Genomic DNA, 72,089 nt, shown 5'->3' on the forward strand with positions numbered 1-72,089 from the left:
ATCGCCTCTCAGAATCTCAATTTTTTCCTTCCCTATGTCGTTGGTTCCTCTTGCTGGCCCCTCTCCCCCGTGAGAACATTCTGTACCCTCTCAGAGACATCCTTGATCCTGGCACCAGGGAAACCTTACTGATTTTTCTCTGCTGGCCACAGAACGTCTGTCTGTACCTCGGACTAGAGAGTTCCCTAACACAATTGATCTCTTGGAACCCGATGTACCCCTTGTTAGAGCCAGTCTCAATACCAGAAACTTAGCTATTCGTGCTACATTCCCCTGACAACTCATTACCCCCTACATTTTCCAAAATGGAATACTTGTTTGAAATAGCCACAGAAGGCTCCTGCACTGACTTCCTACCTCTCTTACCTTTTCTGGAGTTAACCCATTTATGTGACTGTATCTGAGACTTTCCCCTCTTGCTATAACTGCCATCCATCACATACTGTTGCTGTTGCAAATTCTTCATCGCTTCTATCTGTCTCTCCAACCGATCCATTCGATCTGATAAGATTCGCAACCAATAGCATTTATTGCAGATGTAATCCGCAGTAATCCTTAAACTCTCTTTGAATTCCCACATTTGACAAGAAGCACATATCACTCTATTAAAGACCATTTTTGCTCCTTCACAATCTACAGACCCAGAAAATAACACCGTCTTATTCCTCTACAAACACTGCCCCAGGTTAAATGAATAATTATGGCTTATATTTTATGTTTAATCAAGAGACATATCTCCAAAAACATATAATCAAGAAAGAACCAACACTATTCACTACTGCAGACTTTCTGTATGTCCCACTTAAAAACAACATACTTATCTACTTCTGTGTTGTGAACTTCGCCCAAACCGGTTCCTCTAAGATCATTTGCGAACTTCACTGTTTGTTAATTTTCCCAGACGCACTCTGATATCCAGCGATACACGAATTCAAACAGCAAAGGCAGTAACTGTGCAGGCTATCTCTCTCTCTCTCTTCCCTGCACTGTCCTCACCATGTGCTTCCTTTGTCTGCTCTTCTCCCTTTTAAAACTGTTGTTGTTTTGACTTGTTTTTCCCCAAAGCTCCAAATCAGTGCAATAGCATATAAAACAGTAATTGCTGGAATTCAAGGAAATCACCTCCAGCGCCTAAACTATCTCCAAAAAGGAGCAGCTGTCACAGCCAGAAATTTTTCCCATCCTCCATCTTGGAATACCCAGAAGAATTTCTGATGTTGGGGCTTTATTGATGTGGGGAACCTCTATCAGTATGTTGTTCATCACTTCTGGAGTCAGCCCACTTTTCTCCATCCTGACAGCAGGATGCCTTCTGACACCAACGACTTTACCACCTTTCACAGCTTCAGGGACCCACACAAAAGTGACACCTGCAGCTCTAATTGGTCATCACTTTAAATCAAATCAAACTTTAAGGTTTGAAATTGAAAAGTCTTTTGTACATGGCCTTGGGACATAACCCTTACACAGAAATATTATATGTTGTTGTCAGTCATAGAGTTTACAGCACGGAAACAGAACTTTCAGCCCAGCCTCTCACTGTCAACCAAGAATCCTACTCTAAACTCGGTCCATATCCCTCTGAATCTTTCCTTTTCATGTACCTGTCCAAATGTCTTTTGAATGTTAGAACTGCATCTGCATCTAACATTTCCTCTGGCAGTTCGAATGTACAACATACGAACTGTGAGTGAAATAGTTGCCTCTTTTAAGTCTTTCTTCTCTCACCTTAAAATTATCCCCTACTCAAGGGAAAAGACATTTGCCATTCACCTTATCTATAGTCACAGAGATGTACAGCATGGAAACAGGCCTTTCGGCCAACTCGTCCATGCTGACCAGATATCCGAAATTAAACTAGTCCCGTTTGCCAGTACTTGGCCCATATTCCTTTAAACCCTTCCTATTCATAGACCCATCTGGATGCCTTTTAAGTGTTGTAATTTTACCAGGCTCCACCACTTCCTCTGGCAGCTCATTCCATGCACACACCACCCTTTGCGTGAAAAAGTTGCCCCGAAAATCCCTTTTAAATCTTTCCCCCTCACCCTAAACCTATGCCCTTTAGATCTGGACTCTCCCATCCCAAGGAAAATAACTTGTCTATTTACCCTATCCATGCCCCTCATGATTTTATAAACTTCTGTAAAGACACCCCTCAGTCTCCAGTGCTGCAGGGACAACAGCCCCAGCCTATTCAGTGTCTTCCTATAGCTTAAGCTCTCCAATCCTGGCAACATACTCGTCATGATCTTAGAAATCTCTGTAAGGTCACCCCTCAACTTCCTATGCTCCAGTGAAAAAAGTCCCAGCCTATCTTGCCTCTTCTTATAAGTCAAACCCTCCAGCTTCAGTAATATCCTTGTAAATCTTTCTGCACCTTCTCTCATTTTATAATATCCTATTTAAGCCAATACAAGGAGAGCTGCAATCCAATAACAGTAATCAATGTTGGTAGAGAAGCAGAAAATATATTAAATGAACCTCTTCTGGCAGTAGAATGTGTTTTTTTTAAACTTCAACAGTCAAAATGCATAAGAGTGTATTCAAATGTTGGTAAAAGTGAGGACTGAGATCTCAAGATAAAAATGAGTGCAGGGTTTCTCTGGAGTAGTCAACAATTTATTCTTTGAACCTAACCATCTCATAATCTCAGAATCATATCATAGAAATTCATCAGCTTTTTGTCTTGAGTTTCTCCGAAAGTAAATAACAGAAGCAGAGAAAGGATCATTTTTACTCGATCCTTAATTGCAATCTATTGTTGGTATGTAACAAATTGTTTTCCCTTCCTTCATTCCTTGTGACAATTTCCCGTTTCTGGCTTGAAGGACCAAAGCATTTACTTCAGTCGCTCTCTTTCTTCTACATTTGTAAAAGCTTCAGATTCAGTTTTATTGTTTCTGGCTTATTTATACTTATTCTATTTTTTCAGTCTTTAACAAGTTGGTGGTCACCACTTGCTCAATTCTAAAACATGCCAAATCCTCAGGATTTCTGATGTGCATTATAAGAGTTAATCAAAACCTCTTCCTTCAACATCACTTTGAGCCAATTGTTTCATATCCACTTTATAATATACCCAATGAAGAAAGGTTTTATCCGGGGGGAAACAGCATGGCTTTGTTGGAGGAAGGCTAACAAATCTGGCTGAATGTTTCAAGGAGCTGACCAAGTGTGTTGATCAGGGCTGTTCAACTAATGTTGTTTATATGAATTTCAGCAATGCCTTTAATAAGGTCCCATGTGGAAGAAAGATTAAAGGTGATAAAAGCACATGGGATCCCAGGTAAGTTACAAGTTGGATCCAAAATTGGCTTAGTGACAGGAGGCAGAGGCTGGTGGTAGAAGGCAGTTTGTGTGACTGAAGGGTGGTTATGGTTTAGTGCGCATTTTGTCTCCGAGTTAGAAGGTTGTAGTTTCTTGGCTCCCTTCAAAAACCAGAGTACTGATTCTGATATGTTGCTACTTTTGGGAACACATGATTTATGAAATCAGTTACTTACAACCGTTAACTTTATTGGCTGTGAAGTGACACCCTGAGGTGGTGAAACTTGATATATACAAGTTTTTCTTTTAGGAACATGGATGCTTCATGGGAAACGGTGGACTGAGAGCACCTAAGATTGCAGGTTTACTTCTAACTTATGAAAGTTATTACATTTCAGTAGTTTAATATTTTTGTTGTGATTCTTTTGGGATCTTTAATAGTCAAAAAAATGAAAAAACATTTGGATAAGTACACAAATACAGAAGGTTGAGAAGGATATGGGCCAAGCATAGGCAGGTGGGACTGGTTTATTGTGGGATGATGGTCGTCATGGACTGATTGGACCGAAGGGTCTGTTTCCGTGCAGTACAATTCCATGCCTCTATATACTGACATTACAAACCCCTGGACTGTCCCAGTTCATAGAGTCATGGATCAGTATATTGTGTACCAGACTCTTACATAGGATCCTAAGTGTTTGTGTGAAAAAAAAACACATTGGGCTTAGAAATTAGACTGCTTGGCTTAAGCTAAACAGTGAATTTATTGTGAGATAAAACAACACAGGAACATCACCGCAATATTTAGCTTACACCAAATTTTAAATCAAGCCAAAATATCAAAGCACCTGAAAATAACTCAAGATGTTTCCCCGATCGTGAAATGAATCTCTGAAAGGTGTAAGGTGAACGGATCACATTGTTATAACACCAAGGTGTTTACGGGCTGAGGGAATGCAAGAGATCTGTAGAGGCTCATCCCCACTCCCTCACCATACTCAGGATAGTAGTCTTCATGGACAGAAGAGCACAAATATTCACCATAGTATTATTCAAACACCCGGCACCTGAGGAGGATCTGTCAATAATTCACATCACAACAGATCTGTTTCTACCCCTTACCCATTCCTGGGAAGTGGATACCTTTACAAGCATAGTGGCCATTACATTAAAATTGGAGCAAGGCTGTTAAGGGATGGGTTTAGGAAGTGAGAGGAAGGCAAGTAGTGCAGGGCCTCTGAATGTATCTCACTCTCCAGCCAGTCCTGAGCTCTGAATCCTGATGAAAGAGATGGGTGATCTAGGAACCATGGCACCACAGATGGTACATCTTTACAGGGAGGTACCTGAAGACTGGAACAGCAGTAAGAGACTTGATAGTTCAAGGAATAGACAAATGTTTTTGTGGCCTGAGACATGAATCCAGGATGGTATGTTACCTTGCTAATGCCAGGATTGAGGATGTTACTGAACAGGTACAAATATCAGGAGGGGTATTTACAGAGTACAGTGACCATTATATCAGAAGGTTTAGGTGTGGTGACTGAGAAAGACAAGGAACAACCATGAACAAGAATAGTTAACTAGGGAAAACCAACTGCAGTTGGGTAAGGAACAGATCTGGCAAGATAAATTAGAATAAAAGATTATCAGGTGAAAAGGTAAATGTACATTGGGCTGCCTTTAAAGATGAGATTATTTGGCTGAAGTGAGAATTGTGGAGGCACTGGCCATAATTTTCCAGTCTTCCCTGAGAGTTGGGTGTGGAGCAGGAGATTGGAAAAATTGTAAGTGTTACAGCCTCGTTCAAATATGAATGTAAGATAAATGCAGTAATTGACATTAGTGGGAGTAAACCTTCTAGAAACAATAAGTCAGGACAAAATAGGTCACTTGGGCAAATGTGAGTGAACTAAGAAAAGATAAAGGGCAATGAGTATTTAACTAATCTCCAGAAATCTTTTGATGATGCAACAGAAAGGCTTGATGAAGCATGGTGTCAGACTTCTTGAGTGTTATTGCAGCTGCACCATCCAGGTAAGTGGGAAGTAGTCCATTGCACTCCGGACTTATGCCTTGTGCATGGTGGACAGACTTTGGGAAGTCAGGAGGTGAGTTCCTCACCACAGTATTCCTAGCATCTGACCTGCTCCTATAGCCACTGTGTATATGTGGCAAGTCCAGTTGAGTTTCTGGTTAATGGTAACCCCCAGGATATTGATAGCAGGGGATTCAGTGGTGCTAACATTGAATGCCAAAGGGAGTTGGTCAGATGGTCATTTAGTTGAGATAGTTATTGCCTGGCCTTTGTGTGGTGCAAATAATACTTGCCACATGTCAGCTTAAGCCTGGATAATATTGTGTACATGGACGTTCAAAACATAGTTGAAAACATGCCACACACAGCTTTGTGAGTAAAGTGGAGCAAAAGGAAAGTTGCTTCATGGTTATAACATGATCCGAGTGACAATAAATAGTGAGGAGTGATTAATGGATGTATCTCAAGTGGGAAGAAGGTTTATAGTGATGTTCTCCAGGATTTGGTGCTAAGGGACATAGTTCTTCCTGAGATATAATTAATGACCTAGACCTTGGTGTGCACAGCACAATAACAACATTTACATTAAATGTGCAAATGTTATAAACTATGAGAAGGATGCTGTAAAATTTCAAAAGGAAATAAACAGGTTTGTGAAATGGGGCAGAGAGATGGTAGATAAAATTTAATGCTCAAAAGTGTGATGTAGTTTATTTTGATAGAGCACAGAAAAGCAACCGAATCTAAAGGTACAATTCTAAACGGGTAGAGGAGCAAAATCAATTTGCTGTGAAGCTGTGCAAAATCAATGAAAGTTGCAGGAGAGTTTGAGCGATTAGTTAATAAAGCAAATGGCATCCCAGGAATTATTAACAAGGGCACAGATTACAAAAGCAAGATAATTAAATATGAAACCCAGATTAAACATTGTCTTCACCTGAGCTGTGTCCAGTTCTGGGCCTGAGATGTTATTGATGGTGGAATAAGATTCATGTGAATGGCTCCAGGAATGACAGACTTCAGATATAGAATAAGATTGCAGGAGAGGGACTGTTCTCACTGGAGAAGAGAGGGTTAAGAGCAAATGTGATAAAGGTTTTCAAAATCACGAGGGGTCCAGATAGACCAAACAAGAAGAAACTGATCCCACTCATGCAAGGGACACAAGCTTAAGGTGATTGGCAAAACTGGTAGTGATGACATTAGAAACAATATTTCATACAGAGAGTGGTTAGGGTCTGAAACATAAGGCTCAAGAGTTGTGGAGGCAGGCTCAATGGAGAATTCAAGAAAGAACTGTAAAATATGAAAGTACCATAGGGAGAAGACGAGAAGGAGTATGAGGTTGGGGGATCAGTCACACACCTGATTCCTCTGTGTCTCAGAAGGTTCAAAGTATCATGAAAGCTTGAATGTAAATTTTACTTGAAGGGTTTCTCTTCTCCCCCACCCCATGTTAACAATGTTTAATGCCTCTTGAGCATTCAGTACTTTTCAGAATTCCCTCTTTGAACCTCTCTGCATCATTACCTGTGCCCTCTTGTTTAGCACCATTGTTAAACCCATCACTTACACCATATTTTAGTTAATCTTTTTCTTGTCAATCCTTTGTCTCTGCTGCTTTAATTTCTATCGGATCACATCTCTAGGAAACACTTTGGGCCCTAAATATATACAAGCTGTTGTCTGCTTATTCTTCTGTCTTCAAGGTACTAGCCTGGAGGACAGTCTATGCTCTATTCAAGTCACCACTCAGCTTGTGGACAGCGAGAGTGAATGTTGCGAGACAGTGGAGACTGTCACAGTCGAGACACATCCTGCCCTCCCTCTGACCTCCCAGCTGGGCTCACTGATGAGGAATGAGATTGCTGGCTGATTCTTCTCCTCCTCCACAGACCAAAGATACTGAGGCTAATTGAGGTGCCTCCGTTATTAACCCCGGTGCCTGTGCTGGTCAATCAGAAACTGAAGCCTTTCAAACTACTGACTACCTGACTATCTTCTTGGTCAGAGTGAAAGAATGCTGAATTTATACAGGAACTTCTGTACATATTGATAACTTCAGGTGATGTTTGGTAATCAGGCCCAGTGTTACACATTTTTGAAACAATAGGGCTGATAGTGGGAGAGGTTTGAAATAGATACTGTTGAGACAGACAGTACTTTGGAACAATAACTCCCCTGCGTGAGCACTGCAGGTTAAATAACACAGACAGCTCTCAGTGCCATGGAAGCAGGTGACTCAGCTTTGAGCCCATGTGGAGATGTCGGTGTCTGGTGAGAGGAGAAGGATGAGGACAATGTGAAACAATCTGGACATACATCACCATTGGAAAGATTTGTCTCCCGTGTGGATTCACTGATGTACCAGGAGAGCCAAGAATTGAATGTTTTATTACAGGACTAACACAGACAGTGTTTCTCCCTTACATGAATGCATTGATGGACCGGAGGTACACTCACTGTGTATCACATTTTAGACAAGTCTGGATCCAGTGGTATGTTTGGAGATCTGGGGTGAATATCTTATTATAAACTTTACACTGGAAGAGTTCATCTCCTGCTTGAACCTTCTGGGGTTACAAAAGAGTCAAGGATTTCGCACTCAGTCACTCCACTGTGGAGATTCTCTGAGGGAGCAGTTTTGATGAGTTTGTGAAGAAAATGTCACAGATTTCACACATCGACAGTTCTTTCCCCAGCAGGAATACCTTTGTGATACATCAAGCCTAATGACTGTACAAAGGCCTCATTAAACATCTTGCATTACGTGGACATGTCAGTGTCACTGACAGTGTAAATACACAACTGCATACCTTACATTTCAATGGTTTCTCTTTGGTCAGCAATGTTGGCGTGGTGAAGCATTTGTCACAGCTTTTTAAAAAGTCTTTCTTGGTGTGGTTGTGTCCATATTTGATGAGTGTCACTGTCTGTGTGAATGCTCAGTCACACACCTCATTTAGCTTCCCCGACTGTGTGAATGCGACGGTGATCCAACATTCCCCACAACTGTTCAAACTCCTTATTACACACGTCACAAGTGAATATTTTCTTCTCCCCTGTGTGAGTGTGTCGGTGTTTCACCAGGCCTGACAATTGTGCAAAGGTCTTATTGCACACCTCACACTTGAAAGTTTTCTCCCCAGTGTGAAGGCGTTGGTGTTCAAGGAGGTTCGATGACCGTGAGAATGATTTGTTACACACTTGGCAGGTGAACGGTTTCTCCCCAGTGTGAATGCGTTGGTGTGTACGGAAGTGAGTTGAGCGTGAGAATGATTTGTTACACACCTGACACCTGAAAGGTTTCTCCCCGGTATGGATGCTCTGGTGTTCCAGGAGCCTCGTAGATGTTGCAAATGCTTTATCACAAACTTCACACTTGAAGAGTTTCTCCCCTGTATGGATTGTTTGGTGGACCCGGAGACTCGATAACTGTGTGAATGATTTCTCACATACCTCACATGTAAATGGCTTCTCCCCTGTATGAATGCGTTGGTGAACACGTAGGGTCGCTGACTGAGAGAATGATTTCTTACACACGTCACAGGTAAATGGTTTCTCCCCTGTGTGAGTGCGTTGGTGCACAAGAAAGTCTGACGAGCACCAGAATGATTTGTTGCACAAGTCACACTTGAAAGGTTTTTCTTCCATGCAGCTGACCTTGTATTAATAGTGATTCACTGTTGCTGGGAGATCTGATGAGCCTGTGAAACTCTCCTCACAAACCTCACAGTTGAAAAGCCTCTTTACCCAGCGGAATGGATCAGTAGTTCATGAGGCTTGATGGATGATTGAAGCTCTCACCACACTTGAAGCCACTCAACACTTCTTCCCAGCCTCACCCTGACCGATCACCCACAACCGAACCTTCAGAAAGGTTGGTTCTGATGGAAGGCTCCACACCATTGACCAGTTTCAGATCTGATGATATGTCAAAGCTCCCCGACCTGACTGATTTCCAGATGACGGTTTCACTACCCAGCCTTCTCTGTGTTGAGCAATGCTGTGCAGGACTAAATGTCTTCCCACGGCTGTGCAATTGCTCCTTGGGTGATGATCAGGATCTATCTACAGTGTATATCATCTTTGATTCTCTGGTGTAGTACAGTGCAATCCTTCTGTAAAACAGCAAGAGGAAACATGATTTTTTCCAACTCCCTCTCCTCCTTTGCTGAGGGGGCTGACTGCTCAGTGAGTGTTCCACAGTGAGTGAAAGGCTCCTATTCAACTGTTTGGGGGAATCAGATACAACTAATTGTAACACGCTCTGTGTTTCTAGCAGGAACCATAGATAGTGACTCGGAGCAGACAATGTGGCTACTTTCTTTCCCTTCACTGCGTATAACCACCCCTCCACGTCCCCCGTCGTCCCAGGCAACATTTGGGCAATGGGAAAGACAGGCAGAATTTAGAGTGGGCCATTAATTCACGGTGAACTATCAACACTAAATCATATCAATCTGGATACATCCCAGACTCATGGTCACTGTCCTTGGATATGTCCCATTCTACTGGGAGGTAGAACAGTCCTTAATATTGCCTCCAAGGATTGCCAGGGCTTCAGGTGAAACAAGTTCAAGGAAAACTACTATGCCCCTCCCATCTGATGAATGGTACTTCATCATCATGAGGGAAGTAGACTAAGGAGAGATCCGAAAACCAGGTGTCCATGAAGCGCAGTGAGCTATCATCATCATCATCATCAGCAGCAGCAGCAGCACTGTATTTCACCAGAATCTCTCAGCCCTCATTCCAGGATTATGCTCATGAAGTACATAGAATCCTTACAGTGTGACAGCAGGCTGTTTGGCCCATCGAATCCACGTCAATCTTCCGAAGAGCACCCACCCAGATACACACTCCCCTACCTATAACCCTGCATTTCCCATGGCGAACTCTCACATCCCAGGACACTGTGGGCATTTTAGCACTGGCCAATCCACCTAACCTGCAAATCTTTGGACTGAGAAAGGAAACTGGAACACTTGGAGGAAACTCACGCAGACACAGGGAGAACATGCAAACTCCACACAGTCACCCAAGGCTAGAATTGAACCTAGGTCCCTGGCACTGTGAGGAAGCAGTGTTAAGCACAGCCACCATGCCACCCCTTACATGAAAAAAGGACAACAAAGATATCAACCAGGATCTTTTTGAATAGCAGAGCAGGGTCAAAAGTCCAGATGGACTACTCCTGCACCGAATTCATGTGTTAATAACCGAGCCCATTGCAAGTTAAGGATGTCATTGGACTGGCACCTATACATACTGAGTGCAGATTGCAGAATATAAAGTACAACTGTAGCATGAGTGTATCGTGGTGTTAAAAATTAAGAAGGGATGTCTCCTCTGCAGTTTACTGTCTTAGTTGTGGATAAGGATTGTTTAACACAATGTTGCTTTGACCTGGTTTGTCAGAGTAAACATCATAAGATGTGAAATCATGTCATTTGGAATTCAAATGCCTTTTAAAATGTTGTCAGGATTCGATGTATATCTCAGCCAACACCACCAAAAAAAAAACAAATGACCTAAATTATCACATTGATATTTATGGGAGCTTGCTCTGTGCACTTTGATGGCCATGTTTCTGACAGAACAGCAGAGAACACACTTCTGAGATTTTAACTGGATTTTAAACACTGTGGGACATCTGTGTTTGTGATGTGGGATATGGTAAAGTAGTGTTACTTCTGCAATTATAATTACTTATGGAGATAAATGAACTCACACCAGTGTGTAATTGTTTCAACTAAGAGCTGAATCAACAAGAATGAAAATTACGTGAAGGAAATATATAATTGTTTTTGTATTCGCTAAAATGTGCATACAAGAATGAAACGTGCCTGCAAACAATGGTAGCTGTTACAGACAAATAGGTAAGGTGCTGTGAGGGTGTAGATTAAGCCGGATATGTCTGTACAAACAGTAGTTATAAGCATCTGTTTCCCACTTCTGCAAAAACAAAACAAACCACAATTAAAAGGTCATAAGGCTCAATATGGATGGGAGGAAATGTTACAAGTAAGGGAAATAGATGGTAGTGAAGGATGATATACCTAACAATGGACCACAGCAGGATGTGGTGAAATGCCCAAGTAAAACTTGTATTTTGTTGTGCACAAGGGCGGATAAGGCAAGAGATAAACAATAGTAATGGGTGCCGGGTTTAGAGTAGTGGAAGGAGGGAAAGAGAAACAAATCCTATATAAGAACATTTAAGAGGCATTTGAATGGGTATATGAATAGGAAGGGTTTGGAGAGATATGGGCTGGGTGCTAGCAAGTGGGACTAGATTGGGTTGGGATATCTTGTCGGCGTGGACAGGTTGGATCGAAGGGTCTGTTTCCATGCTGTATATCTCTATGACTCTAAGATATGTACTTACTAAACTCTGCGTGTATATTTTAGGCACCATACTTGCAAGCGTATAATAAATGATACCGTTGCTTCAGATCTTGTCTCAAACTGAAATTATTGAAGTGAGTGGGTTCTACTTCTCACTGTGAAAAGCTCTATTCCATTGTAATTATTTTTCATAAGAGGTTCACAGAGACAGGGTGCTGTGATATCATGGAAGGATTAAATAAGACAGACAAAATCCATGTCCCAACATAAAAAGAGCTGACTATTCCCAGTCTGCAGGATAATAGTCAACTCCCAACACATACACAACTCAAAAGTAAGAAATTAATAAGAATCCCCAGACATTCTGCATCTCCCAGATAATGTCACCTCACCTTCTGATGTTCAGGAATGAGCCATCAACAAAACTCAAGCCTGGAAATCAGAGGGAAATGCTTCCAATAAACACACTCAATATCCAACACACAGCTCCAGTCACACAGTTCAGCACAAAGCACCGAGTAAACAGCTCTCTCAGCTGGATCTTCTCACACAGCATAAGGGACATTTCCACCCCTGATTACCCACAGGATAGTCAGACTGCCTGAAGATTGGTGTGGATATTATGGGATACAATTTGTATAAAAGCTGCTCCTTCACTCACCATCTCCTCACTTGGTTTTCAGTCCCTATAGGAAGTGAACCAGCTCTGGAAGAGGAAGAGGAGACAATGGGCAGAGTGGGTGGGCTCTCTGATTGACGTCTCACAGTCAATCCAAATATTACTGATGTGGAGGTGCCGGTATTGGACTGGAGTAGGCAAAGTTAAAAATCACACAACATCAGGTTAAAGTCAAACAGATTTATTCGGAAGCACTAGCTTTCGAGCGCCGCTCCTCCATCAGGTGGTTGTGGAAGTTAAGAGCATGCTCACAGAATGTGTAGCCAAAGGAGTCCCGTATCACGGAAAATGTAATATAGTGAACAATCTTAGATTAAAACTTTCATCTATTATATTAGGATATGCTTGTTTCTGTTCTTTAATATGAGTTTCATGAAACTCGGGAAACTGATCGGTTAAATGGAGGTGACTTTGAGCAGCAGATCAGGTGGGGATTTAAACTTGTCATTGCCCCCTCTGAATAAAACCTCACTTATTGCAGCTGCTGTCACAGTTCTCCTTGTAAATGTTTGACAGAGATTTCTAGTTTAGAAATGTGCATTCTTTTCCTCGGAGACTTTCAAACTGACAAAATCAGTGTGGAATGTGAATCCTCGGATGCATTTGACACCAGATCAGATCAGGAAGACCCACAGCATCCAAGGCAATGATGCACAAAAGGGATGTGGGAGTTGATTACACATGAGAGAAGGGACAGGAGAAAGGGATGCAAGTGGAAGTACACAGAAGGTGCACAAGCTCTGGGACTTGTGAAATGTCTCAATGTATGAGTTGGGTCTTATTGTGTAAGGAGGTGCCCGTGAGTTGGCAACTGACAGCCTTGCCCACAGGTTACCTGCTGCGTAGCTTCAGCTGCCCCCAGCATCGGTTCAACATTCACATCTTGTTTCACTTCCAGGATGTTTTTATTCAGTTATGCCTCCCAGAACCTCTACCAGGCTGACCTAGTCTAGACCTTATAATTGGTGATATTGTTCAATATGCAATACACAAGGATGATTGTGGCCATTTTCTCTTTCTCTCTGGGCAACATTCTGATCCACGCCTTGGAGTGGCTAGTACCTAAAGAGTTCTTCAACATCCCATTTTCCTTTCTGTATGAGAACTGTCTTAGGCAGATACGGGCATCAACGCGGGATGAAGGAGGGGAATTGCTTTCTTTGAGAAAGGTCCATAAGTGCCCTCATTCAATACAATGTCATCTCCTGCTTTTTCTCGAGGCTGGAAAGGAGGTGTGTAAATGGTGCTGATCACTGTGGCCTGAGATGGGCTAGCAGGCAGTGCTGATCACCAGAGGCCAAGAGAGTCATAGCGAAGTACAGCATGGAAACAGACTCTTCGGTCCAATTCATCCATGCCCGTCAGATATCCTAACCTAACGTAGTCCCATTTGCTGAACAAAGAGACCTTGGAGTGCAGGTTCATAGCTCCTTGAAAGTAGAATCGCTGGTAGATAGGATAGTTAAGAGGGGGTTTGGTATGCTTTTCTTGATTGGTTAGAGCATTGAGTATAGGAGTTGGGAGGTCATGTTGCCATTGTACAGGTTAGGTCAATTTTGGAATATTGTGTGCAATTCTGGTCTCCTTTCTGTTGGAAGGATGTTGTGAAACTTGAAAGAGTTCAGAAAAGATTGACAAGGATGTTGCCAGGGTTGGAGGATTTGAGCCACAGGGAGAGGCTGAAAAGGCTGGGGCTGTCGTAGAAAGTGCTGAATCTTTTCTGTAAGAGTTTGGTGGAGTGTCAACATAGAGAAGTTATTCCTTCCTCGTTTTAAACGTGATAAAAGGTATTCCTCATTCCTATTTGAATGTTTTATTAAAATACGAGGAGCGGTTTCTGCCTCAATGATCCTTCCAGTCAGAATGTTTTAGGCCCTGAACACGCTCTGGGTGATAAAGTATACTCTTCAACTCCCTCTAATCCTTCCATCAATTACTTTTAATCTCTGCTCCCTGGTTATTGACCTCTCTGCTCAGGTAAGTATGATTAAAACCATCCCATCATCTGCCTTGACCTTCTACTCCCTTCTACTAGCCCCAAATGGACAAACTTCCATTAATTATCCTAGTCCTGAATTCACAACTTTCTCACATAGTCTCATGCCCTCTCTGAATTCATGCATGTTCTGATCCCTTGCACATTATCGCAAGGATAAACATCCATAACTAATGTCAGTCCGAGGATGACGAATGCTATTCCTAGAGCAGAAATCAAATATTTCCCGGGGAAACTGAGACAGCAGCTGCAATAAGTGAGGTTTTATTCAGATGGGACAGTGACAAGTTTAAATCCCCACCTGATTTGCTGCTCAAAGTCACCTCCATTTCCCCGTCAGTTTCCCAAGTTTCAGGAAACTCGTGTTGCTCCAGAAATATTTGGATTGACTGTGAGAGACGTCAATCAGAGAGCCCACCCACTCTGCTCATTGTCTCCTCTTCCTCTTCCAGAGCTGGTTCACTTCCTATAGGGACTGAAAACCAAGTGAGATGGTGAGTGAAGGAGCAGCTTTTATACAAATTGTATCCCATAATATCCATATCAATCTTCAGGCAGTCTGACTATCCTGTGGGTAATCAGGGGTGGAAATATCCCTTATGCTGTGTGAGAAGATCCAGCTGAGAGAGCTGTTTACTCGGTGCTTTATGCTGAACTGTTTGACTGGAGCTGTGTGCTGGATGAGTTTTGTTGATGGATCATTTCTGAAATTAGATGCAGAGTGTCTGAGGATTCTCGTCAATTTCCAGTTGTTGAGTTCTCTGTGTGTGATGGGAGCTGTTTATTATCTTGTGAACTGTGAAGGGTTAGTTCTGTCTCTGTGTTGGGATCCCGACGTTTCCTGTCTTTTCAAATCCCTTGAAGACTTCCCACTGTCTTAACTTTGTGATCGCATTAGAAAAGAGCAAAAACTCGCAATTATATGGAGCCTTTCATGGTCACCAGTATCCCAAAGTGCTTTACAGCCAATGAAATCAGTTTTGAAGTGTTGTTGTATTGCAGGAAACGTAGCATCCAGTGTGTGCAGAATACTCTCACAAAGTAATAATGACCAGACAATCCGTTTTTGATTAGGTTGATAGAGGTTTAATTTTGTCTACATCACCAGTGATAACTCCCGTCATCTTCAAACTCGTACTATGGAATATTTTACACTCATCTCTGAGAGAGCAGAAAAGGCGTCCGTCGATTTAACATCATAGTTGAAACCCAGCATCACTGACAGTGAAGCACGCCCTTAATTTTCAAAAAGTGACTGGATGTTTAATATGAGCAGAACTCTAGGAATCTTCATTTATCTTATATAATCGTTCAGGTTTCAGTTAGTAAGCGAACACTGACCTTGAATCACATGAGGAGCTATTCAGATAAATTATCACAAATTTGGGCAATGCAGTTGGTCTTAAAGTGGGTCTTAAAGGAGACAGCGATATGGAAAGGCGGTAATGTTTTGGGAGAGAATTCCAGAGATTTGGGCCTCAGCATTTCAAGTCATGGCTACCAATTTGGAGCAATTAAAATGAGAGATGTTGGTGTGGCCAGATCTGGGGGAGTACAGAGGTTCTATAAGGTTTTAGGAATGGAGGAGATGGGAGACGTAGAGAAGAGAGAAGCTGTAGACAGATTTGCAAACCAGAAAGAGAATTTTAAACTGAGGTATTTTCAGAGTGGAAGCAATTACAGGTTAGTGAGCACAAATATAATGAATGAATGGTAAGTGGTGTGAGTGAGGATGTGGGCAGAAAAGATTTGGAATGATGAGGTGAATGATAGCCATGTGATTTTTACACATGCGGTAATCTTCTTGGTGAAGGGCAGACTTTTGTGTGTCCAGTATGCATGAATATCAAACATTCCTAAGTTGCCTGAGGACAGTGTTCCCTTCTTTAATTTTAATGGAAGAATGGGATCATTTCCAGAAGTTTAATCCTAAAATCATTTAATTTCTCTATAATTAACTAAATTTCCTGTAGCTTACTGATGGTGGAGGTCTGGAATAATAAATTTCTCTGAGGAAGTATTGCCTAGTAGGAGGGGCAGTGCTCAGGGGACATCTCCCTCCTCAGAGAGGGAGGATTGAGAGAGATTTCTTATTATTGAACTTTGTAGTGATTGTTTATTATTGTTTGCTTGGTCACTTCAGAGGGCCGTTCAGAGTCAACTATGTTGGGTGGAGTCACATGTAGGCCAGATGAGGCAGTTGAGTAAGTTCCATTCCTTGAAGGTCAATATTTGGATTTTTAGGACAAACTAAACATTTTCACACTTTTATTTTGTGCGGATCATAAACACCTGCATGGACCATTTAGCCAAGTTGGCAGTTTCTCACTGAGGACATCATATAGATGTCACTTTATGGATGTGATTTGATTTGAACTCTTAGTCTCTGGATTGTTGATGCAGTGCCATTATTATTCAGCTGTCAAAACTGAAGTCTTAATTCTTGAAATACCTTTTAATGCCCAAAATCTGGGCTTGGATTTGATTGTTTTTCCCAGTGTTGTGGCTCATGGCTGAATTTGGGATGTGCAGTCAGCTGCACAAAACTGCCCTCAGCTCTAGGACTTGCACTCATGCCCATTGAATTTTCTGCAAGTAATTTTAAAATACAAGGAAGATTTTTTTCATTTGAGTGTTTTTTATATGAAACAAATAAGGTAAGACTGGTCTTCACCACCACCACTCAAACTCAAAGCAAATCAACAGCTTATTTTACACTCTGCCCGACTGTCTTTTCCATTGCCCTCACAATGCCTGGGAAGATGGGGGTCTGGGTGGAGGAAAGAAATTAGGTACATTGTTTGCTCCTGGTCACTATTCAGTGTCCTTGCTAGAAACAGAGGGTGTGTGACAGTCAAGTGAGGGAATGAAAGGACTTGTACCTGATTCACCCTTACCCCAGCACAGGGCACTGACACTCCTTGTGTCACAGCTTTTAACTGAGAAATCAGCACCTTCAGCAAAGGAGACGAAGGAGTTGCAGGAAATCATGTTTCTTTTTCCTGTTTTACAGAACGATTGTTCTGTACTACACTAGAGAATACAGAGACGATAAACAAGTAGATCCTGATCATCACCCAAGGAACAACTGCACAATTGTGGGAAGTCATCCAGTTCCTTCACAGCATTGCTGAAGGTTGGACAGTGAAACCGTCATCTGGAAATTGGTCAGGTCAGGGGAGCTTTGAGATATCATCAGATCTGAAACTGGTCAATGGTGTGGAGCTTCCCATCAAAACCAACCTTTCTGAAGGTTCGGCTGTAGGTGATCTGTCAGGGTGAGGCTGAGAAGAAGTGTGAGTGGCTCCCAGTGTGATGAGAGCTTCAACCATTCATCAAGCTTCATGAACCACTGACTCATTTATACAGGGGACAGGCTGTTCAAGTGTGAGGTAGTTGCACTAGTTCATGCATCTGCTTAACAGACAAGGTATATTAGTTGTATCAGTTCTTGTACTATTGTTAACACAAGCGCAGCTTCACGGAAGAGAACAGATGAAGTGTGCAACCGAGCTTTTGCAAAGTTATCAATGCTTGTGAACCACCAAAGCATTCACACTGGGGAGAAACTGCTCAAATGTGAAATTGTAACAGGGCCTTTCTACAGTCAGCAGGCCTCATGAACCATCAACTCATTCACGCAGGGAGGAAAGTATTCACGTGTAGAGTGTATGATAAATCATTCTTACAGTCATCGACCCTTCTTGTGCATCAAACTATTCACACGGGGGGAAGCCATTCATGTGCAATGTGTGTATCAAATCATTCACGCATTCATCAACCTTCTGCAGGCACCAGCGCATCCACACAGGGGAGAAGCCATTCACATGTGAAGTGTGTAACAAATCATTCTTATCATCATCAAATCTTTGGAGACACCAACGCATTCAAACAGGGGAGAAACCATTTATATGTGATCTATGCAAGAAATCATTCTCATCGTCATCGGATCTCTGTGTACATCAACGCACTCACACAGGGAGAGACCATTCACATGCAAGGTATGTAACAAATCATTCTCACACTCAGGAAATCTCCGCACACATCAACGCATTCACACAGGAGAGAAGCCATTTATGTGTAGCGTGTGCAACAAATCATTCTCAAGGTCACGGAACCTTCTGCTCCATCAGACGATCCACACAGGGGAGTAACCTTTCAAATGTGAGGCTTGTGTTGAAACTTTCTAGAACATGACAAGATGCACAGAGTGGAGAAATTTCCAGGATGATGTTTTTTAAAATAAGGCTTTCACACAGTCAGCATAACTGGTCCATCAATGTACTCATATGGAAGGAATTCTATCAGTATATGTTTTGTAATAAAGCCTTGCACACAGCAACTACCTAGTTAAGTTCATACTAATCTGTCATCAGAGTTAGGTTCTCTACATAAACTCACTAGAAGGATAACATTGGTTCAAGAAATAAGAAGCAGCTTTCGATCATGTCAAACAACTAGTGACAAAAACAACTAGTGACAATAACACTAGTGCTGAGATACTGCTCTCACCAGCTGCTTTCCCTTCGAGGGAAGCTGATGTTTTTAAAGTGTAAAATCTCCCAGATTCAACAAGAAACAACAGCATGGAAGTCATCAACTCAGCAGACACAATGTGCCTGATATTTCTTTCTCCAGATTGTTCAAGATCAGATGTACAACTCACAATGTTGGGGTTTTTCATAAGTCTCAATTCACTGACTCTGTGGGAATTGCTTGGGAGATTGGAATATCTAACTTTCCATTCCTGGGTGCTTTGGAAAAAAAACTCTCACTGAGTTTGAGTCAGAGATTTCAAATGATTCTGATGTATGCATGTGATTGTTTCCAAGGAAGTGTTAAATAGGAATAAGTGACTTGGCAAGATGGCGGCTCTGCCTAACAGCCAAGGCATACTGGTGTTTTTTGCCATCCTGGCTAACTTATGTGGTGGAATTATTAGTTTAAAACCTGACAGAACACATATTTGTTAATATTTGGGAGTGGGAAGGATGCCAAAGGGAAAAGGAGCAAGCAAACAGCAGCAGGGAGGACACTCACCTGCAGCACCTACCACACCAGAGACTGCAGCAGCAGCAACCTCTCCTGAACTCCCCCGGGGACCTGACAGACTCACATGAATTGGTTGCGGTAATGGGGAGACTTACCTTGAAAGTTGTGGCTGCAATTGAGGAAATCCATGGGGAGATTCATGTCCAGGTTCAACCTATCGCATCCATGCTGCAGAAGCATGAGCAGGGGATCCAGGGCCTCGGGAAAGGCTGGAGGAGGTGGAGGGTTGAACTAAGGCCTTGGAAGCTGCATTGGAGTCCTCGTCCAGTTGGATCCAGGTGCTGGAGCGAGAGGTGCGGGCCTTGCGAGACCATATCAACGACCTAGAAAATCAAGGTCAGAGGATAAATCTCCGAATTGTTGGGTTTCCTGAAGGTGAGGAAGGTGAGCAGCCAGTCAATGTCTTTGAAAACTGGCTGCCGAAGTTTTTTGGGCCTTCACATGAGTCCAGCAGGCTTCAGATTGAAACAGCGTATCAGGTTACAGTGCACAGGTCAGGGCCGGTGCACCATCCCCGCCCTAGTGCACTTCCACTCATATAAGGACAAGCAAAAAGTTACAGAAGCTTCCAGATCCCTAGGAAGAGATCCGCAGGCACTACTGTACAAGGGGTCAAAAATCATGTTTTTCCAGGATTTTTCAGCAGCTGTAATTCGAAAGAGGAAGTCCTACGATGAAGTTAAAAAGAGGCTGAGGAACCTGGGCATCCAGTACTCTATGAGATACCCTGCAGTACTTTGTTTCAGCCATGAGGACTCAGTTTATACATTTGAATCGGCGGATAAAGCTAAAAACTTTGTGGATTGGCCTGAAGAATATGGTTAATGTTTGTTCTCTTTTCTATTTTTCCCCATGTTTTCCCTTCCTTTTTTAAATTCCTTCCTTTCTCCCTAATAATTTCCTTTTTGGAAAGGGGGAAAAGACTTTGGAATAAGTTGTTGCTTTTTTTTAATAACTGGATTTTCTGATGGGAAATTTTGTGGATGTTCTTTGTTGTCTCTCTCCTTTTTTTTTGTTTGTTTTGCTACTCTTTGAGTCACAAGTAGGGGTGTCATGAAGCCAGGGATGGGTAGAGTGCTCATCCTGACATTGTGTTTTGATTTAAGTATCATCTTCTTGTTCTTTTTTCTGGCCTAAGGCTGGGGCACAGTCCAGGTTTGAAGGAGCTGTGAAGGAGGGGATGGGTAGGGTGAGTGCCCCCTATGGGCAGGGGGGAAGAGTCTTCCATTCAAGGTTCTATAGTTGGCTTTCTTTGTAGGTTTTTGGTAGTAATAGTTGTTTATAGTTATGATAGAGTAGCTTTTGTATATATAATTTTTTTCGATTCTACGAGTCTTTATTTACTTGTGCTCGGCGCTTTGTAAACAGGGTTCTCCCTCCAAGGGGTTCAAGGGTGTCTGAAAGGGGATATGACTAAGTGTCTTATTAAATGGTGCACTTGGAACATTAAGGGAAGTCATTCGCCTATTAAAAGGATAAAAGTGCTTTCTAGCCTGAAGAGGGAAAGTGTTGATATTGCTTTGTTGCAGGAAACCCATCTTGATGATGGGGAAAACCTGAAATTACAACAGGGGGGTTATGACCGGGTATTCTTTTCATCCTTTACAACTAAAAGTAGGGGAGTGGCAATACTTATCCAGAAAAATCTTCTGTTCAGATTATTAGAGCAGGTGAAAGATGAGCAGGGATGGTTTGTGATACATGGGGAAGAACATGGCATTTTAAAGGTCTACTGTCCTCCGGCATATCCCCTCAAATCTTTGTGCTTTCTCTAAGTTGAGTGCTTTTGGAACACAGCACATTATTATGGGGGGGGGGTATTTTAATTGTCTTTTGGATCCTACAGTGGACAGGATGCCTTGTGGACCCCCAACTATTTCTTCGCAGGCCAAGCAGGTGGTTGACTTATGCGAGGAGTTGGGGCTGGTGGATATTTGGAGATGTATTCACCCTACCGGCAGGGACTTCACCTTTTTTTCAAACTCACATAAATGTCACATAAGGATTGACCTCTTTCTGGCTCCCTCGGCCCTTCTGGATTCGATTATGGGTTGCAAAATTGGGAATATAGCTATCTCTGATCATGCGGCAATATATTTGGAGGTTAAGGACAAGAGTGAAGGGCTAGGTTTGCTGCACTGGCGTTTGGACCCCTTTCTCCTTAAGGATTCCAAATTTGTGGAATACTTTTTGAAGGAGTTTCAGGAATTCTTGACTATCAACTCAGGCACGGCTAGTAGTCTGTCCATGCTATGGGAGACTGCTAAGGCCTTTGCTAGGGGATTAGCTATTTCCTATTTGGCTAGCTGGAAACGACAGAAGGAGGAACAGCCGCGTCTACTTGAGATGCGGTTGAAAGCCGCGGAGGCAGCACATTTTGCGCGGCCTTCGGTGACTAAGCTACAGCGGATTGCAGCCCTTTGGGCTGCCTCGAATTCAATACTGACACAAAACGCAAAGAAAGAACTTGCTTTTGATTAGATTAGATTAGACTTACAGTGTGGAAACAGGTCCTTCGGCCCAACAAGTCCACACCGACCCGCCGAAGCGCAACCCACCCATACCCCTACATTTACCCCTTACCTAACACTACGGGCAATTTAGCTTGGCCAATTCACCTGACCCGCACATCTTTGTGACCGTGGGAGGAAACCGGAGCACCCGGAGGAAACCCACGCAGACACGGGGAGAACGTGCAAACTCCACACAGTCAGTCGCCTGAGTCGGGAATTGAACCCGGGTCTACAGGCGCTGTGAGGCAGCAGTGCTAACCACTGTGCCACCGTGCCGCCCTTTGCTAGACGGAGGCTGTTCGAATATGGGGATAGGCTAGAGAAGTATTTAGCGTACCTGACTAGCAAAAAGCGTGCTCCTCAATCAGAGACAGCACTTACATACATTGCTAAAAAGATTAATGAGACTTTTCGGAGCTTTTACTCTGAATTGTATCGGTCTGAAGGTTGCCTCAAGGAGGGGGAGGAGTTGATTTCCCAGACATCAGAGGGTATCAATTGAGTTCCCTGCTGTCCTTTGTCTGTGACTGGGTAGGTAACGATCCAAACTCAATATGGTTGGATATCGAGGCCTCCCAAGCAAAGTGTCCTCTTTTAACCTGTTGTTCATGGATAAGATGAGGACAGGTATGAACCATTGCCGGAACCCCACTGTCATTAGTTCAGTCAAGGCATGGAGAGCGATGCGTCAGAGTGAGGGTTGTTTATCCAAGACTTCACCACTTACACCTATAGTTGGCATGCCTGGGTTCTGACCAGGAATGATGGACTCAGGGTTCAAACTATGGGCAGCAAGAGGAGTTTCTAATTTGGGAGACTTGTTTGAGGGGGAGGTTATGATGTCTTTTGAGCAACTGAGCCGCAAACACGGGTTGCCCAGCAGAGACCTTTTCCATTTTTTTCAGGTTAAGGATTTCATCCAGAAGGAGACTACGCTTCTCACTAAGCCCTATAACTCCGATACAGAAAGGTTGTAGCTACGTTCTACAAGCACCCTTTCGGTTAGTGCCCTCTATTGCCTGCTGGGTGGCAGGGCCTGGCAGGATATTAACCAGTTATGTGAGGTCTGGGAGCAAGAGCTGGGAGTGGAGATCTCTTCTGAAACATGGGAGAACATATGGTAGAATACTCGAAAGATCTCACTTTGTAACAGGACATGCGCTATGCAGTTGAAAGTTCTGCACAGGGCTCATCTGGCACCAGACCGTCTGGCGAAGTTTAAAAAAGGGGCATCTTCAGTGTGCCCCAAATGTAAAATAAGTGTAGGTACTCTTACCCATTGCTTCTGGACATGCCACAGACTCCATGTTTATTGGAGCGCTGTGGTGGGAAAGATAGGGAGGGTATTGAGGACTGAAGTCAAAGTAGACCCAATATCTCTCCTCTTAGGTCTACTGAATTTACCATCTTTAGACAGGCTTGGGAAGAAACTATTTAATATTCTTGCACACTGTGCATGGAAGAATATTCTGATGAACTGGGTGTCTGAGAACCCGCTGGGCTTGCTGGGATGGCAGAAATTAATTATGGAGCACATTCCCTTGGACTTTTTCACAAACATGGTGCACCACACAACAAACAATTTTTAAAAGACATGGCAGCCCTACTTGAGTTATTTGGATATAGATTTATCAGTTATCTTAACTAGGGCGTTTGTTTAACCAGGATGATTAGATTTGGCAAGCCCTGGGCGCTGGAGGAGGTCTCCTGAGTTAATACTGGTATGTATACAATGCTACCGTTCCTTTGTTTGGGAGCCTTGCGCTGAGCATAGCTGTTCTATATTTTGTGCTTTTTTTTGTTTTTGTTTGCTTTTTTTTCTTTTTGTTTGGTGTTGCTTTGCACAGTGTTAGGATTTGCTTTGTATTATAGAGTAGGTTAGTAGTTAGTAGATAGTAGTTGTAATTTGTGTTTTTCTTTCTTTTTATTATACTGGTATTTGTGATTGATTGTTTTTTTCAATAATTTTATATGTTTGTAAAGTTAAAAAAAATTGCTAATAAATATATTTACAAAAAAAAAGAATAAATGTAGTACAATTCCTAGGTATCTATCGACCTGACCCCAATCACTCCAATTGTTTCTCTCTGCAACTCCCTCCTTGACACTTGACCAGCCCTAGACTGACCTCCTCAACATCAACTCTACTGGAACTAACCTACCCTGATTATATTCTGCCACCAGTCTGCACTCCAACCTGAGTTGCTAAGCCCCAAACCTGAAAACAACCTATTTAATTTACTACACCCAAAATACCCAACCAATTCACCAACCTGACCCAACTGCCACCTCACTCATATACCCACTTACACCATTAAACCTCATAACTTGCATCCCCATTTACATGGTCTACCACCTGACTTAATGATGACATTCCTGATGATGAGCTTATACCTGAAATGTTCACTCCCCTGCTCCTTAGATGCTGCCTGATCTGCAGTGATTTTCCAGCGTCATCCTTTCAACTTTTAATGACGCATGCACCCATTCACATATTAACTTTACATTTGCGTAGAATGTTTCTGTTATGACAGTTATTACTATAAAATGGGAGTGTGTCCACGCCACTGACTCTTTTCGCTGCTGCCTGTGTGGATTCCTGCACAGATTCCCTTCACTGCTGTCTGTGTGGATTCCTGCACTGATTCCCTTCACTGCTGTCTGTGTGGATTCCTGCACTGATTCTCTTCACTGCTGTCTGTGTGGATTCCTGCACTGATTCCCCTCACTGCTCTCTGTGTGGATTCCTGCACTGATTCTCTTCACTGCTGTCTGTGTGGATTCCCGTTCTGAGGGAGTTCCACTGAATGCTGCATTGGAAGGCACCAATTTTTTTTATTTTTGGAATGAGCACAAATTAATCCTCCAATTTCTGGCCCATTGCTCCAAGGTCCTGCACTCCCCCGGCCTCAGCTCCTAGCTCCGTCCCACCTCTCCTTAAATCTAATCTCTCTCTCCCCTTTCCTCGCCTGCCAGTTACAATTGGTGAATTGAGAGACATAGGTAAACAGATTTTTTTAACATCCACAATGTCTTGTGAGGACTATTGCAATAAAGGCTCTGGATTACCCAAATTATATGCTATCCAAAAGGTCTTAGAGTCAGAGTCCTACAGTATGGAGACAGGCCATTGGCCGAACTGGGCCATGCTGACCAAAATGTCTGTCCATACAAACCGCATTTCCCTGCACTTGTCCCACATCCTACTAATCCTTTCCTATCCATGAATTTGTCCAAGTGCCTATTAAATATTGTTAATGTACCCACCCCAACCACCTCCACTGGCAGCTCATTCTATATGCATACCACCCTCTGTGTAAAAATGTTTCCCCCAGGTTCCCTTTTTATCTTTCCTATCTAACCTCAAACCTTCTCGTCCTTGATTCCCCAAACCTGGGAAAATGACTGAGTCACTTATCCTATCCATGCCTCTCTCACGGTCTTATACACTTCTATCGAATCCCCCCCTCAGTCTCCTACACTCTAAAGAAAAAAGTCTGAGCTTGTCCAACCTCTGCCTATAACTCAGACTGTTGTAGGGTATAACTGTTTGTCGACCAGTACTGTCTGTAACAATGATTGGTGTGAGGGAAAAATTGTAAATGTTGTTATCTGCAAAAATCACAAGGCTGAATCATTGGGGGTGGGGTGGGGGGAGGGGGTGTAGGTTAAGCTAGATATGCCTGTACAAACAGTCATAAGCATCTGGTTCCCGCTTCTGCAAAAACAAAAAAGACCACAATCAGGAGGTCATAAGGCTCAGTGTGAGTAAAGAATGGAAGGAAATATTGCTTTAGAAAGCAAGGAAGCAGATAGCAGTGAAGGAAAATATATAACAATAGATCACAGAGGGATGTGGTGAAATGTCCAAGTAGGACATACATTTTGTCACGAGCAAGGCCGGATGAGGCCAGAGATAAACAACCAGAGTAGTGGGAGGTGTAAACAGGGGAGGCGCAATGGGAGGAGGGAAAGAGAAATGAATTGCATAAAATGTTGTGTACTCGTTAAACTCGGTGTGCCTATCTGTTAGACATCCTCTTGCAAGAGTGTAAAAAATGATACTGCTGCTTCAGATCTTGTCGCAGACTGAAATTATTGATGTGAGCGAGCTTAGTTTCTCACGATTGGGGGCCGTCCGGGATACTCTTCCTTCATCGGGGGGAGTGGCTAGCCCTGGATACTGGGAAGACGCGTCCCGTTCCTGATTGAGGAGAGGTCTTGTGCCCCAGTTTGGTCCGCTCCCTTGGGAGACTGGTATGAATCCCACAAGAGAGACATCTGAATCAGACAGTGAAAGGAGGTCGATAGAAAATACGGCAGAAAGGGGCCAGGCAACTCTGTGCACAGACCAATGTAAGAAAATTGACTTTTAAGTACTGCCTTGGTGGCCGGGATTGAGTTTTAGTAGTTAATAAGGGACTAATGAAGGAACTCAATATGGGCTATGCCATGGGTAAGGAAAAAACCTCCAGGAAAACAAAAGAAAAAGGCAATGGAAATGGAGAAATCCAGAAAGTCCATTGGGCAGGATGTTGCGGAATTGGAAAAATAATACTTGTATAGGGAAAAAGATAGGAAAAAGATGATTAAATATCGTTGCTTTGTATGGACTAAGGAATCCATTCTTCGTCCCGCCGTCTTCTGGGTTTGTAAATATTTGAATTTATATGTCAACGGAAAACAGCTTTACAGTCGGGAGGAATCAGATTATGCTTCGTGTCAGAAGGGCTAGTAGCTGAAGGGCTACTGAGGGTACACTTTGTAACTAAATCATGGCCAGACATCCAGAAAAAAATTCAAAAGATAGAGGGGTGAAGCGAGGAGCACCAAGAGGTGTTGTTATGGCAGGAAGCCCAGAAGGTGTCTGTGAGATACGGTGTGTGTGAGAGAGAGAGAGAGACAGAGAGAGAAAAGAGCTGTACAGCTAATGGAAAGTTTAACCCTTTGTGATTCGGTTTGAATGCACAATTGTTTGTTGGTGATTGAATGTTTGTGCATTGTACCCTGGAGGTTGAGATCCAGGATTGTTTTGAATCTGATTTCTGTTATGGAAATTTAACATGATTTCTTTTAAGGTTAAGGATTTTACAGTGATTATGAAATAAAATGTTAACTTCTGTTCTTTCTATAGGTCATGACTGCCTTACTATCAGTTTCTGACTAATCTCTTTTACCCTTACATAAAAGCAATTTATGGAGGACACTTGAAGTTTCAGTTCAACATTAAGTTGTAATTTTTAAAATCCTATGGTTAATATCTGTGACCTTGGATTTGGCCATTATTCATGCATTTTTTTTAAACTTGAATAGACAAATTCTTTTAAGGCAGCTCCGGTTATTTCACAACCTATACCATTGTAATTGAGCAATGATTGGTCATGACTAGAGTCAGAGAGTCAGAGAGATGTACAGCATGGAAACAGACTCTTCGGTCCAACCTGTCCATGCCGAAAAGATATCCCAAGCCAATCTAGTCCCACCTGCCAGCACCCGGCCCATATCCCTCCAAATCCTTCTTATTCATATACCATCCAAATGCCTCTTAAATGCTGCAATTGTACCAGCCTCCACCACATCTTCTGGCAGCTCATTCCATACACGTACCACCCTCTGCGTGAAAACGTTGTCCCTTAGGTCTCTTTTATATCTTTCCCCTCTCACCCTAAACCTATGCCCTCTAGTTCTGGACTCCCCGACCCCAGGGAAAAGACTTTGTCTATTTATCCTATCTATGCCCCTCATAATTTTGCAAACCTCTATAAGGTCACCCCTCAGCCTCCGATGCTCCAGGGAAAACAGTCCCCGCCTGTTCAGCCTCTCCCTGTAGCTCAGATCCTCCAACCCTGGCAACATCCTTGTAAATTTTTTCTGAACCCTTTCAAGTTTCACAACATCTTTTTGATAGGAAAAAGACCAGAATTGCATGCAATATTCCAACAGTGGCCTAACCAATGTCTGTGCAGCCATAACATGACCTCCCAACTCCTGTACTCAATATTCTGACCAATAAAGGAAAGCATATCAAACGCCTTCTTCACTATCTTATCTACCTGTGACTCCACTTTCAAGGAGCTATGAACCTGCACTCCAAGGTCTCTTTGTTCAGCAGCACTCCCTCGGACCTTACCATTAAATGTATAAGTCCTGCTGAGATTTGCTTTCCCAAAATGCAGCACCTCGCAATTATCTGAATTAAACTCCATCTGTCACTTCTCAGCCCATTGGCCTATCTGGTCCAGATCCTGTTGTAATCTGAGGTAACCCTCTTTGCTGTCCACTACACCTCCAATTTTGGTGTCATCTGCAAACGTACTAACTGTACCTCTTATGCTCGCATCTAAATCATTTATGTAAATGACAAAAAGTAGAGGACCCAGCACCGATCCTTGTGGCGCTCCACTGGTCACAGGCCTCAGTCTGAAAAACAACCCTCCACCACCACCCTCTGTCTTCTACTTTGAGCCAGTTCTGAATCTACTTAAGAAAACTCATTTTGAATTTAAATTAAGGGACTAAAACTGGGTAATTATAGTGGATTTCATTTTAAATATTAAATACTGAATAAATGAATTTATAACATATGAATATATATTTACAAGTAAGGTTCCAAAATGTATAGTTAGAAACAGGCTTTAAAGTAGACAAGCATAAATTCTCCCCATGTCTGCGTGGGTTTCCTCCGGATGCTCTGGTTCTTTCCCACAGTCCAAAAATGTGCAGGTTAGGTGAATTGGCCATGCTAAATTGCCCGTAGTGTTAGGTGCAGGGGTAAATGTAGGGGAATGGGTCTGGGTAGGTGCGCTTCGATGGGTCGGTGTGGACTTGTTGGGCCGAAGGGCCTGATTCCACACTGTAAGTGATCTAATCTAAATTAATGAATTGGTATTTGAAGTTATAGGAAGCAAGAAATATTTCTTAAAAAAACATTTTCAAGGTCTAAATAAAACATTGGGTGATGAGGAATGGCCATGAGGTGGCCCTAAAGCTGTTCAATTGGCTAAATGGGCTCAGCAATTGATCTGGCAACGTAACATGAGAAGTAGAAACAAAAGGCAAAAATAATGATAGCCACGGCGGATGAGATAATAAAGGACAGGACAAAACTAAAAGGAGAAAAAAACCGGAATGGTGGTGGGCAGCATGTTGAACATCAAGGGAGGAGAAGAGATCGGGGAGAAGATGTTAAGGGGTCTGGAGAACAGGAACAAGGATCGAAGTGGAAATCCCCACTGTGGAAAGACAGGTCACTTTAAGAGAGAGTATCCAGATTTGAAAAAGGAAGCAAAGACAGTACCGTTTATGAACCTTTATAAAAAATAGGGGTGTCAGAGATTCCTGCCCCTGGGGACTCACCAGGAACCTTTGATAAATTTAAAGGTGAGACTTTATAAAGAGGACATAGTTTTCCTGGTCGATACGGGGGTAGCAAGGTCATTCTTAAATTTTAAGCCCAAGGGAGCGGGAACAAAAGAGTTAATTGGATTATGGCGACAGTTTTGTGATAAGAGGCACGAAGATTCAGTTTTGCATTCATGACAAGATATTACCACCAAATTGGTGATTGAATTAACTGCAAATGGTGCTATGAAATCTGTTGAGGTTCTTAAAAATGAATGTGCTCGAGCAAAACAATTACAGAAACAGAATAAGAAGTCACAAGTGACTGGTAAACAAACAGAACTGCGCAATTACAGTTTTTAAAATGTTTTAGTCACTTGTTGCGTTTCCACCCAGAATTACAGATAATGATTTTTATATAAATATAATATATAATTAATAATTAATATTTATAATAAATCGATTGTGCTAGCCTGAATCAATATTAATTGGCAGGATCCCTTCACACATTCCTAGTGACCTGTCATATTGATTCATGGTTAATTTAAAACATGAATGCATTAATTCATTGTTAATTAAAGAATGGAAAGCTACATTACTGGCTGATGAGGTAACTAAAGAAGCAGCTCTGAATCCACAGGAAGCGGTGGTTTATTCCTTAATACCTACTGTCCCAGGTCCTTGGGAAGCTCCTATCTCTGGTCACTGCCAATCCCAGAAACTAAAGATTTGTTCTTAAAGAAGTATATACTGGGCTTGTCCTCCTCTTTGTCTTTCCTCAGGAAACAGGGTTTATTGGCACAGACTCCACCCCTTGAATTCACAGTTCATCTGATTTGACCAGGAGATTGGGTCTTAGTAAAATCATGGACAGGGACTAAATTGCAACCGGACTGGGAAGGGCCGTATCAGGCTCTTTTGACCACCGAAACGGCCATAAGGATGATGGAGAAAGGCTGGACTCACTACACTTGGATGAAATGGCCAGTGGAATGTCCAGCTGAGGAAGAAGTCTGGACAGCTGAATCAACGCAAGAACAACTGAAACTCAGGCTAAAGAGACTTTGAGTAACCGATCATACTATGGCGATGCAAGCACGGGATTATTTCTGTGGGATTGTATATTAAGTCTGTCGGTGCATCAGCATGATTTTTAGAATGCTGGGGATGCTTAGAGTTATGATACTAGCTCTCTTAGTATTGGGATTTTGTCAAACATTATTTTCATATGTGTTATTAATGGTTCCTGAGTCAGATAATCCGCAAGTAATAGATGTCGATGCATTAAGCTTAGTAAATTGTGGGGATGCAGATAATCAAAGACAGTACCACAGCTCAGAGATACATCTTAAGTCCTACGGGGATGGCCTTGGGGACGGTACTTGGTATAATGGTCTCGTCACAGTACACCGGGCCCCCTTCCGACCAGCTCTCGATTGTCCCGATAAAAGGTGTAACCTAATATACCTAACGATAAAGAAAACCACATGGCACGAATCAATTCTTGGGGAGAGGATGGGGGCACCTATCAGATACAATTAAAGGAAACATTTAGGATAGAAGTGAAAACAAATGCGAATGATTTCTCGGGCTGTTGTTTTCTAATTAGCGTAGGCAAGGGAAAATGGGCAGAACTACTGGATAATAAGATACGACCTTTCACCCCTCCCGATGACCCTAAAGTGGTAAAAATTATAGAGGTAAAGGAATTGAAACAGACCATCAAAATAGAAACTGGATATGGGGATGCAAATGCCTAGATTGAATGGGTAAAGATAATGTAAAGAGTCTGAACAAGAGCAAATGCTATGCATGTGCTTCTGGTAGGCCAGTGGCCCAGGTCATCCCCTTTCCACTCTGGTGGAAGCGAGACAAGAAGGGCATGAAATGTATGATAGCCCTGTACAGGATAGGACTGCATGGAATGATAGAAACTGTACCTCCCTAGCTCTAATGTTCCCTCCCTTTGAGGAGAAAGACTTAAAAGGCCCCGCTACGTTTTCAGCCGTAGTTGGAAATCACACGTCATGTGTGTGTAGACGAGGTACAAATCGGTCTAGATGTTTGGGGGGGCCGAAATTATGTAGAGAAATTAAGAATGTCACTGACACGGACAAGGGAGGGAACTACTAAAGATTCCCTGAGCGGATCTGTGGTGATACTGTGGTGGCACAATATTGAGACCCACCCTACCTCCGGATTGGAGAAGGATATGTGCAATTGTACAATTGGCAATTCCATTTACCCTGGCAGTTGAGAAGGAAAAGATAGTAGGGAAAAAGGGAAGGGGTAAGAGATCACTGTTAGATACTTCTTTCGATTTAACTTGATTCTATAGGAGTCCCGGGGGGGGGGGGGGTTACCTGATGAGTTCAAGGCTCGCAACCAGATTGCAACAGGCTTTGACTCAGCTCTCTTTTGGTGGGTAATAGTTAATAAAAATATAGATTGGATAAATTACATTTTCTACAATCAGCAGCGATTTATAAATTATACAAGAGATGTGGTTAAAGGAATATCAGAACAGCTTGATGCAACAATAGGATGACATGGGAAAACAGAATGCCCTTGATATTTTAGCGGAAAATGGGGATGTGTGTGAGTGATGTTAGGAGGAAGTTGTTGTATCTTTACTTCTAATAACACTGCGCCTGATGGTTCAATTACTCGGGCCTTAAGGGAATTGACTACCTTAGCAGAGGAACTGGCTGAGAATTCAGGAGTAGACACATCTCTCAAGGGATAGCTTGAATCATGGTTTGGAAAATGGAAGGGGGTGGTGGTTTCCATCCTTACTCCCTAATAGTAGTAGCCGGGGTTTTGGTAGCCATTCGCTGTTGCATCATACCCTGTATACGTGGACTCACCCAGAGACTGATTGAGATGGCCTTAATGAAACAGATGAAAGGGAATCAGGCAGAGGAATTTTATCTATTAAACAATGAGGCGATGAGTGAGACTACAATGGATGAAGTCTCAGGAATGATGCTTGCGAATGTTGGGGGCAATGCTTAAAGGAAAAGTTGCAGAAACAACAATGGAATGTAAAAACAAAAAGGGGGAATTGTGAGGGAAAAATTGTAAATATTTGATATCTGCAAAAATCACAAGGCTGAATTATGAAAGGGGAGAGGTGTAGGTTAAGCTAGATATGCCAGTACAAACAGTTACAAGCATCGGTTTCCTGCTTCTGCCAAAATAAAAAAGACCACAATCAGGAGGTCGTTAGGCTCAGTGTGAGTAAAGAATGGAAGGAAATATTGCTTTAGCAAGCAAGGAAGCAGATGGCAGTGAAGGAGGATATATAGCAATAGAGGGATGTGGTGTAATGGCCAAGCAGGACATACATTTTGTCATGAACAAGGCCGGATTAGGCCAGAGATAAACAGCCGGTTTAGAGTAGTGGGAGGTGTAAACAGGGGAGGAGCAATGGGAGGAAGGAAAGAGAAATGAATTGCATAAAATGCTGTGTACTCGTTAAACTCGGTGTGCCTACCTGTTAGACACCCTCTTGCAAGAGTGTCATAAATGATACTGCTGCTTCAGATCTTGTCTCAGACTGATGTCTCACTCATTATCGATGTGAGTGAGCTTTGTTTCTCACAATTGGTTTTGTAATAAATATTGCCCACATTTCGTTCTCAAACCCACTTTGACATTGGACATCTTTTCACTGCACTAATCGGTTCACATTTCAGTGTCCTGATTGGTTACTTGATCAGAACGCTCTGATTGGATAACCAGGGATTCCCAGATGTGTTTGTGTGACGTCAGTTGGAACAAATTCTCATGCACATGGCAGAGTAATAGAAGGTCAAATCACTGATTTTCCCAAAGTGCATCAATTAAGAAAATGAGCTCAGAGAAAACAATCACTCTGAAAGGGAAGTAGAAACGTTTGAGAAAGTAACAAGGGGCAAAATTGGTAGGAACTTTTATATATCATACAGTTAATATAGTGTGGGCTGGGAGATCCAAGATGGTGGCGACTCAGCAAGTCTGAGTTTACAGTGCTCTTCCCAAAACCTGGGTAAAGTGGGTTACTCACCCCCACCACACTTACCAAACCACCCAAAAAAATTTTCTAACCTTAATTAGCTGCTTACTATTATATTTAAGCAGTTTAATATTAAGTGGATAATGAGTAAACCAAAGGGATCCCGCAGCTCTCAGAAAACAAAGACCCCTCCCCCACCCTCCTCTCTTCCTCCGGCTGCAGCTGATGTAAAAACAGGCCTTGAAGAGATGATTGCCAGGCTGGAAACGACACTCGTCAATTTCATCGCAGAATCCAGACAGAGATGGAACTCATTCGAAGAAAAGTTACAAAAGCACAGCCAGGCTATCGAGGAATTGCAGGGCCGAGTGAAGGGGGCGGAGCTAAAGGCCACGACCTCCGAGGCTGCAGCACAAACAGCTGCAGAACAGGTGCGAGCTCTGAAGCAGAGAGTCCGGGCCTTTGAAATCTACATGGATGACCTGGATAATAGAAATCGGAGAAAGAATATCCGTCTTCTGGGCCTCCCTGAACAAGAAGAGAAGGGACAGTTAGCAGTATTTCTGGAGCGATGGCTCCCCCAGCTTTTAAACCTGGGGGCTGAAACTGATTGGGTAAGGGTGGAGTGGGCCTACCAGGTCGCAGCACGCGGATCTGGCCCAAACCAGCGCCCACGCCTGGTCCTGTTCCGGCTGCAGAGTTATAGGGAGAGGCAGATACTCCTGGATGCCTCCAGAAAGCTTGGAAAGGATCCTAAAGCCATGATCCATGAAGGATCCAAGATTATGTTATTTCAGGACTTCTCCCCGGCTTTGGCACGAAGGAGGAAGGCGTTTGATGAGGTGAAGAAATGTCTAAGGAACTTAAATATTCAATACACCTTACGCTACCCAGCGACGTTATGCTTTAACCACAAAGGATCCGAGTATAATTTTAGATCACCAGAAGAGGCTAAGGAACTTTTAGACTCGTTTAAATAAATCGTAAGAGACAATTTATGTTGGCTTGCCTCTTCCACACTCGGTGGGGAGAAGTGGATACTTTACTCTACTTTACTTTTGCTTCTGGGAGCAGGGTTGTCTTCCCTTGCTATTTTATGTTATTATACTTAACTGTAATTTGTTGGAGTTGTAATTTTATAGTTATGTGTGTTTGTACGTGGCATTGATGCTATCAGATATACTCAGGTATGGGTGGGGAGGGGTGGGGGTGGGGCGCTCACTGTTAACTCTAGCTCGGTATTATATCTAAATCCTATTAAGGAGCGCCCGGGTCAAGGGTGGGACACTTTGGGAGAGGATATGGTGGACCTTTAGAAAGGAAGTAAGGCCCCCTGAGAACAAGGGGGAGGATCTCCATTCAAACATGTTTTATTTTGTTTTGTTCTTATTGTTTGGAAATAGTTTCCTTTTTATTATACTGTTATGAGTGTATTAGAGAACATTTTCTCTTGTTTGAAGGATGTAAGTGACTCAACTATACACTCTGGATAATTGTGGATTAGATTGGTAGTTAACTGAGTTTCATTGTTTTTCTTTCTTCTTTAGTATCATTCCTTTGAATTCTGATGATTATATATTTAAGATCTATTTTTATATTAATGTTTGTGCTTGAAAGTTCTGTTTATTTTTGTAAATCTGTCAAAATATTAAATTTCTAATAAAAATATCTTTTAAAAAAAAATATAGTGTGGGCTGGGGATGGGACTTCCTGAAGGAAAGCCATAGGATTAATGAGGAGGCAATCTGTGGGATTAAAAAAAATCCTCTCCACATGGTCTTCAGTGTTCAACCGTATAAACTAAGATGCTAGATCAACAAAGGTTAGAGGCGTGCTTCTGTAAATGGTGGCCCTTTGGCAGCAGGGACAGAGATTGAAGCCATTCTTCCCCAATGTACATACAGCCTATCCCCCCACAATTGGTTTCCGGGAGGGTCTGTATCATGGAAACTGTTTCTGATTGGTTCTCCCTGGTGTGGAGCCACTGGCGAATATCATGATCAACTTAATTAAAATGAATTTTCTGGTCATGTTCACATTGCTGTTTCTCGAACTTGTTGTGCTACAGTTTCCTAAATTACAAAAGGGACCTCCCTTCAAAAAGTACTTCATTTGTTGTAAAGTGTTTTTTGATGTCCCAATATTCTAAAAGTTGATGCATAAATGCAGATCTTTTCTTAGGGAACCATTTGTGTTTCCTGTAAAGTGGAAATTATAACCCCACTGATGGAGACAGTATTCCATCCTACAATGACATTCTGGAATATATAGTGTACAGGACTCTCAAGGAATATCCTGAGTGTTTCAGTGAATAGAAACACACCATGATGACAATGCTGTTTTTCTTTCACAGAAAAAGTTAAGTTTGGACAAACAAATTCAAATCAATCAGTTAATCCTACCAATATATCAAAAGCAAGTGTTATGTGTGAGAGAATCTCCTGATCATTTATGCTTGATACAAAGTGGTGCTGCTCAAGCTGTAACCTCTGACATACTGGTGACCTCTTCCATGGAGACAGAAATCAGTACATGTTCTGTTTGCCTCAAATACCATGAGAGGCAGAAGGAAACTGAAAAAACTACAGAAGGTATCTTGGCCCAAAGTGAGATTGACAAATATATTATGTCCAGGATTCTTACTATGTTAGTGGCTAAGAACACATCTAGAATGATCAGGTAATTTGGTATTAGAGAAAATGCAAATTTATTGAGTTGTAAGTATGCAAACATTAAAACAATAGAAAAAAGTATAAAACATTTATGTTGTACACAACTTTAAAACAACCAAAGTCACAAAGCACAGGACCGGACATGAATCTTGGAAGGGTGTAAGGTGAACATATCACACTATTATTATGTTGAGGTATGATGCAGCTGAGTCACACGGCACTGTAACAGTCTCATCTATCCAACAAGGTTTCCCAAACTAAACTAGTCCCATTTGCCTGTGCCCAGCCCATTTTCTTTAAACCTTTCCTATTTTATGTACCTGTTCAAACGTCTTTTAAATGTAACTGTTCTTGCATTTATTACTTCCTCTGGCAGTCCACATATAAACCACCCTCTGTGTGAAAATGTTGCCCCTCAGGTCCCTTTTAATTCTTTCTCCATTTTCAAAAATTATGCAATCTAGCTTTGAACTCCCTGAGACTAGGGAAAAGACCTTCGCTATTCACCTTATCTGTGCCCCTTAAGTCTATAAGGTCAACCTTTCATGATCCAGTGAAAAACGTTCCAGCCTCCCCATTTAAACTCCTCCAGTTCCAGTCCTTGTCATTCTTTTCTGCACCTTCTCCAATGTATTAATGCCTTATAGCAGGTCAACCAGTTTAAAGTAGTGCAAAAGTGGCCCAACCAACATCTGGTGCAGCGTGATGTCCTGTACTCAATGGGGAACTCAGATCTGCAGAACCTCAGCAAGAGGAAGCAATGCCCAGTGTTATTATCACTAATGAATATTAATACAGAGATCCAAGTAGTGTTCTGGGGATTTGGGTTTCAATCCCACCATGACAGACAATAGAATTTGAATTCAATAAAAGTTTGGAATTAAAAGTCTAATGATGTCAATTGCTGGAAAAGCCTATATGGTTCATCTGTCCTTTCTTGGCCTAGCTTACATGTGACTCTAGACCCACAGAAAGTGACTGATTGACTGTTAACTACTCTGGACAATTAGGGTTGGCCTGTCCTGGCCAGTAACACCCATATCCTTTGAATGAATAAAACATATCACTGCACCAGAAGAGCAAGAGACTGAGCTTGTATTTCTGCAGACCTCATTTTTTACTCGAAGATTTTAACCTACTGCGAATTCCCTTTAGATTAGAACATTAAGAGATAATATAATTTAAGTGTTTAAGATGATTACACAAATTGATAGAGTAGGTGGAGAGAAATTATTCCTCTTGTAGGAGAGTCCAGAACAAGGTGCAAAGCATTAAAATTAGAACAATTAAAACTAGTTTGGGGTGATGTCAGCAAATACTTCTTTACAAAAATGGAAGTGGAAATCTGGAACGCTCTCCTTACAAAAATTTGTTGAGGCTGATGGTCAATTGCAAACTTCAAAACTGAGATTGAGAGATGTATTTTAGGCAAGGGTATTAAAGATTATAAGAGTAAAGGCAGGTAGGTTGAATTAAAATATTGAAATTACTCTCAATCTCTCTCTCCACTTTCATTTTCAATATCAATTGGTCAGTGTCATCTTCTTCAACCTTTAGCTGAGCTTCTGATCCCATACCTTCTCCTTAACAAAGGTCACTTAATACTTCAATGCAACATCACTCATTTCATCTCACGAGTCCATCTGCTGTTGAAATCCTGCTCCAGGCTGTTGTTACTTCTACACAAGACCATTCCAGTGTTCTCCTGTCCAATTTCCCATCTGTCCCCTTCCATACACTTCAGCTCAGGTAAAACTCAGCGCTTTCTATATAACTGTCAATGGATATGATCAAATTATGACACTATTTGAAAAAAGCAGAAGTGTTCCCTTTAATCTTCCTCAATATTTTGAAAAAGGCTAGATTTTTGCTGTCAAGGTGAGTAGCTCAAGTGGGAAATTCCCCAACTCAATAAACCAATCTTACTAGACCAGCAAATGATTTAAGATCAGATGTGCCAAATGGCCTGTTTCTGTGCTGTAGATACTTTGTAACTTTGTAAACAGTTCCTACTTTGTAAAGGTGTATACACTTTTGATCTTAATACCTGCCAGTGCCATGCATGAGCATCATAACTTTGCTAGTGATCGGAAGATGTGTGCAATTCTGGTCTCCTTTCTATCGGAAATGTGTTGTGAAACTTGAAAGGGTTGAGAAAAGATTTACAAGGATGTTGCCAGGGTTGGAGGATTTGAGCTATAGGGAGAGGATGAATAGGCTGAGGCGGTTTTCCCTGGAGTGTCGGAAGCTGAGGGGTGACCTTATAGAGGTTTATAAGATCATGGGAGGCATGGATAGGATAAATAGACAAAGTCTTTTCCCTGAGGTGGATGAATCCAGAACTAGAGGGCATAGGTATATGGTGAGAGGGAAAGCCATAAAAGGGATGCAAGGTGCAACTTTTTCATGCAGAGGGTGGTACGTGTATGGAATGAGCTGCCAGAGGAAGTGGTGGAGGCTGGAACAATTGTAGCATTTAAAAGGCATCTAGATGGGTATATAAATAGGAAGGGTTGAGAGGGATACGGGCCAAGTACTGGCAAATGGGACTAGATGAGGTTCGGATATCTGGTTGGCATAGGCGAGTTGGACCGAAGGGTCTGTTTCCATGCTATACATCTCTGAGTCTATGACTGTACAATTATTCATTAGACAAATGGAGGTATGAAGAAATCCATATCTATTAAAATTGAAGGAAAATCTTTTGTTGATATCCTTGTTTTTTCCTTTTCTTTTGCATTTGAGAAAGACATGGAGAGTTGGGAAAATCTAAAATCTAGCCAGGAAAATGCTAGAAATTCATGCAGAGCAGCATGTGAAGTCAACCAACTATCATTTGGTGGTAGAGTTTATTGAATCGTCTTTCAATATTATAACTGTAAGATTAGAACCTGGTATATTTTTGAATACCATATATTGTGGTAACTAATCTTAAACTTAATTGCCAGTTTTAAATAGAAGCCTAAGCCTGAAACAGTTCTTGACCTTGCCTTCTCCTCAACCAGTCTGTTATGAAACCAAATTAACGGATGTGTGGTTAAAATGACATAACAAAAAAAAGGTAGTGACAGGCTCCATTGCCAAGAAAATCATAGCAGCAGTAAAAATCAAGAAACAGACCTAAGATTGTTTGGCCTGCAAACTAATTCAAATGTCACTTTTTCAAAAAATTGTTGCGGCTTTAAGATCAGCTAGCAGCTAGAAAACCCATAGAGCTGAGCAGCTGTTATGAAGAATAAAGAAAATTCTAAACAGCAAACTCTTGCACAGAAACCACCAGAAACAATTGTATATCTGAGGAAAAGCCTTTTAAAATCTGTAACAGGTAGGATTTTTTTTAGCAGTGAGAGCATTAAAAGCCCCCAAGCAGCGTGGAGGATAAAACCAGAGCAAGCCCCCATGAAAAGGCAGCTAATTACCAAATACCCAAATAAGATTCAATGCCTTCCAGGAAAGAAAATAAATGGTTTCATTTCCAACTGAAAACTAGGCTGGGAAACAGAGTTGAGACTTCCAATAATGATTTAACAATTTCTAAATGTTGTACTCAACTAAAAAGATAACTAAAACAAGTCAAGAAAATCCCTCAGAAACAAGCTTAATATCATGTGAATGAAGTACTTTGGAATAAAAATCTTTTATTAGATTTAAAGTTTCAGAAACCCGTCAAGTCAGTTAACTTTTTTTATTATTTCAATGTTTTCTCAATTTCTATCAATAAAAGTCAACAAATTGGAGATAAAGAATTTGAGTGTGAATCTGCTACTAATTTGGCACAAAAATACTCAAATGCAGAAGAAAGTTCACCATGAACAATATCATGACAGTCACCTTTGATAGTCAAACTTTCATTACATATTATTGATTGGAACTACTTTTGAGAAAGTTACTAACCATATATTTTTTTAGAGCTACATCAGCCATTTTGGAAAATAAAAATCTCATTTAATTCCGTCTTGGTAAAGGAAAACTGAACTTTACATTGAAAATAGTATTTAGGACAGTAGAAACTTTCACAGTTCAGCTTTAGTACAACAATGACAATCTTCAGAACAATGTTAATTGACTAACAATACAACAAGTCAACAAAATGAGTGTTCTATAAGGATATCAACATTCTAGCAATAATCATCAGATTAGGAACATAATCAATTAGAGTTAGGAGGTTGAGGGGTGACTTCTTAGAGGCTTATAAAATCATGAGGAGCATAGATAAGGTGAATGACAAGGGCCATTTCAAAATAAGGGGGCATATTTTTAAGGTGAGAGGAGAAAGACACATGGGGCAGTTTGTGTTACATAGAGTGGTTCATGTATGGAATGAATTGCCAGAGAAAGTGATGGATGCAGCTACAATTACAACATTTAAGACATTTGGATAAATTCATGAATTGGAGAGGTTTGTATGGATGTGAGCCAAATTCAGGCAGGTAAGATGTAGTATGGGAACATTGTCAGCATGGACCAGATGGACTGAAGGGTCTGTTTCCATGCTCTTTGACTCTGTGACGGACTCACAAACCTATCACCCCTGTGCTCACTGAGCTGCATTAGTTCCCAGTTCCTCAAAGCCTCAAATTTAAAATTCACAAGCTTAAGCATAAATTGTTCCATGGCCTAGCGCCTTTCAATCTCTGCCACCTCTCAGCCTCCAACATGTCCACAAGATGCAGTGCAGGAATTGCTGCTGGAAGTTTTCTGCTGTTACATGTCACCGATACACGCTTCAAGTCTCACTGCAGTACTGGAGCGTGCAGACAAAAGCAATTTTAAAAGAGAACTTTGTTGATTTGCAACGATCTTTGGGTTTTTCACATGCTTTATTGAAATTTGATATCACTAGTGATATAGGCGAGGTTTGAGACAGATATGCTTTTAAACAACAGCTCCTCTGTGTAAACAATACAAACAGCTCTCAGTGCAACAGAAGCAAGTGACCCAGCACCAAGTCCATGTGGAGACATCGGTATAAGATGTGAGAGAGGTGGTGTGTGAAGACTTTATTATGGAACTCACTGACAGGGTTTCTTTGTTGTGACTGTTGTTGGACCAGGAGACACGCTGAGTGGATGAAAACTTCTTTACACGCCTGATACCTGAAATGGTTTCTTCTAAGTATGGCTTTGCTAACGTTTCAGGAGGTCAATGTTGGGGGAAAGCCATGTCATTAATACAGCAGCCAAAGAATGTCTGCTCCATGTGAATCCTATGGTTTTCCAGGAAGATGGAGATATTATAAATGCTTTACCAACATCTTACACTTTAATGGTCACTCCCGTGTGAATACAACAATTATTGTTTACTATTCAAAGCCCTTGAAATTTGATATCACTAGTGATATAGGCGAGGTTTACACCTCACACTTGAACAGATTCTGCTATGTGTGTATTCATTGGTGCCTCAGGAGATCGGCAGATTGGGTGAAAGCTTTCTCACAAACATTGCACTTGAAAGGTTTCTCCCCTGTATGAACTCTTTGGTGTCTTAAGAGGCTTGATAATTGTGTGAAGGCCTTGTCACATATCTCACATGTGAATGGCTTCTCACCTGTGTGAATATGTTGGTGTATCCGGAGGTTCATTAAACATGAGAATGATTTGTCACACATCTCACACATAAATGGCTTCTCCCCTGTATGACTGCGTTGGTGGGCATGGAGGTTTGATAATCGTGAGAATGATCTGTTGCATGCTGGACAGGTGAAGACTTTCTCCCCTGTGTGACTCTGTTGATGTGTGTGGAGATTTGATGACTGCAAGAAGCATTCATCACATTCCTCACATTTGAAGAGTTACCCCCTTGTGTGAATTCTCTGATGCATCAGCAGTTCAGAAGATTGAGCTAAAGACATCTCACAAACCTCACACCTGAAGGGTTTCTCTCCTGTATGCATGCTCTGATGCATCAGAAGCCAAGTAGATGTTGTAAAAGTTTTATTGCAAATGTCACACTTGAAGGGTTTCTCCCCTGTGTGGACTGCCTGATGTTGTAGGAGGCTTGTTAACTGTGCAAAGGCTTTGTCACACACCTCACATAGGAATGGCCTCTCCCCTGTGTGAATGCGTTGATGTACACGAAGGATCATTCGGTATGAGAATGATTTGTTGCATACTTTGCATGTGAATGGTTTCTCCCCCGTGTGAATGCGTTGGTGATCATGGGGGTTACATGACCAGGAAAAAGACTTGTCACAAACTTTACACGTGAATGGTTTCTCCCTAGTGTGAACACGTTGGTGATTGCGAAGGATCGATGACCGGGAAAAAGATTTGTCACAAACTTCACATGAGAATGGCTTCTCCTCAGTGGGAGTACGCTGATGATTGCGAAGGGTTGATGAGTGTGCGAATGATTTGTTGCAAACCTCACACATGAATGGCTTGTCCCTATTGCTCTGGTGTGTGTCGAGATTCAATGACTGTGGTATGTCTTGGTCACACATCTTAGACTTTGAATAGTTTTATTGTTCCTGTGGGTGGATAACGGACACAAAATGTGTGTCAAGACATCTTACAAGCACGTGGAATCCTCCTCACACTTGAACAGCCTCTCCCCTGTAGGAATGAGTCTGTGGTTCATGAGGCTCAATGAATGACTGAAGCTCTCACCACTTTTAGAGCCCACTCACACTTCTTGCCAGGTTCACCCTGACTGATCACCCACAGTTGAACCTTCAGAAAGGTTAGTTCTGATGGAAGGCTCCACATCACTGACCAGTTTCAGATCTGATAATATGTCAAAAGCTCCTCTGACTCAACCAGTTTCACCATGATGATTTCACTGCTCAACTCTGCCGTATTGAATGAGGCAGTGAAGAGACTAGATGTGTTCCCAGAGTTATGTAGTTGTTCCTTGGATGATGGTCAGGATCTATCTGTGTTATATTTCCTCTCTGTACTCTCTGGTATAGTACAGTGCAATCCTTTTGTAAAACAGGAAAAGGAAACGTGATTTCCGCCAATTCCCTCTTCTCCTTTGCTGAAGGGGCTCAGTGACAGACTGTTCCACAGTGAGTGCAAGTCTGCTCTTCCACTGTGCGGGTGGATCAGACATAAGACCTTTCTATTTTCTGTCATACACCACCCTCTGATAATGACCAGGAACAAACACTTTCTTTCCTTCACCTTGACCCCATCTTCTCAGGCAAAGTGAAGGCAATGAAAATTACAGTATGGAGGAGTATAAAACAGCCTTTCAATTCATTATGAGACCGAGTCATGCTAGTGACGAACAGTTCTAACCTTAGAGTTTCCATTCAAAATGAAAAATAATCAGGAAAAATGTTAATTCATTTACTATTTTGAGTTTTCCAAAAATAAAATAAATGGGAAGTGCAAGAAGCTGAAGTGTTGTTGATTGAAGGGAATTTAGATTTATCTCAGGGATTTCGATACACTGCACTCACTCAGGTCGCACATCATAAATTTAGGGATCAGCTACAGCACTGGCAAAGCTATCGAATCCAAACCTATGGTAAAGATCAAGGCATTCATGGAAAGCCTTTAAAGAAGGAAATCAAAGATACTTCAATAAATGTGTCTCCAAGTTTGGCAGCTGATTTACAATGGAACTGAATTAACAATCCAGGGATTGACAGTTCAAAGCTAATCATGAAGGTTACAGAGAAACAGGCCATTCAATTTGCTTCATGCTGGTGTTTATGTTTCACATGAGCCTCCTCTTAACCCTCTTCATCTCACCCTATCAGCAGATCCTTCTGTTGCTTCCTCTGCTTACTTATGTTCCCTGTAAAGGCACCTCTGGTGTTCATTTCAACCACTTATGTTGCGAATGTGAATTACTGGCATACAATCAAAATAAAATCATGAAAATTTGCTGATAGTCCTCAAATCCAAACTGCCTGGTCTTATCCACATGTGACTTTGGTCCCGCATAACATGATTGACTCTACTGACATGGCTGAGCAAACTATAAATAAACAATTACTATAAAGTCTAATAATAAAAGGAAAATCAGAGAGATCTAGATAATCCTGACACTGTATCAGAATTAGCTGAAGATGATTTTAGCCCAGTGAAATTTGCAAAGTTTTTCTGACTAAGTTCTTAGTCCCTCGTGAGGAGAGCTACCCACATACTGGTCAGGTAGCAGTAATACACACTGAATCATATCGATCTGGGAACATCCCAGATTCCGCTGTTACCACCCCTGGGAATGTCCCATTCCATTGGTGGGTGAGAAGTCTTCAATATTGACTCCATGGATTGTGAGTGCTTCAAATTAAACAAGTTCAAGGAAAACTACCTCTCCCTCCCAAGTGATGAACGATTACTTTATCATCACTAAGGAAGTAGGTGAAGGACAGATCCCAAAGCTGGGTGTCCATGAGGTGCAGAGAGCTATGAGGAGCAGCAATGACGTACTCCACCGCAATTCACACTAGTGAAGCAAAACATGACCATCTCTTCAGTAATGAGACAGGACAAGTCGCTGAAGTAATAGTAGGGAACGCTTTGAGTCCTAATTCTATTTGTTTTAAAATAGTTTTGTAAAATGATAAGCCTTCCATAAAATTAAAGTTTTTAACTGGAGTAAAGCAAATTTTAGTGGTATGAGACAAGAACTTTCAAAAGTTGATTGGAGGAGACTGCTCACAAATAAAGGGATGTCTGATACTTGGGAGGCTTTCAAATATGCGACAACAAGAGTCCAGGGTCATCATGTTCCTGTTAGAGTGAAGGTTGGTAGGATTTGAAAACAATAGATGAATAAAAATATTGAGTCAAGAATAAAAGAGAATCATAGATTTAGACAACTGGGTTCAAATGAATTTCTTGACAGTGAAGAGGCATTTTTATGAGGGAGGTCAACAAGGCAAAGAGAGGATATGAGATAGCATTGGTAAATCAGATTAAGGATAATCCAAAGATATTCTACAGGTATATTAAGAGCAAGAGAGCAACCAGAGAGAAAATACGGCCCCTTAAATATCAAATAGTTCATTTTTGTATTGTACCACAGAGATGGAAGAGAAATTAATATTTCACCACGGTTTTTACTGGAGGTCTTAGAAAATAAAATAGTGGATAAATCTCAGGACCTGATCTAATGTATCCCATCGTTGTGGGAATTAGGAAGGAAATTTTGTCACTCCTTGCAGAAACATTTGTATCATCTATAACTATGGGTGAGGTGCTGGATGATTGGAAAGTAACCTGGGAACTATAGCCTTATGGATCTGACTTATGTGGTGGATAGGTTGTTGGAGGTGTTTCTGAGAGATAGGATTTATATGGATTTGGAGAGACAAGGAATGATTAGGGATCATTAGTATTGTTCTGTGTGAGGGAGATCTTGTCTCACCAACTTGATTACGTTTTTTTTGAGAAAATAACTAATAAGATTGATGAAGGCAGACTGATAAGACATTGTTTACTTGGACTTTAGTAATGCCTTTGACAAGGTTCCACGTGGTAGACTAATTAGTAAAGTTAGATCACATGGGGTTCAGGGTGAGCATGCCAATTAGATACAAAATTGGCTTAATGGCAGGAGCGGTGTTCCATAGGAATTGGTGCCGCGTCTACTTTTGTTTGTCATTTATACAAATGATGAGAATATAGAAGAAATGGTTAGTGAGTTTGCGATGATAACAAAATTAGTTGCATAGTGGGCAGTAACAAAGATTATATAGCATTGCAAAGAGTCAATGGGCAGAAGAGTGTCAGATGGAGTTTAATTTGGATAAATGTGAGAAATTGCATTTTGGTAAAACAAACAAAAGGCAGGATGTATACAATTCAAAATACAGCCTTGGATGATTTGCAGAACAGAAAGTGTGAGGAGTTTAGATGTGTAATTCTTTGAAGTTTGCATCACACATAGATAAATGGTTAATGATGTATTTAGCATGCTTGCCTTCATCACTCAGACCTTTGATTATAGGGGTTGGGATTATAGGGGTCATGTTGAGGTTGTAGAGGACATTGGTGAGGCCTCTTTTGGAGTACTTGTTCAGTTCGGTCACCCTGTTATAGGAAGGAGAAGGTTCAGAAGAGATTTACCAGGATGTTGCTGAGAATGGAGCATTTGAATTATAAGGATAGGATGGGATTTTTTTCTATTGAAATGAAAGAGGTTGGGGGTCATTTATACAGATTTGTTAAATCATGAGGGTACAGAGAAGGTGAATGGTAGGTATCTTTTCCCTAGGATGGGAGAATTCAAGACTCGGGGACATATTTTTAAGGTGAGAGGAGAAAGATTTTATCAAGACATGATGGGCAATTTCTTTCCACAAAGTATGGTTTGTGTGTGGAATAAATTTCCAGAGGAAGTGATGAATGCGGGTGCAGTACAACGTTCAAACGACATTTGGATAAGTACACAAATAAAAAAAAGTTTGGAGGGATATGGGTCAAACACAGGCAGGTGAGCCTAGTATAGTTTGGGATTATGGACTGGTTGGACCTAAGGGTCTGGTTCTGTGCTGTAAGACTCTATGACTATGATTTTACAGCCTAGCACAGTTTCTTAAGAAGCTTCACTGGATCCAAAACATTATCTCTGCTTTCTGTCCACAGATGCTGCCAGACTTGCTGAGTTTTTCGAACAATTGATATTTTGTTTCTGACATTTTGTTGAGATTTATGGACAACCAGTGAAGAGAAGCCAACTCCATGAATACTTTCACTTTAGATCCACATCAGACCCTAGCAATGAGGGTGAGACACAATGTTAAAGTCTCTTAAGGCAATAATGGGTGAATGATCAAACCTATGCCTTCCCTAAGGAGCTGAGAGAATTCTCCTCCAGACTACTCAATCCCTCTCCACAGTTGAGAAGATTCAAGAGTATGCCTTGAATGCAAAGTTTGTAAAGTTGTTATGTTTTGAGCCATCTTTCTAAAGGGTAAAGACAATACTCTCACAAGGGTGGATAGTCAGAGGTTGCCTAGCTTTGCCCATGAACAGGCAGCCTCTCTTGTTTCCATGGGGACAGGTTGGGACTTACAGAGCAAGCTGCCAAGTTACCAGACCTGAAAACAAAGGGGAAAGGAGGTGAAGCTAACTTGACAGACTTTCTGTCTCTGAGATTACAGGCAGAGACAGACAGACAGGTCTGAGAAAGACAGTAAGGACTGCAGTCAGTGTGGTCAGCAGAAAGGAGAGGGTGTTCTTTCTGTGGGCCGCCAGGAAGAATATGGGAGAGAGCATGGTCTCTGGTTGAAGAGAAGCACACCGTGACAATCTAAAGACTCTGGAAGATTAATTCTGGCAAGGCCGGGGAACGAATGGATGGACAGGTCTCAGTGTTGAAAGTCCATTCAAACTCTGGAAACTCAAAAACGGCTTTTGATGGTCAATCAAATGTATGATTGATTAAAATGGAAACAGGTGAGCCCACTGGAAGGTGGCAGTATCATTTAATTGCTCCCTGTGAAAACTGTCATTCCACAGGCAACAGGATATAAAATATTATAGTGGTGTCGAATGTTCAGTCATGTTATCAATTAAAGGGAGTTATCCTTTCTGGAATTTAGTGCATCAGTTGCCAACTAGTTAGTCAATGTTCCTTATCGTTTATTTTTATGAAAATCTGAAAACTGAAAATCCTTCCTGCATTATCTTTAAGCGGCTCAGTTGGGAATTAACATAACTTTTAAATTAAGTCTGTCAATAGAATATAACAATTCCTCGGTTAGAATCCCAAAAAAGACGACCATTGGGAGGTGGATGTGCAGACATTTTCCAACACTGAAACATTACGACAATGACCAGTTTCAAAATTATATAATTGGCTGTAACGAGCTGGTTGTGAAAGGCATTTTGTAGAACCTTTCTTCTTTCTCTTTTCTGAGGAGATTAGTGAGGTGAGGTTGTGGAATATCCAGAAGGCATTTGAAAACTGAAACAGAATGCTTCCAATGAACACACTCAATATCCAACACACAGTTCCAGTCAAACAGTTCAGCACAAAGCACCGAGTAAACAGCTCTCTCAGCTGGATCTTCTCACACAGCATAAGGGACATTTCCACCCCTGATTACCCACAGGATAGTCAGACTGCCTGAAGATTGGTGTGGATTTTATGGGGTACAATTTGTATAAAAGCTGCTCCTTCACTCACCATCTCCTCACTTGGTTTTCAGTCCCTATAGGAAGTGAACCAGCTCTGGAAGAGGAAGAGGAGACAATGGGCAGAGTGGGTGGGCTCTCTGATTGACGTCTCTCACAGTCAATCCAAATATTTCTGGAGCAACATGAATTTCCCGAAACTTGGGAAACTGACCGGAGAAATGGATATCAGGTTTTTCCCAGTACTATAATTGATATTTGAATTTAGGATGTGCATTTTTGAGTGAATGCAATATAATTTAATTTCCCAGGATAAACCAGAACTCTCATCAGCTACGGTGAAGTCATATTTTCCTTAGGTTCTTGACTTTCCTGACCAATGCATTTTCCTCAACTAATTAAGGAAAGTCATGTCACTATCTTTATTGAATTAACATTTTTCTTTGTATTTTTAATAAACAACAAATTCTGTCACAATTCCAGCTCATAAACAGTAGATAGCTCATTTTATACTCCAACTGTCTTTTCCATTGACCTCACAGTGCTTGTGAAGTTGGGGGTCTGACAGAAGAAAGAAAGTAGTCCCAATTGTCTTTAGCCATTATCCAGTGTTCCTGATGGAAACAGTGGACGTGTGACATTCAAATAAGGAAAAAGATGGGATTTGCCTCTGGACCCCTCCCACACAGGGAAATTGCAAACTGGCACTCACTGTGGAATAGTCTCTAACTGAGGAGTCAGCTCCTTCAGCAAAAGAGAGGGAGTTTGAGGAAATCATGTTTACAGAAGGATTGCGCCATACTACACCAGAGAAAAGAGGGGATAGACTGCAAATACATTTCAACCATCCCCCAAGGATCAACTACACAATTGTGTCGCTTTACACTATTGCTTAGAGAAAGTTGGGCAGTGAAACCATCACCTGGAAATCAGTGGGGTCAATGAGCTTTCATCAGATCTGAAACTGGGCAGGGGTGTGCAGCCTTCCATCAGGACCAACGTTTCTGAAGGTTCGGCTATGAGTGATCGGTCAGGGTGAGGCCGGGATGAAGTGTGAGTGGCTCTAAGTGGTGGTGAGAGCTTCAGACATTGATCGAGCCTCATGAACCACTGACTCATTCATACAGTTAGAGGCAGTTCAAGTGTGAGGAAAGCTCCACAGCTTTGTACTGTATGCTAATACATATTGTTCATTTGTTGTGCAACGGTTTAACACAAGGACAACTTCATGGAAGAGAAACTCTTCAAGTGTGAGGTGCGCAACCGAACTTTCGCAATGTCATCGTCACTCATGAATCATCAATGTCTTCACACCGGCGATAGTGCGTTCATACGTGATATTGTGTGTACGAGTGTTCACAGTTATCAAGCCTGATAATTCACCAGCACACTCATTCAGAAATCATTGTCACTGGTGTCAACTGGAATGGACATCTTAAAGGGTTGTCTTCAATTAGTTCTGCTGATGGACTGTTCTGCTTTCATTCGCTCGGGAAACTTATTATTTAGACACAGTTCTAACAGTGTGTTAGAAATAAAACTCAAGGATTCTCACAGTCTTCACAGGAAAGTTCAGTCTTATTTTTACTTAGTTTTGAACTTGTTTTTCAAATCCTCCATGGATAAAGTTGTTAGAACCACATGAATGACTCCCCAGGCTCTGAGCTTCCTGCATAACCCTCCCCCTCTTGTCCCGACCTCCGTTTATTGAAACACAGCCATGTTGCAAAGTGAATAAAGACATTGTAGATACCTCTTCTCTATTCCCCAAACTGTCCACCAGATTCTTGTCTTACTCTGGATACACAATGGTACAAAACAAGTCTGTGGTGTAATTACACTTTTTTTTATTGAGAAGGTATTCACATAGCTACATATATGGAGCTGCTGTCAAAAGTGAATTCTCAAAACTGGCAATTGGCATTGGTGTGTGATAAGGGTCCACCTGAGTGCCAGAGCAGATTGTGGGGAGTAAGTCCCAGGTGGAGATTGGCATGGGAGAGGCAGTTCTGGAACTTATCTTGGAACAGCTCAGGTTCCGTATGGAGCGGTCCAGAGGCTTGGAGTAGAGGGGAATGGTTGTTGGACTGGGGTCTGCAGGAGGCAGTTAGGTCCTGTGTGGAGGCCCTGCACTGAGCTTCAGCAATGTAATATTTATTTGAATTTTTTTTACCTGAATTAATAAGACCTTAACTATGTCTTATTTCTAACATTTTTAAAACTCTGTTTAAAACTCTGAACCATTTTTTCTTCCTCTTTTGTATCCAAGATTTGTACCTAGGTACTTGTACCCAAGATGGTGCTATAAGAGGCAGAAATTGTGAAAAACTTATCAACACACTCCTGTACCTCCCAATGGAGTACACATGACAATAAAACTACGTTCTATATTCTATCTTCTAGTGGTCAGACTGCTGAACGAGACCTTTTATATCCTCAGTGATTGAACAGACCATTTCCCCTTAATGATCATGCTGACCCTCCCAAGTTCCTGATGGTTATCGTGTGAAGTGAGTCACACAGACTGATTCGCACACTCCCTTCAGAATGTTAGACAACAATGGCATCATTTTTATCCAATCCCCTTTGATCTGTGTTTGTTACAAAGCAGTTGTACTTACCTTTGCCCCTGCCGAACTCGTGGCTTTCTCTCATTTATATAAGTTTTTGTAGATTCATCAGAGTTTACCCTTTGGTTACCTGGATGGCAGTAACTGAAGGTAGTGAGGATGATTAAAGTGAATGACTAAAGTAGCACGTGAACTTGCAAATATGATCGGGTTAACATAGATGACTTAAGGGGCGCATGACTGTAAAAGCTGTCAGATCTGTTTGAGTCATGCTAACGTGTAAGAGAGATAGAATAAGTAAATACTCTGTTAAGAAAACATCTGTTTATTATAGTATGGATTGATAACCGTAAAAATATTGTATAAACAAGCTTCAGTGGCAATGCTGTATAAAAAGCCACATCTACTTACAGTAAATAAAATTTAAGCTTGAAGATATACTAAGAAGTACTTTCAAGAAAGACAACCTGGCTGGTCTCTGTCTTGCTCCTATTCTCTGGCCTTGCAAAACCCAACAACTTGGCATAGTTGGCTGGACCACAATAAGACGTCCGACATGGTCCATGCCAACCAAAATGTCCATCAACACTAACCCCATTTCCCTGCACTTGGCCCATATCCTTCTAAATCCTTCCTATCCACGTATTGTCCAAATGCCCTTTAAATATTGATAAAGCCACTTCAATGACTTATACTGGCAGCTCATTCCATATGCGTACCACCCTCTGTGTAAAAACATTGTTCCCTCAGGTTCCTCTTTATTCTTTCCCTTCTAACTGATGCTCTCTAGTCCTTGATTCCTCAACCCTGGGAAAAAGACTGGGTGCATTTACCCTATCCAAGCCTCTCATGATCTTATACACTTCTATAAGATTCCTCCTCAGTCTTCTATGCTCTAAAGAAAAAAATCTTAATGGTCCGATCTCTCCCTATAAATCAGACCATTGAATCCAGGAAACATCCTTGTAAAGTTCTTCTGCGCTCTTTCCAGTTCAATAATGTCTTTCCAAGAGCAAGGTGACATAAAACTCCAAGTGCAGCCTCAACAACGTCCTGTACAAATGCAACAGAGAGTCTGTCAGGAATGACACGCAGTTGTTAGGGCAAGGGGATGGATTAAAGTTTGTCTATTTCAATGCAAGGAGAGTCAGGAACAAGAGTGATGAACTTAGACAATGGATCAGTACTTGGAACGACATATTGTGGCCATAACAGAGACATGGATTTCACAGAGGCAGGAATAGTTGCTGGATGTTCCAGGATTTCAAACTTTTAAAAAGGACAGGGAGGGGGGTAAGAGAAGAGGGGGGAGTAGCATTGTTAATTAGAGAGTGCATCATAGCTGTAGAAAAGGAGGCTGTTGAGAAGGGTTTGTTTACTGAGACACTATGGGTGGAAGTCAGTAACAGGAAAGGCGCAGTCACTTTATTTAGTGTTTTCTATAGACCCCCCCAATAGCAGCACTGAGATGGAAGAACAAATTGGACAGCAAACACTGGAAAGGTGAAGATGTAACAGAGTTGTTGTTATGGGTGAGTACAACTCCCCCGATACTGATTGGAACCTCCTTAGTGCAGATGGTCCAGATGGAGCTGATTTTGTCAGGTGTATCCAGGAGGAATTCCTGACTCAATATGTAAATAGGCTGCCTGGGGTGGGGATGGGGGACATATTGGATTTGGTGCTAGGCAATGAGCAGGCCAGGTGACAGAGCTCTCAGTGGGACAGCATTTTGGTGACAGTGACCACAACTGCCTGACCATTACCCCCATAGCAATGGAGAAGAATAGGAATAGGTAGTATGGGAAGGGGAGGGGAAATTATACTGCTATTAGACAGGAGCTGTGGAGTATAAATTGGGAACAATTGTTCTATGGGACAGGCACAACAGAAATGTGGAGGCTGTTTTAGGAGCGTTTGCTGCAGTGGGATAACTTTGTCCCACTGAGACAGGCAAGGAATGGTGAGGTGAAGCAGCCTTGTACGATAAGAGCAGAGGAGCTTCTCGTCAAAAGGAAGAAGGAAGCTTTCTTAAGATTGAGGAAACAAGGATCTGGCACAACTTTAGAGGATTACAGGGTAGCTAGATAACTCAAAAATGGACCGAGGAGAGCTAGGAGGAGGCACAAAAAAGCCTTGATGGAAGGTTTAGGGAAAACCCAAAGGCATTCTATACACTTACGTGAGGAATAAGAGAATGATCAAGGAGAAGGTAGGACAATTAGGGATAGTGGAGGGAACTTGGGCCTGGAGTCTGAAGAGGTAGGGGAGGCCCTAAATGAGTTTTTTTTTCAGTGTTCACTAAATAGAGGGACCATGTTGATAGTGAGAACACTGTGGACCAAGTTAATAGGCTTGAACAGATTGATATTAAGGAAGCCAATGTGCTGGAAATTCTGGGAAGCATCAAGATAGATAAATCCCCAGGGCCGGACCAGATATATCCAAGGTTACTAGGGGAACCAAACAATGAGATTGCTGCACCATTGGCAATGATCTTTGCATCCTCACTCTCCACAGGAATAGTACCAGATGATTGGAGGGAGGCAAATGCTCCTCTGTTGAAGAAAGGGAATAGGGAAATCCCCAGGAATTATAGACCAGTCAGTCTTACATCTGTGGTAAGCAAGGTATTATAAATAATTCTGACAGATAGGATTTATGACTATTTGGAAAAACATATTTTGATTCAAGGTAGTCAGCATGGCTTTGTGAGAGGCAGGTCATGCCTCACAAGCCTTATTAGGTTCTTTGAGGATGTGATGAGACAAGTTGATGAAGGTCAAGCAGTGGATGTGGTGTATATAGATTTCAGTAAGGCATTTGATAAGGTTCCCCACGATAGCCTCATTCAGAAAGTTAGGAGGTATGGAATACAGGGAAATTTGGCTGTCTGGATAGAGAATTGGCTGGCTGAAAGAAACAGTGAGTGGTAGTAGATGGAAAGTATTTTGCCTAGAGGTCAGTGACCAGTGGTGTCCTGCAGTAATCTGTTCTTGGACCTCTGCTCTTTGTAAATTTTATAAATGACTTGGATGAAGAAGTGGAAGGGTGGGTTAGGAAGTTTGCCAGTGACCCAAAGGTCAGTGCTGTTGTAGATAGTGTCGAGGGATGTTGCAGGCTACAACATGACATTGATGGGTTGCAGAGCTAGGCTGAGAAGTGGCAGATGGAGTTCAAACTGGATAAATGCAAAGTGATTAATTTTGGAAGGAAAAATTTGAATTCTGAATTCAGGGTTAAAGACAGTACTCTTGGCAGTGTGGAGGAACAGCAGGATCTTGGGGTCCATGGACATAGTCCCTCAAGTTGATAGGATTGTTAAGAAGGTATATGGTGTTTTGGCTTTCATTAACGAGGGATTGAGTTTAAGAGCCGCAGAGTTTTGCTGCAGCTCTATAAAAACCTGGTTAGACCATACTTGGAATATTATGTCCAGTTCTGGTTGCCTCATTATAGGAAGAATGTAGATGCTTTAGCGAGGGTACAAAGAAGATTTACCATGATGCTGCCTGGATTGGAGGGCTTGTCTCTTGAAGAGAGGTTGAGTGAGCTTGGGCTTTTCACATTGGAGAGAAGGAAGAGAGGTGACTTGATAGAGGTGTACAAGGTAATGACAGGCATAAATAGATAGCCAGAGACTTTTCCCCAGGGCAGAAATGGCTGTCATGAGGGGCCATAAATTTAAAGTGATTGGAGGAATGTATAAGGGAGATGTCTTTATGTTCTTTATGCAGAGAGTAATGGGAGCATGGAATGCATTGCCGGCGGTGGTAGTAGAGTCAGAGACATTAGGAACATTTAAGCGACTGCTAGACAAGCACATGGGCGGCAGTAAATTGTGGGCTGTTTAGGTTAGGTTGATCTTACATTAGGTTGATTTGTGTTAAATGCTCGGCACAACATCATGGGCCGAAGGGCTGTACTGTTCTGTGTTCTAACTTCCCAACTTCTGTATTCAGTGCCCAGATTGAAGGCCAGTCTGCCAAAAGCCTTCTTCACTGCCCTGTCTACCTGTGACTTCACTTTCAAATAACCCTGCACCTGAACTCCAAGATCCCTCTTTTCCACTACATTGCTTAAGGCCCTACCATTCACCATGAAACTTCGACCTTAATTTGACTTTCCAAAAAAGACCTCTCATTTATCTATATTAAACTCCATTTGCCATTTCTCCGCCCACATCCCCAGCTGATTAAGATCCTGCTGAAATTTCTAATAACCTTCCTCACTGTCCATGATTCCTCCTATTTTAGTGTCGTCAGCAAACTTAATAACCCTGCCTTGCATATTCTCATCCAAATCATTGATATAGATAACAAACAGCAATGGACCCAGGACCGACCCCTTAGGCACTCCATTAGTCACAGGCCTCCAGTTCAACAAGCATCCTTCCACTATTACCCTCTGCTTCCTACCATCAAGCCAATTATGTATCCAATTTGCCAGGTCACCCTGGATTCCATGTGATCTAACCTTCCAGAGCAGCCTACCATATGGAACCTTATCAAAGGCCTTACTGAAATGTGTCCAGTTGTTGAGTCTGTGCCCATATTCTGACCTAATCCAAAGAGGGAGTCCCATTATGGCCATTCCCCTTCAATGTCTCCAAAGTGGCGGAGTGGGCGCTGAAACAGAATAGTTTGCTGCCCAGAAATCAGGAGGGTTTACGGACTAAAGGTGGCCATTATACAGTCAACACCGACCGGCTAATGCAAAAGCAGTGGTCTGCAGGGTATCTTGTTTCGCCCTTCCACAATGGTACCAACCAGACTACTGCACCATCTCCTCTCCCATTTTGTTACACTGACTAATATTTTGAATGAAGGAAGACACAGAGCCCCTATCACTCTCACCAGAACTGCAACTGAGGAAAAGGGACATTCGTGGGTGTCAGCAGATACTCCCAATATTATAATGTCTCTTTTCCCCCTCTGACCAAAGGAATTTGTAACAGCTCTCTCCTCACACAGGGGTCCAATAGCCGTCTTACTTTTCACAAAGTCAATCATAAAGGCACTTTTCAATAAAACTGGTTCCCTGAAATTATTACCCATTTCAATTCTTTTAATGGTATCTATTATGCTTGGTTACCCCCATCCTGGCTCCTGTAATCTTGCTTATGTGGTTCCATTTATGTATCGCCTTACTAAACTGCTTGATATCCACTCTACTATGTGCAAGCGTGCCATGACCGAAACCAAATAATTATTTTCCGTTCTGTTTCCCCCATATTGCACTGCGAGGTTGGCCAGGGAATCCCACAATCTGGCTGCTGCCTTGGAGCAGATAGTCAATGACACTGCCCAGGCTTTACATAAAATCAGTGCCAGAATGGTGGCCAATCACACAACTGCCTTATAAAACCAAATGGCTCTAGACTGGCTTCTCTCTGAAAAAGGAGGCACATGTTTCCTCATTGGGAAAGAATGCTGTACTTAAATCCCTGACAATTTGGAAAAAATTATCAACTTTGTGGATCATATCAATAAAGAGGCTGACAAACTCAAATACCATCCTCCCCCCACGACCGAAAACATCCTTTGGAATTGGGTGACGGTATGGTTAGGATCCTTGGGCACTTCCATCGTCAAAGGCATAGCGATCTTTCTGATTATTTTAATTGCTATTGACATCCTTTTGCAATGCTTCTCTGCTTTTATTAAGAGTTTGATGCCTGCTAAAATTCGCTCTGTTCAGTCCAGTTCTCCGGCACAAAAACAGAGTTCTCCAGCTCCTATGTTTAAAGATTGCAATTGTGTACGTGCTTTGATAGAATCAAACGGGAGAGTTGTGGAGGGTGACAACTGAAGGTAGTTAGGATGATTAAGGTGCATGACCAAAGTCACACGTGAACAGCAAATGTGATTGGGTTAATGAGGATGACTCAAGGGGCACATGACTGTAAGTGCTGTCAGGCCTATGTGAGTCATGCTAACTGTGTAACAGAAGGAGAATCAGTCAGTACTCTGTAAAGAAAATGTCTGTTTATCACAGTAAGGACAAATAACTGTAAGAATACTGTATAAATAAGCTTCAGTTGCAATGCTGTATAAAAAAGCCACATCTACTCACAGTAAATAAAACTTAAGCTTGAAGATATATAAAGAAGTGCTTTCAATAAAGACAATCTTTAAGACTCCTGCCTGGTCTCCATCTCTTTCCTGTTCGCCAGCATTGGAAAGAATCTGACAGTTGGAAGGAAACAACTTAAGCAACTATTATCCATAGCCTCCTTAAAGGTAAATAGTCTCTATTCTCATCTTATCAAGCCCAGGCCGAAATAACGTGATCTTTAAGGTGTTCAAAGCAGAAAATCATATCTTTTTGATCCTGGTCAACTAATATGTAAACAAAATGCTGTAGATTTTTTCATTCATTGTTGTCTTCCTCTCTTCAAACATCCTTTTGTCTATTCCATATATGAGATTGTCAAGAACTGTATACAATTGAGTTTATAAATACAAAAGTCACGCCAAAAGATCAACAAAAAACAACACACAAATTATTAAAATCAAGGACTAGAATCAAGATTAAGCAGAAATATTTTTTAAATTCCTGGTCTGAATTTATCATCCATCCCAGTTGCCCTTGAGAAGTGCTGGTATGTTACTCTTTTGAGCTTCTGTCATGTAGTATAGGTAGAACAGTATCATTGTTGGAGAGGGAATTCCAGGATTTTGACCCAGGGACACTGAAGGAATGGTAATATATTTCCAATTCAGGAGAGTGAGTGGTTTGGAGGGGAAATAGCAGGTAGTGGTGTTCCAATGTACCTGCTGCTCTTGGCCTTCCAGATATAAGTTGCTGTGGGTTTGGAAGGTGCTGCCTAAGGAGCCTTGACAAATTTCTGCAGTGTATCTTGTGGATAGTGCACACCGCTGCTACTGAGCATTGGTGGAGAGAGATTGGATGTTTGTGGATTTAGGTAATGTCTTGTCTTACAAATTACCTAGTAGATATTTACACACTGCATTGATCATGAATTCAAATCAGATCACAATCACAATCCTTATATAAAAATTCTTCAATTGATCACAAACATTTTTAAAAACTTGTTGCTTCAACATAAGTGCTTGACAAGTACGTAACAACCATAAGTACATCATTTTGGCTGAGAATTTATGCTGATTTGTATTCACTTTATCAGCATAATCTGTCTTAAACTGACCATATCAGGAATTTTTAATGGAAGTTACATAAAGTATAAATTCTATTTTCAATATCTTTAATGTTGGTTTATTAATGATCAGCCAGGAAGCTGGTACCAACCATAGACATGACCACAGCCCCAGATGTGGTTTGCTGCCTTCCAGAACATGTTGGGCCGATTCTTCTTGTCGAATCTGGAAGATCTCAAACTCTGGACCAGCATTAATGTATTTCAAAGAAAGAGCAGCTCCCAACAGCATGTCTGCAATGTACATCTGCTTCCCTTGAATGTACTTCACTTCCAAGTGATATCTATGCAAACAAACAGCCAGGGCAAAATCTTTGTAGCAAACACAAGTGGCTTCAGAAAGATGCTTTGAAGAAGGTTTCTCCCTCCCAAATAGACACTGGTGAAAGGAAAGACAATAATCAACACTCTTTCTTGATCTGTGTAGCGTTGTTCAGTTTGAGTAAACCCTCTGGATACAAACACAGCGGGCTGTCCTCACTGCCTGGGGGTTACTCCAAGTCCTGTTTCACTGACATCACACTGCAGGGTGACTCCGTTGTTACATCATAATCCCTCAGCACTGGTGATGTCATCACTAGTTGTTTGATGGGAGTGAAAGCTGCTTCTTGTTCTGTGTCCCAGTCCCACTGAACACCCTGCACAGTGAGACTGGGTACAGGTTCAAACATCCTGACTACAAATTGTTCAAGAACTTGGTCAGGTAGTTGTTGCGTGGTTTCCAGGACATCCACAAACTGTGGGAAGGCTTAATGAACACTCACTGACAGGCTTTCTCTCCTGTGAGAATGTTTTTTAGATTAGATTAGACTTACAGTGTGGAAACAGGCCCTTCGGCCCAACAAGTCCACACCGACCCGCCGAAGCGAAACCCACCCATACCCCTACATTACCCCTTACCTAACACTACGGGCAATTTAGCTTGGCCAATTCACCTGACCCGCACATCTTTGGACTGTGGGAGGAAACCGGAGCACCCGGAGGAAACCCACGCAGACACGGGGAGAACGTGCAAACTCCACACAGTCAGTCGCCTGAGTCGGGAATTGAACCCGGGTCTACAGGCGCTGTGAGGCAGCAGTGCTAACCACTGTGCCACCGTGCCGCCCACAATGTGTTGATGGAGAACGATATGTTGACTGTGCGAAAACCTTAATACAACATTGCATATAAAGCATTTCTTCCCTGTGTGAACCCTATCTTGACCTAGGTGGTCAAACAACTTACAATAGGTTCAACACTCACCTTACAATTGAATGATTACTCCCCAGTGTGGATCCTCTGATGGAGCAGGAGGTTCCAGGACCTCTGGAATGATTTGCTGCAAACTTGGCATATGAACAGTTTCTCTCCCGTGTGAATGCGTTGGTGTCTGCGGAGGTTTGATGACTCAGAGAATGATCTGTCACACACTTCGCATGTAAATGGTTTCTCCCCTGTATGAATGCGTTGGTGCTTGTGGAGGGAATTTAACACTGAAAATGATTTGTCACACACCTCACATGTGAATGGTTTCTCCCCAGTGTGAGTCCTCTGATGGAGCAGGAGACTTGATGAGTCACAGAATGATTTCTCACATGCTTCACATTTAAACAGTTTCTCTCCAGTGTGGATATGGTGGTGTCTGTGAAGGTGTGATAAATCTGAGAACGACTTGTCACAAAACCCACATGTGAATGGTTTCTCCCCTGTATGGATGCGTTGGTGTCTGCGAAGTGTTGATGACACGGAGAATGATTTATCACAAACCTTACATGTGAATGGTTTCTCCCCTGTGTGAATCCTCTGATGGAGAAGGAGTCTTGATGAACTTGAGAATGATTTGTCACACACCTCGCATGTGAATGCTTTCTCCCCAGTGTGAATGAGTCTATGCATGCTGAGGGTTGATGACTGTGTGAATGATTTATCACACATCTCACACCTGAATGGCTTCTCCCCAGTGTGAATGCGTTTGTGTGTGTTGAGATTCGATGATAGTGAGAATGATTTGTCACACACCTCGCATGTAAAGGGTTTCTCCCCTGTGTGAATACGTTGATGTATGCGGAGGGTTGATGACTGTGAGAATGATTTGTTGCATATCTTGCATGTAAACGGTTTCTCGCCTGTGTGAATCCTCTGATGGAGCAAGAGACTTGATGAATCAGAGAATGACTTGTCACACACTTCACACTTGAACAATTTCTCCCCAGTGTGGATGCGTCGGTGTGTCTGGAGATGTGATGAATACGAGAATGATTTGTCACATACTTCACACATGAATGGTCTTTCTCCTGTGTGCGTGCGTTGGTGTTTACGGAGATCCGATGACGACGAGAATGATTTGTCACACACCTCACATGAGAATGGTTTCTCCCCTGTGTGAATGCGTAGGTGTATCCGGAGGGTCGATGACTCTGAGAATGACTTGTTGCATACCTCACACGTGAAGGGTTTTTCCCCAGTGTGGATACGTCGGTGATTCACCAGGCCCGACACCTGAGCAAATGCTTTGTCACACATTTCACACTTAAATGGTCTCTCCCCAGTGTGGATGCGTCGGTGATTCACAAGGGTTGATGACTTTGCAAAAGCTCGATCGCATACCTCACACTTGAATGGTTTATCTTCCATGAAGCTGTTGTTTTGTTACTAATTGTACAACAGATGCACTTGGGAAGTCCTCCTCACACACCTCATATTCAAACAGCCCTTATAAATTGAGTCAGTGGTTGATGAGGCTGGATAAATGATGGAAACTCATTTTGAGCCCACTCACACTTCCTCCCAGCCTCACCCTGACTGATCACCCACAGCCGAACCTTCAGAAAGGCTGGTTCTGATGGAAGCTCCACACCACTGACCAGTTTCAGATCTGATGATACCTCAAAGCTCCCCTGACCTGACCAATTTCCAGACAATGGTTTCAACCTTCTCTGTGTTGAGCAATGCTGAGAAGTGACTGGATGTCTTACCACAGTTGTGCAGTTGTTCCTTGTCTGATGGTCAGGATCTTTCTGTGATGTCTATCCTCTCTGTATGCTCTGGTGTAGTATGGTGCAATCCTTCTGTAAAACAGGAAAGAGAAACATGATTTCCTCCAATTCCAGCTCTTCATTTGTTGAAGGGGCTGACTCCTCCGTTAAAGACTGTTCCACAGTGAGTCCCAGTCTGCTATTCCCTTTCTTTCTCTCACTGACTGTCACACACCCTCTGTTTCCAGCAGGGTCACTGGATAGTGTCCAGGATCAGACAACCAAGTTACTTTCTTTCCATCCACATCCCATCTTCCCAGGTACTGTGATAGTAATGAAAAAGACAAAGTGTAAAATGGGCTTTCAATTCATTAGAAGTTTGCATTGTGCTGGTGACAACCAGTTTTATCCACGGTTAAGCACTATTCACTCGTAGAAAATATTGTGTACAGTATAAATGTTGATTGATTCACAATTTGGAATTGTCCCCCTTTGTTTCCAACATTATGTGAAGAAAACTCACTGGGCAGGAAGTGCTCAAAGCTGTGGAAATGTTGCTTCAGTGTAGCTGATTGAAGGGACTTGTCCTTGAAAACTTGATCCACTGGACTCACTCAGATTCCTATCAGCTACAGCATTGGAGAAGCCTAGTCTTTTGGGAATAGCTGAGGCCTTCAAGTAAAATCTTTAAGCTTTTGTAGCCAAAGGGATCAAAAGATATGGGTGGGTGGAGGGGGCTCAGGGTAGTGAGCTTGATGATGAGCCATGATCATCATGAATGGCTGAGCAGGCTCCAGGAATCTAATGGCCCACTCCTGCTTCTATTTTTTATTTCTGTGCTTCAAATAAGTCATTAACATTTCAATAAATATATCTTCAGGTATGGCAGGTAAATTGTTATGGTTTAATAATCCAGAGACTGGGAGCTCAAATCTTAATTCACACTAAGTCCTGTTCACACATCACTCTTGTGCCTACCAGTAACTGTTCCCATTCAGACAACTTTTAAAATTTTCATCCTTATTTTCAAATCATTCCATGGATTCACTCCTCACTATCTCTGTGATCTCTTTCAGCCCTACAACCCTTCAAGATCCTCTGCACTTCTTCAATTCTAGCCTCTTGAACATCTCCAATTTTAGTCACTCCACTTTTGATGGTTGTGTCTTCAGCTGCAAGGCTGCAACCTCTGGAATTATCTCCCTAAACCTCTCCGCCTCTTCCCCTCACTTTCTTCCTTTAAAATTCTCCTTAAAACATATCACATTGACCAGGCTTTAGGTGATATGTCCAAATATCTCATGTGCCTCACCGTTGAGTGCTTCATTGATAACTTAATCCAAGATGATTATAATAAATCAATTCAGATCTAGGGAGTTCATCCTCAGATTATCTTGAAGTCTAAATTTAGTGATCTGAGGAGACTTGACTGCTGTCTCAGAGATGATGTCAATTTGTGTTGAACTTTGATTGTTTGATCAAAGCTGCTTGTTGTGACATCCATCTGGAGCTCATGATTTTCCTAGGATCAGATTCACTGAAGTGAGAACCAGTTCAGGGAAAGAGCAAATCCCCACAGCCAGGAACTTGCAAAGATTGCTTTGAGCTTTCAGTAGAGTAATGTTGAGCTGAGTGGAGCTCAGTTTTCAGACTTCATATCAACACGGAAGAACAAGCAGTCTCTTCAAAGCTCAATGTCAACTCAAAAACTGTTGATTCCGAGTATTTAAGTTCACATCGCGCAAATGAATGATGGCAGAAGCAGCAGATGATATAAACACCACAGTCTATTGGCCTACTGAGAAATGCATGTTCAGAAATACAGCAAACAGAATAGAGCTTGCATCTCTCAAGACCAGATTTGTCAGAATGACCAACAAGTCCAGGAGATCTGCTCCCTCACTGCTGCCTACCTCTCTGCCCATGGACCCCTCTCCATCTGGATTGAGATCAGGAACTACCCACAATCCTACCCTATCCTATCCCATTCATGCTGGATAGGGGACTGCATTTTGAAGGGACAACCTTCATTGCTTCTTGTTAAGTTGTGAAGAGAGATGACACAAATTAGGCTTGTTTTCTCTACAAGTTAGAAGGTTGATGGGTGATCTGATTGAAGTCTTCAATAAAGCAGCAATGAGAGCTGATCTGCAGGGGCTAAGACACATGTTGCCAGGTATGGAAGGTTTGAGTTATAAAGAAAGGCTGGATATATTGGAAATTTGTTGACTGAGGGTAGATGGTTGAGAGGCAACCTCATAGTAGTCTATAAAATAATGAGAGGTATAGATAGAGTTAATGGTAGTCTTTTCACTAGGATGGGGGATTTCAAGACCAGGGGCCATGTTTTTAAGGTGAGAGGAGAGAGATTTTAAAAAGACACATAGAATCCCTACAGTGTAGAAGCAGGCCATTGGCCCATCGCATCCATCCTGACCGTCCAAACAGCATCCCACCCAGACCCACACCCTTTACCCTATCCCTGAAACCCTGCATTTCCCATGGCAAACCCACTTAGCTTGCACACTCCTGGACACGACAGCTAATTTAACGTGTCCAATCCACCTAACCCTCTCATCTTTGGACAGTGGGATGAAACCAGACCAGCCGGAGGAAACCTATGCAGACACGGGGAGAACGTGCAAACTGCACAGTCGCCCAAGGGAGAAATCAAACCCGGGCCCCTGATGCTATGAGGCAACAGTACTAGTCACTGAGCCACCGTACTGCCCTAACATGAGGAGCAAGAAATGTCCTTCAGGGGCAGACATGAGGGGCAAATGTTTTTACACAGAGGGTAGTTCACGCGTGGAATGAAATTCATGAGAAAGTGGTGAATATGGGCACAATTACAACACTTAGAAGACATTTGGATAAGTACATGAATAGGAAAGGTTTGAAGGGGTCTAGGCCAGAAGCAAGCAGGTGGGACTAGTTTAGTTTGGGATTAAGGTTGGCACAGACTGGTTGGACCGAAAGGTCTGTTTCCGAGCTATGTGTTTCCACGACTTCTACACATCAAGGGTGGTACAGATTTGGAACTCTCTTCCACAAATGGCAGTAGATGGTGAGATTAGTTGTTAATTTTGATTGAGATTGATTTTCTTTTAAGCAAAAGGGATATGAGCCAAAGGCAAGTTTATGGTGTTCAGCCACAGTTCAGCCATGATCTCACTGAATGGCAGAACAGGCCTGAGTGACTGAATGGTATACTCCTTTCCCAATGATGACACAGAGTTCAAATCCATCTGCAGCAATTCCTATATTGTTTTGCTGCCAGACTGAGGTTCTAACTCTATCTCCCTTCACAGAGAGTCTGCCACCTCACTGGGGGACTGCTTCACAATGAAGGCTAGTCAGATGATGAACTATGAGGGGAATCATGCTGCTCTGACTGAATTCCTGGGCACTTTCTGATATTTTATACAACAACAGACAACACTTCTGTTGCACAATGAACAATGTTCAGTGTCCATTGGAGCTTTGTTTCTCCCCGGAGGCTGAGGGGTGACCTTATCGAGGTTTATAAAATCATGAAGAACATGGTTAAAAATCACACAACACCAGGTTATAGTCCAACAGGTTTAGTTGGAAGCACACTAGCTTTCGGAGCGACGCTCCTTCATCAGGTGATTGTGGAGGGCTCAATCGTAACACAGAATTTATAGCAAAAATTTACAGTGTAATGTAACTGAAATTTCAGTTTCATCACACTGTAAAATTTTTGCTATAAATTCTGTGTGTTAGGATTGAGCCCTCCACTATCACCTGATGAAGGAGCGTCGCTCCGAAAGCTAGTGTGCTTCCAACTAAACCTGTTGGACTATAACCTGGTGTTGTGTGATTTTTAACTTTGTACACCCCAGTCCAACACCGGCATCTCCAAATCAAGAAGAACATGGATATTGTGAATAGCCAAGGTCTTTATCCAACAGCATGGGAGTCTAAAACTAGAAGGCATATGTTTAAGATAACAGTGGAAAGATTTGAAAGAGACCTGGGAGCAATTTTTCACACAAGAAGGTTGGTGCATGTATGGAATGAGCTGCCAGAGGAACTGTTGGAAGCTGGTATAATTACAACTTTTGAAAGGCATCTGGCAGGGTACGTGAATAGGAACTGTTTAGGGGGATATTGGCTAAATGCAGACAAATGGGATTAGGTTAGTTTAGAAAACCTGGTCAGCATGGACTTGTTGGTTCGAAGAGTCTGTTCCTGTGCTGTCTGAGCTCATCCCTCAGCCTCTGATGCACCAGTGAAAACAGCCCAAGCAATTCCCTATAGTCCAAACTCTCCAACCTCAGCAACATTCTTGTATATCTTTTCTGAAGTCTTTCATGTTTAACAACATCCTTCCTATTTCAAGGAGACCAGAATTAACCAGTTTTCCAAAGGTGGACAGACCAATGTCCCCCGAGACAGCCACAACATGATCACAACTCCTCGACTCAATGCACTGACCAATAAAGACAAGTATACCAAAAGCCTTCTTCACTGCCTTGTCTATCTGCGAGTTCACTTTTGAGGAACTCCAAGGTCCCTTTGTTAGACAACACTCCCCTGGGACCATATCATTAAGTGTATAATTCCTGCCCTGATTTGGCCTGCCAAAATGTTACACCTCACATTGATCTAGATTAAACTCAATCTGCAACTCGTTGGCTCATCTTTTCAAAGTCTCCCCATAAATGCAAGTCTCTTTTGCTTTTCTCAGCAAATTAAATAAATCGGTTTCTGGAAGGTTTTGTCGGGATTTGAAAAGACAAGTAACATCACAGAGAGCATTGACCATTCACAGGAGAATAACTAGTTCCTAACACACACACTAAACAATAGGAAATCAGTAAGAAAGCTCAGGCACTCTGCACCTCCAAGGTCATGACACCTCACCTTCGCACATTTAGGAATGAGCCATCAACAAAACGCAGCCTGGAAATCAGAGGGAAATGATTCCAATAAACACTCAATATCCAACACACAGCTCCAGTCAAACAGTTCAGCACAAAGCACCGAGTAAACAGCTCTCTCAGCTGGATCTTCTCACACAGTATAAGGGACATTTCCACCCCTGATTACCCACAGGATAGTCAGACTGCCTGAAGATTGGTGTGGATATTATGGGATACAATTTGTGTAAAAGCTGCTCCTTCACTCACCATCTCCTCACTTGGTTTTCAGTCCCTATAGGAAGTGAACCAGCTCTGGAAGAGGAAGAGGAGACAATGGGCAGAGTGGGTGGACTCTCTGATTGACGTCTCTCACAGTCAATCCAAATATTTCTGGAGCAACATGAGTCTCCTGAAACTTGGGAAACTGACCGCGAAATGGAGGTGACTTTGAGCAGCAGATCAGGTGGGGATTTACATTGTCACTGTCCCATCTGAATAAAACCTCACTTATTGCAGCTGCTGTCTCAGTTCCCCTGATAAATGTTTAACTGAGATTTCTAGTGTGGGAATAGCATTCTTCATCACACAACACCAGGTTATAGTCCAACAGATTTATTTGGAAGTACTAGCTTTCAGAGCTTACCTGATGAAGGAGCAGCGCTCCGAAAATTAGTTTTTCCAAATAAACCTGTTGGATTATAATCTGGTGTTGCGTGATTTTTTAACTTTGTCCACCCCTGTTCAACACCGGCTCTTGCACATCATGGTAAATGTTTGACAGAGATTTCTTGCGTGGGAATAGTATTTTTCATCATCGGAGGCTTTGAAACTGAAAGTATCAATGTTGTATGTGCATTCTTCATGTTTGACAGCAAATCGGAAGAAGATCCACAGTTCCAATAACTTGTTTTAACTACATCACCTCCTTTCACAGACCTTGGTCCAAAGCAACATCCATTTACCGGTCCTCAACCGAAAAGTAAATAAAAATAAAAAATATATGGAGTTTACAAACTGATGTAACTTCCATTTAACATTCATGATACAGTCCATTCAACAGAATCCCTACAGTGTGGTAACAGGCCATTTGGCCCAACAAGCCCAGACCAACCCTCCGAAGAGCATTCCATCCAGACTTTTCCCCTTATCCTTTCCCTGTAATGCTGCATTTCCCGTGGCTAACACACTTAACATACAAATCCCTGAATATGATGGGCAATTTAGCATAGCCAATCCACCTAACATGCTCATAGTACACAGAACATAGAAAAGTACATCATAGAACAGGTCCTTTAGACCACGATATTGTGCCGAGATTTAATCCTAATGTAAAATATAGTAACTTAACCTATGCAACCCTCAACTCACTGCTATCCATGTGCATGTCCAGCAGTCGCTTAAGTGTCCCAATGATGTTTCTTCCACCACCACCGCTGGCAACGCATTCCATGCATTCACAACTCTCTGCATAAAGAACCTACCTCTGACGTCTCTTTCATGCCTTTCTCCTAATATCTTCAAACTATGACTTCTCGTACCAGTCAATCCTGCCCTGGGGAAAAGTTTCTGGCTATTGACTCTATCTATTCCTCTCATTATTTTGTACACCTTGATCAGGTCTCCTCTCTTCCTCCTTCTCTTCAGAAAGAAAAGTCTGAGTTTATTCAACCTTTTTTCATATGGCAAGCTCTCCAGTCCAGGCAGCGTCCTGTTAAACCTTCTTTGCACCCTCTCCAAAGCCTCTGTATCTTTCCTATAGTAGGGCGACCAGAACTGGACACAATATTCCAAATGTGGTACCACCAGGGACTTGCAGAGCTGCAGCAAAACCTTGTTGCTCTTAAACTAGATCCCCCTGTTAATGAAAGCCAAAGTACCATATGCTTTCTGAACAACCCACTTGGGTGGCAACTTTGAGGGATCTATGAACTTGCACATCCAGATCCCTCTGTTCCTCCACACTGTCAAGAATCCTGTCTTTAATCCTATATTCAGCATTCGAGTTCAACCTTCCAAACTGCATCACTTTGCATTTATCCAGGTTGAAATTCATCTGCCATTTCTCAGCCGAGCTCTGCATCCTGTCTATGTCGCGCTGCAGCCTGCAGTAGCCCTCTATACTATCGACGACATCTCCAACCTTTGTGTCATTTGCAAATTTACTGACCCAACCCTCAACCTCCTCATCCAAGTCATTTATACAAACTACAAAGAGCAGAGGCCCAACAACAGAGCCCTGCGGGACCCCACTCAACACTGACCTCCAGGCAGAATACTTTTCATCTACAACCACTCTCTGCCTTCTGTCAGCCAGCCAACTCTGAATCCAGATAGCCAAATCTCCCTGTATCCTACACTTCCTGACTTAATGAATGAGCCTACCATTGGGAACCCTATCAAATGCCTTGCTGAAGTCCATGTACATCACATCTACTGCTCAACCTGTCTTGACACCTCCTCAAAGAACTCAATAAGGATTTGTGAGGCATGACCTGGCCCTCACAAAGCCATGCTGACTGCCTTCAATTACACTATGCTTTGCCAAATAGTCATAAATCCTATCCCTCAGAATTCTTTCCAAAGATTTGCTGACCACAGAGGTAAGTCTGACGGGTCTGTCAGTCAGGGATTTCCCTATGACCCTTCTTGAAAAGTGGAACAACATTCGCCTCCTTCCAATCCTCCAGTATGACTCCTGTGGAGAGTGAGGAGACAAATATCCTCTCCAGCGGCTTAGCAACCTCCTTTCTCGCTTCCCGGAGCAGCCTAGGATAAATCTGGTCTGGCTCTGGAGACTTATCAAGCTTAATGTTTTCCAAAATTTCTAGCACATCAACTTCATCAATCTTGATCTGGTCAAGACTGTATCCCAGCTCCTCTAAGTTTTCATTTGCAACAAGTTCCCTTTCCTAGGTGAAAACCGAAGCAAAAAACTCATTTAGGGCTTCCCCTATCTGCTCAAACTCCATGCACAAGTTCTCTACCCTATCCCTGATAGGGCCTACCTTCTCCCTGATCATTCTCTTATTCCTCATGTATGAGTAAAATGCCTTTGGGTTCTCCCTGATCCTTTTACCAAGCCTTTTTCATGCCCCCTCCTGGGTCTCCTCAGTCCAATTTGGAGCTCCTTTCTAGCAAACCTGTGATCCTCTAAAGCTGTGCTAGATCCTTGCTTTCTCCACCTTACGTAAGCTGCCTTCTTCCTTTTGACGAGAAGTTCCTCTGTTCTCGTCATCTAAGGTTCCTCAATCTTACCCCTTCTTACCTATCTCAGAGGAACAAATTTGTGGATCACTCGCAACAACTGCTCCTTAAATAGTATCGACATGTCTGTTGTGCCCTTTCTGTGGAACAATTGCTCCCAGTCTGTACTTCCCAACTCCTGTCTGATAGCGTCATAATTTCCTTTTCCCCAATGAAATATCTTCCCTCAGGAACTGTTCCTTTCCCTCTCCAAGGATATGCTAAATGTTAGGCAGTTGCGATCACTGTCACCAACGTGTTCTCCCACCGCGAGATCTGACACCTGTCCTGGCTCATTGCAGAGCACCTAATCCAAAATGGCCTCTCCCTTCGTCAGTCTGTCTACGTACTGAGTAAGGAAATCCTCCTGAACACACCTGACAAAAACAGCTCCACCCAAACCATCGACACTTAGGAGGTTCCAGTCAATATTGGGAAAGTTGAAATCACCCATAACTACAACCCTGCTACTTTTGCATTTTTCCAGAATCTGCCCGCCTATGCATTCTTCAATCTCTCTACAGCTATTAGTTGGTCTGTAGAAAACCCCCAATGCGGTGGCTGTTCCTTTGCTGTTCCTCATTTCCACCCATCCTGACTCAGTAGACAAACCTTCCTCAACAACCTTTGTTTCTGTAGCTGTGATGCACTCTCTGATTAGCAATGCTACACCCCCTCCTCTTTTTCTACCCTCCCTGTTCTTTCTAAACATCTAAACCCTGGAACAGCAAGCAACCATTCCTGCCCCTGTGAAACCCACATCTCCATTATGGCCACAACATCATATCCCCAAGTACTGATCCATGCTCTAAGTTCATCACTCTTATTTCAGACACTCCTTGCATTAAAGCAGACACACTTTAACCGATCCCTTTGTTTCATTGTGTGAGAAACCTTCCTGATAGATTCAATATATCCTGTCACTGTCCCGTCTGCAACTGACCCCCTCTCAGACATGTGGCTCTGATTCCCACCCCTATCTTTGGACAATTTCTGCTGGATCACACGGGTAAAAGCAATAGAAACATGAATAAACCCTCAGCCACAATCTGGTTGTGTCCGAGTTGTCAAGGAATTTAACTAAAGCAAACATTTAAAGAAATTATGTATGACCACTTGAAGCAGTTTTGTTTCAGGAAAGTACATTGTGATGTGATTGGTGTCATGTTAAATGCAGTGTATAAACATTGTCTTCACTCACTTTATATGTTTATGTTTCAATAAGTGGCAATGGAGGATGCTATACAGGGACACAGAACCTGAGGAATTACATTAGATCCTGGCAGCAATAATGTGGAATGGATCTGTCTATAATCCACATTCCCAATGAAAGCAGGCTTTGATTCGACCTCATACCCACCCCTGAGAGGTGGACTTAGTTTAAAAGTACAGCACCCAACATTACAATTGGATCCAGATTGTTCAGGGATGAGGTCAGGAAGCGAAGACCCTTAGTACAGCTCACTCTCCAGCCTATGTACAGGAAGGAGGTTAGTGCAGGAATAAAACAGAAAATGGTGGAGAAATTCAGCAGGTCTGGCAGTATCTATGGAGAAAAGAGAGAGTTAATGTTGAGTCCAATATGAGTCTTCTTCAGAACTAGTCTGAACAATTCACATTAGACTCAGAATGTTAACTGAGTTTCTCCAGCACTTTCTGTTTTATGTCAGATTTCCAACATCCTCACTACAGTATTTATTAAGCAGTGTAGGACCCCTGAGATCTGAATCCTGCTGGTTGTTCTGTTCAGCACAGCCGGTCCATGACACAGCTACCTTAGCTGTATGGGGAGATGCAGGTTAATGGTGGAACAATAGTGATACAAAATTTACAGATGAACGTCAGTAACTCACACAGGCTGCTCTCATGGCACCTTCCAAACCTACAGCCTCTCCCACCCTGAAAGACAAGAGCAGCAGATGCATGAGGACACTACCAATAGCAAGTTACCTTCCAATCACACAACATCCTGACTTAGAACTATATCACTATTCCTTCACTGACATTCCATTCCAATGCATCATTGCCCAAAAGACTGGGGAGTTGGTGACACAGTGGTATGGTCACTGATTTATTAATCAAATGAACCCAGGTTCAAATTTCACCAGAGATAGTGGTGAAATTTATATCCACAAAAATCTGGGATTAATGGTGCCCATGTAACTATGTTAATTGTTGTAAAAATCCATCTGGTTCAGGAATATTCTTAAGGCAAAGAAATCTGTCATCCTTACATAGTCTGTTCCACATGTAACTCCAGACTCTCAGTAATGCAGTCAACTTATAACTGCCATCTGAAATAGCTGCCATGCAGATCAATGTGGCCAGTAAATCGGTGCCAATTACAATGAAGATTTGGGGGGGAGTCCAAGATGGTAGCGATTCACTGCAGCATAAGCAGACCACTGGACCAGTGCGATATCCTGGGACTCTGGAAAGGTTGTGGAGTTCCAGGAAACTGTCAGAGAGCAACTTACCACGGTTTTCACCATCCACGGATGTTGAAGAAGGGAGGAGGTACCTCTGAGGCTCGGCCCATAGCCCAGTCTGCAGGATCCTCGGACCCGATTTCCTACCAGGTCCTAGTAAAGGAGTTTGCGAAATCTCGCGAGATGTTGGGGAAGCAGACAGAGGAGAAGTTGATCCCGATCTCTATCATGCTGCAGAAGCATGAACAGCAGCTGGGAGTCCTGGAGAAAAGGATGGATGAGGTAGAGTGCAGGGTCACAGTGGTGGAAGCTGATGCTGATTCCTCCAAGGATAGGATCCAGGCCCTGGAGACGCAGGTCCGTAATTTGCTTGACCGGGTTGATGACCTTGAGAACAGGGGCAGGGAAAAAAAATTCGGATCATTGGTCTGCCAGAGAGTAAGGAAGGTGAATGGCTGGTGGAATTTATTGAGGACTAGTTGCTGAAATTCCTTAACTTGAAGGCTGGAATGGGAAGCTTTGAAGATTGAGAGGGCTCACTGGGTCACGGTGTGGAGGTCAGGTCTGGACCAGCGTCTTCATCCTGTCTTGGTGCGGTTTATCATTATAGACATAAGGAGATACAGACATAAAATCATGTTCTTCCAGGACATCTCAGTGCCGGTGATCCAGAAAAGAAAACCTTATGATGCCATCAAGAAAAGACTGAGGGAGCACAGGATCCAGTACTCTCTGAGGTATCTGGCGTGCTTCAGATCATCTTTGATGGATCTGTACATCTCTTTGACATGTCGGAGAAGGCAAGAGACTTTGTGGACAAATTAACTTAATCTGAACAATTTGGTATATACAAATAGTAGTGTTGTTTGGGTAT

At 42.2% G+C, this 72,089-nt stretch overlaps 2 protein-coding genes across 2 annotated transcripts; both read right to left on the reverse strand.

Moving 5' to 3' along the window:
- Positions 1-4,072: 4,072 nt before the first annotated feature.
- Positions 4,073-9,425, reverse strand: LOC132832791 (zinc finger protein 239-like). The gene has a single exon (XM_060850948.1). The coding sequence runs from the start codon at positions 8,960-8,962 to the stop codon at positions 8,267-8,269; it is 696 nt and encodes a 231-aa protein (XP_060706931.1). The 5' UTR covers positions 8,963-9,425; the 3' UTR covers positions 4,073-8,266.
- A 41,418-nt stretch (positions 9,426-50,843) lies between these two features.
- Positions 50,844-65,843, reverse strand: LOC132832773 (zinc finger protein 271-like). Its single transcript, XM_060850909.1, has 3 exons — positions 65,811-65,843; positions 58,943-60,747; positions 50,844-58,076 (listed from the first exon to the last, which is right to left on the reverse strand). Exon 2 carries the CDS (start codon positions 60,311-60,313, stop codon positions 58,958-58,960), a length of 1,356 nt encoding a protein of 451 aa, XP_060706892.1. The 5' UTR covers positions 60,314-60,747; positions 65,811-65,843; the 3' UTR covers positions 50,844-58,076; positions 58,943-58,957.
- Between the last annotated feature and the right edge of the window lie 6,246 nt (positions 65,844-72,089).

The sequence above is a fragment of the Hemiscyllium ocellatum genome, chromosome 35, assembly GCF_020745735.1.
Source record: "Hemiscyllium ocellatum isolate sHemOce1 chromosome 35, sHemOce1.pat.X.cur, whole genome shotgun sequence".
In the NCBI taxonomy this organism is placed as follows: Eukaryota; Metazoa; Chordata; class Chondrichthyes; order Orectolobiformes; family Hemiscylliidae; genus Hemiscyllium; species Hemiscyllium ocellatum.

Excerpts from the sequence above, each read along its gene's own strand:
- LOC132832791 (XM_060850948.1), bottom strand. The coding sequence starts at position 8,962 with ATGGAAGAAAAACCTTTCAAGTGTGACTTGTGCAACAAATCATTCTGG.
- LOC132832773 (XM_060850909.1), bottom strand. The coding sequence starts at position 60,313 with ATGGAAGATAAACCATTCAAGTGTGAGGTATGCGATCGAGCTTTTGCA.